Consider the following 72,089-nt stretch of genomic DNA (forward strand, 5'->3'; position numbering starts at 1 on the left):
ATCCTTCTTATTTTATTAGACATGATCATTTTAAAGAACAGTCCAATTAAATATAATTTTGATCAGACAAATGTTTTACCATATAACATTTTACCTTATTTAAGATTTGAGTAATACATTCACTTTAAATAAATTTCAACATGATGGATTTCAGTTTATTCTATTGATTTCAAATTTTATATCTCATTATAATTTGATAGAATTTTTATTGTCTATAAGTTCTCAACAAAATCAATAAGTTCTCAATAAACTCAAGGCAATTTGAACACTACATACTCTTATACTTTGTGAATCGAAAACTTCTTTCAAAACTTACAAAAAGACAATATTTGAATATATTAGCTTTCAAAACTTATAAAAAGACAGTATTTGACATAATATATATTGTGATTATTGGTTTGCCATAGTCACACCTACGTATTGCATTCTTATAGGAATACATTACTTTTACAAAATATTACATGTTAACCTAAAACTTATATTGAAATCTAATGACCCTAGGGAAAGGACAACTTAAAAAATTACATGGCACTTATTTTAGAATTTTTCATATTTCCAAGTCAAGATTAAGAATCAATAGTTTATATATATATATACTTATATAATCGTTCAATTATTTATATAGTACAAATTTTGCAGTTTCAATTATAGTGAGATAGAATCAATGGGTAAGAATTTCACAAAAGGACTTTTGCTAAGGGTGATTGTGTTAATTATTCCTATTCTTGTTGAAGCAGAGACAAATTCCCGTATCCTTAACCGTTTGCCAATTCCAGTACTTGTTCATCTCACTAAACGATAAAACCTTCCTTTTCTACTTCATGGTTGCATTGTCATCGAAAATCGTAATTGTTTTAAAAAATTAGGCGGTCGAAGTCTTTCACGGTGTATTGTGAACTCTTTTGAAAACTGCATCAACAAACCAGTGTATGTAAATGAACCAATATATCATCTTGTTAAATCATGCCTAGATTATTGCGAAAAATTAAAACGACAACCCTACCAACAATCAATTTGCGTAAGAAAACTTTACAAGCAAAGAACAGGAAAAAAAAAAAACATTTGGTAAGTGACACTCACTCTCTTTAAACATGATACGCGTGAAAAGTCTGAATGTACTATTTTACTAAATCTAAACTAATAAGTTACAAATATTGTGCCTTGTTGATAAATGAATAAAAAATAAATAAACAAAACCATTAGGCATTATAGTGGACATTGATTGCATGCACTGATACACGTAATTGCAAATCTCCTAAATAATTAGTAGAGCAGTAAAATTGCCATTATAGTGGGGCAAATTTATCCACCTTGTTGAATGCATAATATATATACACGACAGTTATATCAGTTTTAAGATACACATAATTAATCTATGATTGTGGCTTATCGATAGGCATTCATAATTTGTACTACAAACATAACAAGGGTTTCTTTTCTTTCTTTTTTTGTTAAACATTAGTTTTTCAGCTTCAAATCACCTACTTATTTTATTTGAAAAGAATCTTATTCAACATTATTCTTTATACACATAGTGACTCTTTCTGTGTGCTATATTTCAGAATCAATTGGAGGAATGTTTGCATTGGTGCAATAACAAGACTTGTTTTACATGAGACTTTTCAATGGTCTCCTTTCTGTTGTTTTGAGTTGTATGATAATATTATTCAATGATTCTACTTCCTGAATGGTTGCATGTTTATTATTTTCATTGGAACAATTTGGCCCAACAAAACTTATATCATGTTGTATACTAACCTGTAAGTTAACATGCTTCTATTTAAAATAAATATTTTCACTATTTGAAATTATGGAGTAGATACAATTACAAGAAGACATTCTTTAAATATCAACTCAAAACTAACATAACAGATACAACTGCCAAACAAAAATCAAGCCACTGTTTGCCCTCATTTTTGTACACATGATTGTCAAAACCCGAGTCACAAGAAATTGACATCGTAACACCCAGGTTAGCAAAAATTGGGTATCACGCCTCTAACTGTGTGTCTGTGTATCTATATTAAACAGAAGATCCTTATCAAACTCTGGCAACTGACTTCTCAATTAGTTAAAATTCCCCATACCTCCACTCGTGAAGAATTAAAATTTAAGTAGGCTCAGCAAAGAATTGATTATCAGCCACTTGCCGAGTCATCTTCACTGTCTTCACTGTCATCACTGCATTTAATATTCCACCAATCAGCTAATGCAAACCACAAATTTTAAAGCATATTAAAAAATAAAATAAAATAAAAAAAGAAATTGGTAAAACACAGAAAAATGGGCATAACTTTTAAGCAAGCACGTCCACTAGCACATCTATGCTTCGCTGAATCCCCTTGCAATAGACACACAATAACAGTACCATAGCACAGGTATGCATGTCGAGTGGCACATCTATGGCATATATACCATGTATGTACTTCTAGCGCTATATTGGGTACCCATGTTAAGGGCCATGACAGTGAATTTGGCACAAGTTACATAAGGCTAATACTAGGTAACCTTTGATTAATCAATCAACCTAAAGGGTTAGCATACAAGTTAAAACATGTTTGACGCAATGGTTGCAATGCCTTGGTAATCCATATGCCATTTTTCTTTGCATAACTACAGTGATCTAGCACACCTTTCCCATGTTAAACATAGCTATTTAAAGGTTGGCAGTGTTCTTTATGCACAATAGTCCTGTGCCTACAGAATACACCCCTCCACATGCTCATTAGTAATGGGAATTCCCTGTTCATAATACGTTACATACTCTCTATAAGATATCTATAAATAAATAAAAAAGCCAATCCCACATTTTTTATCCAGATATCTGGATTCAATCCTGTCTCTTTGTGATGTACTCAAAAGATTTCATTTGAAAACACTGATCCACATTTTATTCTCTCTTCAATTATAGGGTGCACGCCATACACCCATACAAGATTGAACCCATGCCCTTGTCCTCCAGGGCCTCCTCACCTTTTTCATGGGAAAGTTATGCCATTTGGTCCAAATTCTTGTTTTCTACAGAGGTTTCCAATTATTAGTCTGATGCATCTCACTATAACCAAGGTATCTGCATCAGGGTTTCCTCCAAAGGCAAGGGAGAAAATATCCATTTTCTTTTTTCTTTTTTCCCAACCACTGTCTAGCATCCAATTACAGCAAACCATTCTTCTGAGACTCCCGCAAAACTACACCTCTCAATTCAACGCCAGATTTCATTATTACACTCGTCCAGGAAACACGGACACTTCATTTGGGGTTCCATACCCATGTCATATCAGCGTTTTAACAGCTCTGTCATGTTATTATTTTTCAGAAATTGCTTATATTGCCATGTCATACCCATACCAGTGCTCATGTCCGTGCTTCCTAGCACTTTGTATCTGCTATAAACCCATTTTTCTGTTTTCATTTCACGTGACCCCTAATCTTCTTTCATTTCTATATTAAGTTATTAACTCCCATGAGAATATTATTTAAAGATTTAGCACATTTTTAAGACAATATCATTGGAAAATAATGGAAACCAGACCCCAAAAAATATTATGAAGGATACAAAAATGAGCAATAGCATTAAAGAAATATTTCAAAAACTTTTTTTGATAGGGAAAATATTCCACAAACATAGGAATTATATATTTGAGAGCAAAAACAAATTCCTAACCATTAACTATGCCCACCAGATTTGAACAAATGAATATAGATGCAATAGGTAATTGAAGCTATATACCTCAGTTCAGGATACTTTGATAGTCGTCTCGCATCCAAGCCTGTTATAAATTTCTGTGCACCTTGAACATTTTCTGTACCTGGAAACATAAACAACCAAATTGATGAATAGCACTTATTTGTTCCACCAATTAGCGTCATGGAAAGAAACTTATTAGATGATTAATAACACTATCCCTTTTGAATGATCAAAACAACAGTGAAGAACTCGCTCAATTTATTGTTGATGGGTCATCCAAGGAAAAAGTGTGCAGCAGAAATGTGAGATAAAAAGATAAAGAACAGAAGAAAATACCCTTTGTCAATTGGAAGACATGCAGAGCACATCTTTCTGCAGCAAGTCTCACTGGAGTACTTCCGTCCTTCAAACACTCAGCAAGGGAGGGGCCTATAACAGAAATATGGGCCAAAATGGTTGATGGGTTTGCCTGCAACACAATTCGCCACATATAAGTGTAAATATTCCAATGAAATCCACACGATACAGTACATAATTTCAATGCATGATTACAAAATCTTAACCACATACTTTTGCAACTGCTTTTAGAGCAGATAATGCCCTTCTTCTCACTTCACTGGAGTCATCATGCAAAGCAGATACCACGGATGAAAGAATATCCAGATGTGCAGTGCTGCTCGATGGTTCGTGTTGAATTTGATGGAGTACAAGCCTTCCTAAAGCCTTCGTTGATGTTTCACGAAGAGGGAACTGTTTGACAGAAAGTGTTAACACTAGGCAAAAGTAAAATCATTAAATGTAACAGCATAGGAATATATACCTTCTCATCTTTCAAGGTTTCCTTAAGGTCGTCTACCATAGACTGGAAGAATGGAGACATACAAATTGCAGTGGGATTGTGTCTGAGCATGGATTTGATTGTGAGTACCGAACCATGCCTTGCAGACCAACTAGGAGATGAAAGCAAACTCGACAGTTCCTGGAGCAGGTCAGTCAGCTGAGCATCTTCCATATACTGTGATATCAGTAAATAAAGGTTAAATAACAAATCAATATCAGATCACTGGAATGTTAAATGGAAATGGCCTGTATAAAGAAGCAGCAACTAGCAATCAAGTTACAGGAATAAAAAAGAACAATGCAGGCACCATATTGGCAGTAGCAGTATTGAATTACCATTAAAGATTAGTAAGGATGAAACCCAGTAAAAAAACCTAAAAATATTTAATTTCTTTCTCATTTTCAGAGAAACATTAACAAAAATTTAGACTCAACAGAATTAGTTTAAAAAATTCCTTATATTATCCAAAAATTACCTGTGATATGATGCCCAATATGCTTGCAGCAGATATTCGAACTTGGTCATCATCATTATGAATCAAATCCCTTAGGAGAACGAAGACACGGCTTCTAACAGCACTGCCCACACTCTTCCCAGCATGCTTTATGACACCTTTTAAAGCAGTTAGAATGGCCTCCCGAACACCACCTTCTGATGCCTAAAAGTCAAAAACCAGCAGCATTACATAATCCAGCTTTGAATTCAACATGCAGTGTGATTAAAAAATGACAATCCTCACCTGCAAACTGGACAGGAGGTCACCAACTAAAGGGTCAACCCTGGTACTGAGTGCACTGAGCTTTCCAAGAGCAAGGGCAGCACTTGAACGAACAGTTCTGCACTCAAATACAATCTAATAAGTAACCAAAGAATAAAGCATGTAAATTAGGTAAATAATGCACGCAAGTGATTACATTCTACTGTTATTAGGGCAAACTAAATCAAACTCAATAATCAAGGTAAATAATGTTTACTTCATGTTATATAACAACATTGTTAATACCACGTTCATAAAAAAATAAAAAATAAAAACATTGTCAATGTCACAACGGAAGCATCTATGAATATGTACAGCACCCAAAAACAGAGGATATAATACTCTTTCTTTTTGGATAAGCGGATCTAACACTCATTTGTTTTATAAGTAATAAGACAGTTTTGGAATAGAGTAGTATCTCATGTAGAATTATATTAAAAAAGAGAGGGAATCAAGAAAATCTACAACAGAAAGCATGGCACCTGTGCCTAGGATATAATAGTCATATTACAGATGGAAGAACCAAGAGTAGCGAAAATGTAAAAAAAAAAAAAAAAAAAATACTAGTTGAGTACATCCAGCGAACCTTGTACTATCCTGTAGACATTTGACAAATGTTGTTTGAAGCTGAGGAAGAAAAGGTTTCAAGGCCATCCCACCTTTTCTTATCATGATGCTTAAAGTAGACAAAATGGCACTCTTCACCTGCCAGGGGAACCGATCACCAATGATCCGGATAAGAGGCCTGTAGAAGTAAACATTCAACAGCCACAATCAGTTTCCACAAGAATAATGTCTTTAGCACAACCATGGGAAACATGTAACATATAGAACAGCTAGTGTGCACCGTTTCTTTTAAGTCAAACATAACAAGTCTTTCTATCTTTTACCTCAAAAAAAAATAAAAAAAAATAAAAAAAATAACAAGCCACACAGGGAGAAACAATGAGTATATAACATAAGCAAATTTATCCACACAGGATAAAGCTTTATACAACATAGGTATAACTGCAGTTTCCCACCAAAAATTAAAGTAATTTGCAATGTTCTCCCTAAAATTTAAAATTGAACTACCAGCCACTTAAAGTCTGATTAGTTGCAACATCCCCCACTTTAAATTTCTCCAATTCCCATCATACTTAACCTCAATATCCACACATTTATCACACGATCACGGGAAAAACACCAAAAAATATACACATGGTATGAATTGTAATCAATGAATATTAAGGTTAAACATAATAGAAAAGGAGAAACTCAATAGTGGGACATTGCAACAAGCACAATAGTTTAGTGAATTAATTGCTCAAATTTTCAGGGGACATGGCAAATGACCTCATAGCTTAAGATGAGAAACGGAGTTGATCAAACGATATAAACAAGTTTTAGGATACAATCTATATCCTCAACATTCCATGGTACATACCCCGTTATTGGGATGACAAATTCCTTCAAAGCTTGCTCACTAGTTACTTCAATCAGCTCCCCAAGACCCAATGCTGCCTGCTCTCTTAATTCAGCAGACCCGCTTATTAGACCCTGAAGGTGCAGTACAATATTAGTGGCTGAACATACTAGTAAAAATGTATAAATAATAATAAAAATAATAAATATTATTATAATATTGAAGGGAGATACTATTTCACCACTCAAGTTACATTATAAATATCCACACAAAAAAGATAGGAATATTGCAAATAGAGCCATTGTGATGGGTATCAAAGGATTAATTCCCCAACCTGGAGTGCAACTTTACCATATTCAATTCAATGGTTCCAATAAACAAGAAGTTAGATTAAAGGCTACAATAAAGCATTTACTCCCTCTTTAGCAATGCGGGACAGTGCCCATAGGACCAGAAGGTTTCTTCTTCTTTTTTTCTTTTTTTCTGCCACGTTCGAAGAAGAGGATTCGCTGAAGCCCATTAAACAAAATCCCAAGTCCACTTCAAGCTCCCAAGGTTACTTAGTTATTTAATAAAGCATCATCCTTACTCTGATTAAAAAACTTTAGCTTTTTTTAAATAAATAAAAAATCTAAAAGGTGCATGTCTTGTCTATCTAAACTATAAAAAATAAAAATAAAAAGAATAATAAAAATAAATAGAAACAAAATCTCAGTCATTTTTAAATTAAAAGGAAACTAAAGGTTCAGGAAATGCCGAAAACTTTAAGACTTAATGACAACGAAAACAGTGGTTATAAACCACCAGGGGCTGACCCATGTTGAGCCTAGGGGGACCATATGAAACCTCCCTACCCCAAAAAGGTCAAATCATAAAAACTGTCCTGCGGGTCCCCCAAGATTATTTGTACATTAAATGTGGCCCCAATTCCATATTTTATATTCATCCAAGCCCCTAACCCCCTTCCCTTCCAACAAAACCACCCACCTTCAGGATTGGAAATCTGAAAAGAACCCAGATAGGTTTTAACTGTCTCACTTTCACTACAAAAACTAGATAAGGGGACAGCTAAGGAAAATTTTTCGGGAGCCACAGAATAAGAGGAATTAGAATCGTAAGCATGGCAAGGAGCGCTAAAGAAATGATTGCCATTTAGCCAGATTTGAATACGTTGAGTTGTAGATATAACTTTTTTGTCAAAGAATAATCCATGCAGGTCCTGTTTAATTTGCTTTATATACAGACGGAAAAGGAAATGGCTAGAAACAAACAAGGTTGAGAGCTCCTGTGACTTTTGAAAGTGACACATAATGCCAGGTGCAACATACTTAATTAAACAATTCATATGATTTAGATGTAATGGGTCAATAAAGCATGAAGCAACAGATCCCATTGACTTAGATATCAGAGTTCAAGAAAATTTAGAAATGAAAATCCTTCATACGTTAACAGGAATAAACAGTAAGTTTATCTTTCAGGTATGTGGCAATGATAAACTCAGGGCTACTGTTCTCATCTCTTTTTGTTCCATCATTGAGCCAGAATGACAGTATGCTAGGTGCAACTACCAGAAGTTTGTTTACAGACACCAGAGAAAAACAATATAGTTCCCAGGGGAGGAACCTGCATGACAGTATGCTAGATACAACCACCAGAAGTTTGTAAAAAGGCACAAGACAAAAGCATATGACAGTATAGTCATAGGTCCCAGTCGAGGAAGCTGACAAAGATGATTTACTTTTCAGTAAGCTTTATATTCTCACAACAACAAAAAAGGGATAAACAATATTAAAAATTGAAGAGACACAAATTGCAACTAAATATGCAGAGATTCCAAAAGAGAATAGCAACAATACTTGGAGGAAGATTGGAAGTAATGGCTGAAGTGCTTTCGGGAGGCAGAATCCAGGTATTAAAATTGGCCCTCCCTGCATCAAATAAAACATTATATAAAACAATTAGATTAATTGACCTTCCATGGAACAACATCTAAACATACACAAAATTGAAATTTATCGAACCAAAGAATCAACTGTAAGTAATCATCTAAACTACTTCTCACCTTCTTTTTCCTACGCTCTCTGTCTCTTGATGTAGATACAGCATCACGTACTAATTTTACATATGAAGGAAGTACCTCCTTTGGAACTGAACTGATAACCCTTGACAAAGCTTCCCAAGCAACCTGTTGAAAAGAATATAAGATACAATCCAAAATATGTAGATCAACAGCACAACATTAATTACTAGTAACAAGTACCACAACAGTAGATGGATCCGAATCACTAAGCAAGATAATCAGGGTTGATATAATGTTTGGAGCTTCATCAACCAAATATAGCTTGCTGTTCTTGAAGAAATACCCTATCAGATAAGAAGAACTTCTTCTAATTGAAGCCTGAAACCATAAGAGACCAGAGAAACAAAGTGAGAGACTGTGAGAGAGAGAAAGCAGGTCACAAAAGGAGAGCCTTAACAATAGCTACCTGACTATCACCAACACCTTTAAGAAGCTCCGATATTAGAGACTCAACACCTTCCTCATCAATTACTAAGGTCACTGTTTCTGCAGCCTCCTTTGCCAAATTTTGAACATCCTACAATTTAAAGATGTTCCATGATTAAACAGATAAACTGCCAGACAAATGAAACTAAAGAGGGAAAGAGAGTGTGTGTGTGTTTTTGAATTCATCTCTCATCAAAGGTTAAAAGGAATAGCTGCCATAGAAATATGAATGCTCATCCAAACAGCATACCTTTTCCTCACTGCCCATTGCAGATAGTAAAGCTGGGAGAATAGTGCCAAGGTGAAAGTTGAGACCAGATCCAGCAACTTCGGCTAAAGCTCCAAGAGCATGTGCATTAAAGGCACTGAATACATACAAAGAAGGTTCAGTGATAGAAGTGACTAAAAAGATCATATAGAAACACATTTTCTAAATTTGAGGAGGAGACACATACGAAAGAGGAAGATGGACCAGCTTGGGCAAAATATGAGGCAAAACAGCAGTAGTCCTGACACTAATAGACAAAGGCAGTAATTTAGCACAGCTGTTATAAAATCTAGATCTTGAGATTAAATCAGCAAGTAATCACATGTAAGTTGCACAGATCATATCACACCTTAAGATTTGCTTGAGCCCATCAAGGGCAGTATCAGAAGTTTGATCATCCTCCAGAGCGTGCAGAAGAGTTGGAACAATTTCATCGATTGCTTGCAATCCAGCACTCTATATCATGACAATTTATTATTCTCTAATTTGCAAAAATATAGTTTTGAAAATATAATTTGAAATGAGAACAGAAAATAGATCAATCACCTTGTAGAGAGTACTAAATGCTAAGCCTGCAGACTCACGAACCTCAGGCATGCTGTTCAAAGGTACAAATAATTACAAAGTTCATATACAACTATATATTCAACTTTATCATTAAGAAGATCACAAAGAGGTGAAACATACTTATCACAAAGGGCAGTCCGAATAGTAGGGATCAGCTCATCCATGAAACTCAATAACTGACTCTTACCAGCACTGCCCATCACTTCACTTAGGCCAATGCATACACCCTGCCAGTCATGTAAATATTAGAAATGAATAAGACACTTTAACCAAAAAAATGCATGGCCCATGTACACTGTAAACTCTCCAGTTTTTTCTTCACAAAGTCACATAACATCTAGTTTATAAAAAAATCACATAACTTCTAATCCTTTACATCTCACCAAGTTTTTTCATTTTATTAAAAGGAAGAATATGGTCACAGTAACCTGGCTAAAGAATTAGTCCAGTTAAATAAAGACATGAATGACAGAAATTTAATCACAATGGGAGAAAGTCCAACTTCAAAAGTCCAACAATTATACCATTCCAAATTTTCCACATAAGGCACAATGTAATAGCCCTCAAAATTTTACTACTCTCAGACCAACCGAACTTTTCTTGCCAGCATCCAACCAATTTGCCAATTGTCCTAGGCATCACCCTTTTAACTACAAGGAGTGAAAATAAAAAAGACCACAATTCTCCTGCCAGCAAACAGAGGAGTAAAAGGATGTCCATAAAAAATTTCCCCACACAACTGTCCAAACAAATATGACACCATCAAAAGTTTCCCCCCCGCAACTGTCCAAACAGAAATGAAGAAGTTTTCACCCAAATCAACACTTCCAAAGAAAATTTCTACTCTGTTTAAAAATTATTGGTAACTATGCACACACTCGGTAAGTCTTGAGCTCATTGGAACTTCAACTGTGTCCTTTCTTTTCTTTTTTTCTGATAGATACAACAAGATTTAAAATGACAGCATCTACTCCATAATGATTACTCTTAACCACAAGGCCAAGACACCTATAGGTTTCTTTTGGTGTAGGCAGGATTCAAGGTGGGTCCTTATTCCATGACAAGAGACTTAACCAATTGAGCTAATTAGAACCTACTCTACCATCTCCTTTCAAAGCAACACAAGAATAGAAAACAATATATTTATCTAAATGCAATAATCACCAATAAATTTTGCCATCCTCTACTCCCAAGGAAAAATTGGGGTGCAAAACATAAAGAAAAGCTTCAATAGATACGAACTTGCATTCCTAAAAGGCTCGTGCAAATGCACAATTCCACCATGTGACCAGAAAAAAGATTAGGGTAAGAGTTAACTCTCGCCTTTCAACAAAAATAACCTTTCCCAACTTGCCAGACACCTTCCATTTCTTTGTAATGATGTTCCAGATTTCTCAAGCCCTAAAGTTTAACCCACTGGGAAACCCACAAAAGTCATAGGTAACAAACCTACTTTACAACACAATATTGTAGCCAAGTCATTTACCCCTCCCACTCCAGCAATTGGTACTAAATTACTCTTTGCCAAATTTGACCCCTGGACCAGTCATAGCCACACAGAAAACACACCTGATGGCTATAAGTTGGAAATGATACATCTCTCAGTCTGAAAGACTTCCCTGATCATCCAAATTTAATAAGCTGAAAATAATACCACTCTCAGCATCCCAAAGACTTCCCTGATCATTCAAATTCAATTTGGAATATATTTCCAGTTTGCCTTTTACTTTCTCATTCTACTTTATATAGAATGTAAAATTTAAAACTACTTGCAGCATTTAAAAGTACTTACAGCATTTTTCTAATGACCTCTGAGCATATTATAAATGCGGTCAAACATAGTATAAATTCTAAAATGAGTTTACCAGCTGAGAGATTTCACGATTATAAGGAATTTCTAACTAAAAAAGTACAGTTGCAATTCCGAAAAGGCTAATGAGATAGAAAACAGAATAACAATAGGATAACATTCTACCTGTCTTCTGCCAGTATTAGGATCATTCAGCCCTTTGGATAAAATTGGAATGATCAAAGGAAGTACTCTTTCACCAAGCTTCCTAACAAGCTCACCCAGTGATCGTCCAGCAACCTGAAACAGAGCAATAGTATTTTATGAATTTTGTAGGTTGTTGCTCAACAAAAATGGATCACCAATATATAAGTGCAGACCTGCCGCCTTTCAGATGATGATGATGCAAGAGAAGTAATTAGAGTATTCATTAGAACTGGCATAATTTCCTTGAGAGTCTTTGGAGTATTTGCCACTATGGTTTTCCACACATGTAAAGCAGCCTGGAAAATGGGGAAATACAGTTAACATAGAACATATGTAGCCAAAAATGAAATAATGTATCCAAGTCAGGAAAAACAAATAATAAGTACTTTGCCTTCCTACCTGACGCACAGATATGCTGACATCTGTTCGAACCATATATAATGCAGCAAGAACTTCATTACGCTTATCCCTTCCCAAAACCTCAATAATAGCACGCCCTTGAGCTTCAGTACTAGCACCTTCATCGTCACTGCCACCCTCAAGCAAAGCTTTTCCAGAAGTTCCAGCAACCTGGAAGAAATACAGATCATCTAAAATAGCAATTTGTAGGAATTCCTAAAAGGAAATACTGGAAGTAGGTGAGGAGTAAATACTTTAAACAAGAGATCACCCAACAGCTCCACAGAGCTCTGTCGAATACGCCAATTATCATTGAAAATACCATCTTCAACAGCTGGCAGGAGCAGAGGTAAAGACCTGGGATGAAAATAACAAACATGAGAATAGAAAGAACTTGTCAAATGAAAATAGAACCATCAATCAATATAATATTCACAGATATTCGGTTGATGTCCCAAGTTATGGCAGACTTTTAAAAGAATTTGAGTAACTGTGACCGAACAATTTATGAAAGGTTTTAATATTAAGGAATTGCAAAAGATTCCAAAATCTTAAAAAATTGCATAAATTTTACAAAAAAGACTTCAAAATGCTATTATCCTTCAAAGCTTAGTCACCAACCAGCTTATTCAAGGTATTTTTCAGATTAAATGCAAAATTTGAGAAACACCTAGAATATTTTCTTAAATCTTAATCGTGACTTCATGGCTACATTTTAGTGAGCATGGAAAGAGAGAAGGAATAGAGAAACATATACTTCTTTTGACATGTAAGTTACGCGCACACCCTGTGGATCTCAAACCCACAACCTTACCCTCCACCTAGCACTTACAAGGGGAGGAGATACCAGTTGAGCTAGAGCTCACTGGCATCGAGAAACCTATAATGAGCAGCACAAGAAATCTAAAGAGTGCATACGTTGTTGCGTAATGCTCAACCAGGACATGTCCAGCACCTAGTGCTGCATCACGTACTGACTCGTTCTCATCAGCAAGACCTGTAAGAGTATAAGCCGATATTATATTAGAAAAATGGCGCCAAAAAACCTCTAAAGAAACAGTGCCAACTTAGTATACAAAGCATAAGAAAAATTCCCAAATGATAGCACATGTACCATCTAATATAGCAGGAAGAGCCTGTTGCAAATAGTTCTGAAATTGGATGCCCAGTGACCTTGGCAAATACTGCAATAAATTCCCATAAGAAGGTAACAATTACAGAGAGCCTATAAGCAAACACCTCTGATATCAGCAAAGAGCCATACAAAGATGTGTTTACCTTGAAAAGTGTCAAATATCCATCACGTACAGATGCTCTTTGATGAGAACAATTTCGAATAATATCAGGAAGTACATGCTCAAAGTACACAGTTCCAAGTGCAGCTAAAACCTGTAACATACAAATATAGATCTCTTATTAATATGACAGGAGAAATGGATCAACTGTGTACCACTTCCAGATGGGAGCTGCATCTGAATTGGATACACATGCTGATACTAATACTTCTACAAAGATACTTCTCAGTTCTCACCACTCAGATACCTTCTGACACATAACAATTACACCTTGAACAAAAAGATGCATCATTTCTAACATGAAATAGAGCATAATCACATAAAATATGTGGCAAAAGGACTTCTGTTAAAAATGTCATTTTTTAGATGTATTGCTTTTTCTATTGTTTATAAGTAATTTTACTTCATTAGATAGAGAAACAATCAAGTCAACAGGTAAGTGCCTAAAGAATTAAAATTTGAAGTTTAAATAATCTAAAAAACTCAGAAAATAGGCAGATGAGTATACTGCCTAAAGCTAACATCCAGGTGAACAATAATTTCAAAAAATAGAAGAATTAAGGGATATGAGAAAATGTTGAATGCCTATTCTCTCCAAATTAACCACATGAGACAATGTGCAATGGCATTGCAAATTTCACCACTCCTAGGGCAACCAATCTATCCTTTCCAAGAAGCAAGCAATTCAACAAGACAACAACCCTCACTTGCATCACCCACCAGTGCCCCTTTCTTTTCGTTCAATTACAGCTTCCACATCTCTTTCCTCATTAAATCTCATATAAGTAGTATTTACCAAGACTCTTTTAACTTTAGCAATATCACTTTTAGACTTTCCACTTACCACCCCTAAATCAAATAATGTCTTCTCTTCTTTGTTTTTTTTTTTTTTTTTTAAAAAAAAAGATACACATAAAAGCTCAATTTGCAAAGGCATCTATACAAAATTTACGTACTTCATGATCCAGAGTTGATATTATGTTATTTTTCACCACAAAGTGTATGACTTCAATGATAATATTGTTATGACACAAAGGTTTATAAGGTGAGTTTTAACGGTGAAGAAAACGGTATATCCACACACAAAGACCCAGAGACAGAATGTTCCAAGTTGTAAACCGAATTCAAACTACCATGCATTTTACAATCTATAGGCTAGTTGTAAATGGAAATATCTGACATGTATATTGACTACCATATAAATTCAGAATCCCTGTGATGCTAGAAGCAAAAAGAAATTTTAATTTGGTTTTTTTTAGAAGTCAATTGAATTTTTTACTATTAGTTTGTTGGATTTAATTTTAGGACTTATTAGTTAATTAGGTTATTAGTGTTTTATTAAATTTCCAAGGGTCATGGGTATTTTTGTAATTCAATAATTGGCTTCCCAAGTCAATTAGAATTAGGATTTAGTCCTAGTAGTCTATATAAGCACACTATTGTTTTCATATGGAGAAGTTTAAAATTTAGAATTTTCTTAATTAATAACATTTCCGTTTAAATTTTCTAAGTGGCCTGGATCTGATCTCATTCAACCCTAGACATTGATTCCAAGGTTTGTTTTATCTGGCTTAGTGCCGATTCCTGGGTTAATTTACTGTCTATTTTTTAAGTTCTTCAATTTTTGTTCCATCATTTTTGGTTGTCTTGCATCAGTTTGGCTGATGTATAACTAGAATATTTTAACATAACAAAAAATTGACATGTAAAAAAGTAACTATATCTGTTTCTCAGTGACTCCCTGGTCCCGCCATATAAACATATCTGTGCTGTACCATGAACTTCTAATCTGTATTTCCATAATGTCGACATTGAATAAAAAACAATGAAGAACAAAGGACATTATTTACCCAATGCAGTTTCTAGCATACCATTGAGAATTCAAAAAACAATCTCCCACTATGCCTAATCTCTAATCAAAGGTAATAAAAAAGTACATGGAAAACCCCAGAAAGAAAACAGGATAATACCAAACATATCAAATTTAAAAAGCTCAAACTGAGAAGTAAATTTGGACTGACCTCACTCAACCCTTGAGCAGCTCCAGAGCGCTCAACATTACTATTATCAGATTTAAGCGTATCAAATAACCATGGAACAAGATCTGTGAAGTTTTCTTCACCCATCCCTCTTATAAGGGATCCCAGGGCCCTAGCTGCAACTGATCTGACTTCTGGAATAGGATCCACAAGAACCTGTTTCATTAAACACAAAAAATGAGGAGAGGCATACAAGAAATGTCAAAATGTACAATTCTCGCGAAGAAAATACCTTTTTCACTTCAGGAAGGAGCAATCCTATGTATGGAATCATATCCTTTGGTTCTGTAACTAATGAACACATATTTCCAACAATTTGCGCAGCCTTCTTTTTAGTCTCAGCACTTCTCTCCCTTAGCCCTCTATGTACTATTGGTACCAAAAGGGCAAGTGAAGGAGCATCAATTGAATTAATAAAAGTTGTCTGCAAAGAATCAATGAGAATTTAGAGTACCGTACAACAAACCAAGGCAACTGACAGTACAGATTTAAGTCTATAGAGCATACTTGGAGAAGAATATCTAGGGAATATTTCGTATAGTCATTGGGATCCGTTAGACCCATTAGAAGAGTAGGGACAAGTGAAGCTATTTCTGGATTCTTTATAACACTCCCAACCTAAGAAGCACAAGAAAATATTATGCAAAAATATATATAAATAAACAGAGTTAAATTCAGAAATTACACCCAAAAAAAAAACTAACAGCACTGATAATTCATAACACCAATCATAACCTGTTGAAGGGCCATTTGCCCTGCCGACTGGACTTTGGGATGGGTATCAGTCAAAACCTGAAATTAGAAGCAAGAATGAAGGTTAATTAATGCTCTGTTTGTTTTGGCGATAATGTTTTCTAGAAAATGAGTCATTTTTCCAAAAGTATTTTCTATAAAACTATCTCATTTTCCTATGTTTGGTAGCAACTTTAAATGAAAAACAATCTTTTAACTTCCCTTATTTAGCTTGCTATGAGATAGAGTTGTTTTCCAAAAAATTTAGAGGAAAACAATCTTTAAAAATAAACCATACTCTTTTCATTGACCAAAGATAGATTTCCATTGACTAATTTTTACTAATACCACCAAACACTGAAAAACATGAAAAATTATTTTTACACAAGGTTTTCTATCGAAACAAATGGAGCGTAAGACTACTTGTTTTCTTCAAAGAAGAGAAAAAATAACAGTTTAAATTATAGATAACAAACTCAAGTTGAGATTTAGACAGACCTCTGTAAGTTTGGGCACAATCTTGGGGAGGCACTGAGATAGCTGCTGAGGAGCACAGTAAGCCATAGCACCAAGTAGTTGTACACTACTTTGCTTTGTTCTCCATGCTTTATCTTCAAGACCCTGAGAAAACAAAAATATATATGATAAAAATATCATTAAGAGCAAAGAAAAGACAAAACCAATGCAACAAATCTTGGTTCCAAGAGGTACAAAGCAAATATACACATTCTCAGGGCACAGTACAGGGGCCACAACTAAAGATAGCTATATACCAACAATGTGGCAAAAGTGCCTCCGAATTTACGAAGATGTTGCTCACTGTAATTTTATTTAGATTATTTTATTTTAGTCAAACTGCTAAGGTGAGGCACCTTTAATGAGGCAAACACCTCAAACAAAGTTAAAAGCGCTTCAGGTGACAGCTTCAACGAAATTCAGAATGAGGGGAAAAACAAAAGGCAGTCATGTAATTTGGCCATAAAAGGGTAGCTCTTTACTTTAATTCAAGTTAGTGGGTACCTCTCTCTCTCAAACACACATGAATCTAGAAATAGATTTGACATTTTTTGTTCATATAGAATTAGGTTAATTGGTCAGGCAAGTTGCTTTGGAGTATGGTCCCTCACTGTCTTATGTGTGTCACATCGAGGGAAAGGAATACACATACTTTTTAAGGGGATGAAAGGTTGATTCATGAGTTGGAGCTCTTCTTCTTTCAAACTTAGTTTGAAAAGGCGAATGCTTCGGGTGTTGTTACTTTCATTTCTCTTCCTGATATGTTTGATTTTTTTTTTTTTTTTTGATAGGTAATAATGCTTTTATTGAAAAAAACTGAATATCATATTCACGATGGTGAACACTCTGAACAAGGAACAAATACAACCAAATCAAGAACTAAAAGGAAGAGAGTAAGAATTCAGAAATTGAAATACAATTCATACAGCCCCAAATACGAGCCCACAGAAACAAAGTACCGAGGAGGAGATTTTAAGAGGTCTAGGGGTCTCTCATTGTCTTCAAAAATGCGAGTATTATGTTACTGCCAAACTATACACATTAAACATGGCAGGACCATATTCCATATGGTTGATAGGTGCTTTCCAATCCAATTTCTCCAAGCAAAGAGAAGAGAGCTTCACACCATAAGGCATGAGAAAACTTACAGTGAAATGGTAGATGATCCACAAATTCCACAATATATGCTTGATTTTTGTACTTTCATTGTTGTTCAGTTTCTTTTTCTTTGTTGCCTCTTAGGACAATGCAAGTGTGCATTGTTTATTAATTTTCAAAGAAGTTTATTACTTAAAAAATAAATAAATAAATAAAACCACCCCAAACTTTCGAGATACTTGCCCTTAGCACCCTAAATTATGAAAACTTGAAATAACCACCCCAATTATAACAAAGCTAGCAAATAACACCCAGACGTATGACAAATTAGAGAATTTGTCAACGTGTGGTTGTGGTGGATTAAGGTTTAGGAGGATTTGTGATTTTCTTTTTTTATTTAGAGTTGTTGAAGAAAGGATCATGGGGTTGTGTTATGAATTTAAAGGTGGTTTGATGAGTTATGTGATAGTTACTTGGTAGAAGTATGTGAGGATTTAGGGTTTTGAAAGGTAAAAGAAAGGGCTTGATTTAGGGTTGTAAAGATGAAGAATTAGATAATTTTATTGATATAGAAGAAAGACTTTGAGCATACGAGGTGTGAACACAACACCCTCCTAAAAAATGAGTAACGGCTCTGGCTTAAAGCCTGGTAGAACTACAATTGAAAAGAAAGTGAAGCTTTTCAAAGTCTACAATTGACTATGCATCATAAGATCCAACAATTATAAAACCACTCAAAACATTGATCCCAAAATCACTGACTTTTGCTCAACAACTGAAACCTCCACCCAAATGAAGGTGCAGCTATTTCTCCAAAGTGTCCACATCAAACATAAAGTAGGATTAGGAGACCAATATCTCCCCTTCACTGTCATCTCCTTGTTTTGCTTTTTTGTTTTTTTCTTTTGTTTTTTTTGGATAAGTAACGAAAAGATATATTTTTTGGTAAGTATAAGTAACGAAAACATATAATAAAAATGAGAAGAGTGTCAACTATGTATACAAGAAGTATACATCAGGAACAAAGTACAATCAAGTGCAAAAATTACAATAGTCCATTAAAACATGAACTGAAGAAAAAAAAAAGATTGGATCCCTAAAACCGCAACCCATTCCAAGAGAGTCTTAAAGAAGAGTATAAGATCTGGAAAGGCACCATAGAAAACAATGTGGGACAGCCATCCAAATAGCACCATTCCGACGCCACCCAAACTTTCCTTGCCAACAAGCCAAAAGCTCAACCACCATCAAGTCCTCTTACCATAAGCTTTTAAAATCTTCACGCAACCATCCCACCACCATTTGCCAAATCAAAATCACAAATACTGAAATCATAGTTTTCAAGTCATGGTCCGCAGACCAACTAACAGCAACCAAATTTTAACTTTCTTTGCTTTATCCCAACCCCAAACCTCAATCAGTTCTTTACACCTTTTCAAAAATATGAAGCCTTGTATTTCATAGCCTTTTTCCATCAATCCAACCCTTTCAAACTCACATTTAAAACCATCAATTAGCCAATGCCAAAAAAATTTAGTAACACTTGCCTTCAAAAATCAAACCTTGATAATTGTAAAACAATCCACAAACTCACACACTTAAAGCTATTTGTTTACATCCAAAATGCACTTGCGAGGAACTTTAGCTTTTCAAATTTAAAAAAGGAAATCCTAACGTAAACAGATAACTTTTCACATAAAGGTGACATTCAAATTATGGATGATTATTTGCTAGCCAGTCCTAGGTCAAACAAACAGGACCCTAACGGAAACTATTTGACTGATCCAAACTGAACTCAAGATAGCGTAAACCCTATACTATATGGTATGTCCTTGTATCTAACAGACTACTATTCCAAACTTCTAGCCACAATAAACTGGTTCAGGAAGCACAAGAAAGATAAGCACTACTAGAGTGTTCACTTGCATACTTATTTATATTAAAATCATAGCAAATGGAGAGATGCATTTTCAATTTGATTACAAAGAAAAACAGTATAAGTACAAAAGAAGCATGAAGAAATTGAAATCCCTCTCCCCCCCCCCCAACCAATGGTTTGTCTCTATCACAATTTAGTCCACAAACTTCCAATTATTATATTTAAGCCCCTAAGGTTTAAACTAAAAGGAAATCTCTGTGGTTCCGTCAAAAGACTCATTTTAATTGAAATCTTAAAGGGTTAAAATGTAGCAATTGAAAAGTTTTAAGGGACTAAATTGTGAGGGGTAAATTGTAATTCAAAGTTTGTCCACAAAATGCAAAATCTATAAATTTGGACGGAACCCTAACTATTTTCTTTAATCCAAACTTTAGGGGATCAGATGTAACAATGGGAAATTTGTGTACTAATTTTTTTTTTTTTTTTTGATAAATAATGAATTTTATTAAGATCAAAAGAGTCACCCAAGTATACCAACAATCAAGCACAAAAAAACACAAATATCTATCAAATTGCTGACCATAGATAGAGAAAAACAATGAACCAACTGACATCCAATCTAACAAATTTTTTTAAAAAAAATAATTTGGGATAGGAGTAAATAGTTAATAAGACAAAACCACCAGTTAAATAGTAAATATCCCTAAAACAACTACAGATAATAAATAAATTGTGAAATAAACACCTTTAGAAGAGATGGAAGTACAAGCTTCACCCCCTGAGCACTAAGTTGAGACATCATTGCACGAGCAGCACATTCAGCAGCATCTCGAACAGCAACAACTTGATCGGAGAAAGAAACCAAAAGTAATGGCAACATTTGAATCACATAGCTGGACCAACATGGGGAAACAAGAAAACAGTTAGACAAACCGATTACAGAACAAGTCAGTTTTTTGGCCATAAAAATGTGCATGCTTACGGTTCAAACAATCTTCCAAGTGTTTCACAAAGGCATTCAAATCCTAGTAAAGCTCCTTCACGACATTTTGCAGAATTCCTGTACTTAACATAATCAGTAAGCAGTAACTTGTTACATTCAAATACTATAGATTTAAATTTTTTTAATGCACTACAACTTCATTCTCCCATTATATGGGAAAAAAAAAAACTCAGTAGAAATAAAAAGGGCCAAAGTCAAAAATTACAAAAGCATACCAACTTTCACAATTGCATAGTAATAAAAAGTTAATCCACCATACTACACACAAATCTACTGATTTAGAAATTTTTTTTTTTTTAAAACTACACATAAATTCCCCTAGGATAGCCCAGCTGGGTTGAGTCAGACTTATTCATAACAATCTGACCTGAGCTGCACCTAAAGACATAGCATAGGCCGAGTTGGATTGGGTTTGAGGTCAACCCATCACTCGACCTGACAAGAGGCAGCAACACAGAAACTAAAATGTCTTGCCAGATTGAGTCAACAGAGCGATGAGAGGCAGCCATTATGGGGTAGTCGGCGGCAATGGTGACAGTTGGGCATTCAATATATATCTACATCTACATATATAGCAACGTTTTGGTCAGATCAGATTGCTCATGTAGAGGTTTGAGAAACCACTATCTGACAGACGACTGGCTATTTTTCCTTCCAAGCTCCAAACGCCACTTGACTTCCCACCTGTTTGAAACTGCCTGAGACCCATTAGATCATACTGGCCTATCCACAACCTGACCCCCTCACTTCCCTTGTTCTCATTTTAATAGGCTATAAATGAACAAAAGTAGAGTTTTCTTTGAATATGTTATTGACAAATAAACCTAAGGAGCCACTTTCCCCCACTTTTTCTCTGATTGTCCAAGCAAAGCTAAGTTTGGCAACTCTTTTTTTTTTTTAATGATGCAGAACCTCACCAAGGTTGGACCCCTTGGACCCACTACTAGTGAGTAAACCATAGATACAGGACCCCATCCACCAGAACCATGTCTCAGATAATCCAGGGGACCCTGGGTCTACAGCTCATCCCAAGCCTCCAACCACTAGGCTGTGCAGCCAGCAACATACACTTCCCACTACATCTTTCTGTTATCTTCTTCAACTTATAATCTCCCTTGCTTCCTCCATCCACATCCACAGAATCCAGTCAGCTTGGATTTTTTTATTCCATCAAACTCACTCCCGCCCTCCTATTTCACTTTCTTTTCTATTAATCATCACATCAAGTTAATCTTAATCCCTCAAATCTGAATCCTAAACTAACAGACCTTTTATCATCCATCTATTGAATTGTTTTTCTATCATGGCCTCTTTCTCCTTAACATAGGTTGGCTCTATTGAGAATATAGCCCCAAATTCAAACATTCTAAAAGTTTCCCCATTAGGTAGGACAAAGATTATAGTAAAACTAATGCTATCAGAAATATGATAACTTGATTCAACACCACAAATGCAACCATCAGAGAGGGAAAAGATTTTACTTTGAGCAATTGATAACAAGATTTAGAAAGATCTTCACATAAAAATTCATTATTGCAAAAAGCATACATGGTCCTTCCTTAAAGATAAATAAAACAACTTAATTGCACTCAGGATGCCAAAATTACATCCCAGATGGGAATTAAATTTTGATTGACACAAGCAATAAACCTTCTATGATTTTATCAATTATTATCCCAGCCACCTTCCCACATGATAGTTCGTAAAGAAAAACACATTGTTCATTATATTGCAAGCCCTTGGCAAGGCCAGCTCCCCAAGACTGCAAACATGCCTCCGCATGAGTAATTGAGATATGAGAATCTGTTATATCAAAAACATGTCCAAGAACTTGTAAAACAAGAACATTAATACATACATACTTACATACATACATGCATATATATATATATATATATATATATCCTGGATAAACCACAGTACCTGACAAGGCTTTAAACTTTGCAAGAAGTTCTAATCCCCCAGGAAGTTCACTAACAATTACATTGATTAAATTTCTTACTTTGCAGAGCAAGTAATCCTAGAGACAATGATAACATATATTTTGACAGATAGCAAATATATATATATATATATATATATATATGTAGGTATCTATGTGTGTGTGTGTGTGTGTTCAGGGAGGAAGTCACTGCTCCAGAGACAATGACCATAACATTCAACGACATAAATATAACAAAATCTAGCTTTGTGTATTATATGAAAAATTCAAGACACTAACTTCCTGGTTTTTAATTTTTATTTTAAATGCATACATGCACACAAGAATTTTAACAAGAAACCACGTTAGTGACAAAATTACATGGCCTTTGCTCATCATAATGTTTCTCTCCCAAAATATATAACTTATGCAAATTACTAAAGATAGACTAACTTATAAAAGCCTATCTCCATTGATTTAATTACGCACAAATATTACCTCCTTTTAATCAAGTATTCGCATGCAAAAAACAGCACAATCTCATTTTTATAAAATATGTAGTATTAGCCACTTAGAAGAAACAATTGCCAATAACCTGTCCACAAGACCTTCCCGTAATACAGCCACAATACCATACTTCTTCAAGCAAGAAATTCCAAATCCCTTAACCACTCCAGCAAGTCCAAAAGCCGCTCCACGCCGTTCCCCATACTTGTCACTCTTCATCAATTGATCCAACAGCCTAGTAACTAAAGCAGGTGCATCATCCTAAAGCACCAAAAAAAAATGTAAAGCAAACCAAAAAAAAAAAAAAAAACTCCAGTCCAATACAAAGGTTCAAATCATTATAATAGACAAGTTTATGCTTCAGAGTAAGCATCTTAAACACGATAATTGAAGCCAGCATGACTGAACAGAATTTGAAGAAAAAAAGAATCATGGACAGAAATGTAACAGTATCACCCTTTGCGGAATGTATTGCCTTGTTCAAACACCAAGAACTATTATTTTAAGTGACTGATTTGGAAGTAAATGTTGTGCTACAGTGTTTTTTTTTTTTTTTCCAGACTTCTCTTTGGACATAAATAACCATGTCACAGGTTATTGCATAGCCTACAGACCAGGAAAGCCTAACACTTAAGCACAGACAGTAATAGCTAGCAATGTATTTTTTTTGTTATTCTAATCATGCCATTTATTGAAACCTACCTGTAACACTGGAACCTTTTCCTCCATTACTAAGAAACAAATGTTCGGGGGTATACCATCATTTTTAAGAACATCTAAAATATTTTGTTTGATGGTTAATAAAAAAATTATATAGAAATAAAAAAAGTGCACTAGTACATGAGAAGTATACACACAAAAGAAATTTAAGAACATCAAATTTATCGAGCTTAACTGCATAAGTGTCTACAAAGAAAGCTAAAAAGTCAAATAATATATACAATCACCCTTTCACATACTTGCTTTGATTGCATTAGTGGAGATAGGCACATTGAGACAGCCCGTTGAACAGCTTCCGATGGCGTGTTTAACACATCCAACAATTTCTCAACAACAGCATGAACTTTAGGATCATCCTGTTCCAAAATGCCATTTTTTTTTTTTTTTTGGGTTTTGGGTAAGAGTTTCAACAAGCAATTTAATAAAATCAAACTGGAAAAGTAAAGCAGCACAGTTAATTCCCCAAAATAGTAAAACTCACACCTTTGCCAAATGTTTGGCCAGAGCTCCTGTGAAGATAACTACACCCTCACGGACCAAATCATACTTTTCTTCATCCGATGCCTAAGAGAAGAGATAGAAATATATTAGTGATATTCCTACAAATTAACACACAATCAGTAGTTCAGTATTTAAGACATGGGAACAAAACAAGAGACCCCCAATTGCTTATAGGGCAAAGTGGTTCTAATTACACCACACTGCAAAAATGAATTTAAAAATTAATAAGAATTATATTTTTTTTTTTTTAAAAAAAAAAATCAATCACAACAAAAGCTAACCGTTTTGTTTAAGTAGTTCTCAAAAATTGGAAATAACAATGACACGTTCTCTCTCCCGTGCTTGTCAATAATCAGGATACCGGCATTGATCATTCTTCCTCGAACATCTGCATTAGGATCAGCCTGCAGAATCAAAAAAGTCCTTATGATATACATTTGGCTCAGCTTTAAAGATTATCCAAAACCAAAAAAAAAATGAAATAAATGGACTATAAACAGCTCAACAAGACTGTTACACCAAAAAGTAAAAACATCTCTTTTTTTTTAACAAATAATAAAAACAAATTAACAAAAAATACGCACATCAAGAATAAAAACAAGTTTCATCCTTTGAGATGAATAACACAGATCTTACCAGTGCCCGTGATATGAGAAATGTCATAACAACAGGAAGGTCTTTGGTTCTCAGAACATCAGCTGCAGAATGTAATGCCAATGCTATTCCTTGTCTGCCCAGCCAATCAGAATCAACACTTTCGTCTCCAAAACCAGCATCACGGATATACAAAGAAAACAAAGTGGAAAGAGATTCCTGAAAATAACATAAAAATATAAGAAAACTACATCGATAAATTATGGTGGACATTTGAAACAAAACTAACCTGTATAGAATCCGGGTTTTCATCCAATGCAGTAGCTAATGCCTCTGCAGCAGCCAAGCGGACATTATAATTTGAATGTGAAAGCGCTTTGAAAAGTCCTGAGTAGTCAGTCCCAAAGTCATGCCCATAGCGATCCCATATGTCCTCTGCCGCTTCTGCAATTGACTGAAACATAATGAACATCAGGATAACAAAGTGCAATGAGGTCGGTTAGAGAAGAAAATAAATTAAATAAACAGAAAAACATAATTTCTAAAACCAGAAGAAAAATATTTTGATGCACAAATTCAACAAAGATGCATCAACTAAAATACAAAATATAAATAGATCGGCATCAGAACTTCTCATAGAGCACATATATAATGAAATCAGAATTCAAAAGCTCATACGACTGTTGGAAGAAAGATGTATCGTGAAAAAAATCAGCGCTTATTTACATCTATTCTGGAGGGCGCATCAAGTAAACAAAGAAGTATGCCAATACAAAGTCTTAATTGTGTGGTTGCAGACAAGCACCTTATATTTTAAAATGGGAGCAGAAAAAGAGAAGTATAAGAATTTCCTAGTCATCATAAGACTGCTATACGACCAGCTATGCTCTATGGTACTAAATGTTGGGGCTTTAAAAAAGAAACATATTCATAAAATGAGTGTAGCTTAAATGAGAATGTTAATATGGATGAGAGAAAATACACAAAAACATAAGATTTGAAATGAGAACATTCGCATAAAGCTAGGGGTAACCCCTGTTAATGAAAAGATGAAGGAGGGTCACTCAAGATGGTTTGGCCATGTTCAACTAATGCACTAGTAAGAAAGAGTGAGTTGGTCCAAGTTGAGTGAACGCAAAAGGGTAGAAGAAGACCAAAAATAATATCAGTAGAAGTAATATTTCTTAAAACCCTAATAAGACTTGTACTTGGACTCCTTAGGCTTTTACTACTAAGCCCAACTAAATAACCAAACTTAAATATAACCCAAAGGAAGATCTAATGGACTGTTAGCATAGCCCATTCCAGAATATTATGAAATTATAAAATTGACCTTGATACTTAAAATCAAATAAAATATAATAAGTCTGTCTTCTCATTGCTTCCTACATCACCCATAGAAACAATGGAACTACAAAGTAGCAGAGCATCTCAGCAGAAGAGCAATATGATGATAACCATGTTAAACAACATAACTGAGGAAATGATAGAGATATACATAAAATATGATCGAGGAGCCATGGAAAGAAAATGATTATAGAAAGCAATAATCAATTAATCTAATGATATCTCTGCCCAACTGTTGGAAGAACATAAACAGAAATATGTGAATTGTACTAAAATTAAGTGATTGCTAATTTTCTGGTTAGAATCTAAATAAACCTCACAGAGAGGGTTAATTTTAAATTTAATTTATGATTATAGGTAAAACAATTAGCAACGCTAACCTTTTCCGGATCGTGTAAAGCAATCCAAATACTTGTTGCGACCTCAACATTCTCAGGAAGAGAACGACTAGAAATAGCAGGAATGCATTTAACAGCATTTAAGCAGGCCATTCTAACATGAACATCTTTTGCATATACCCCATATAGAGCCTGTAAACCCACATTTCAATAGATAGCATAAGCAATGTACCAAAACACATTATATGAACAATTTGAAAGGGTTTTTAAAGCACGTACAGGTGCCACTTCATTGGGTTGCAGACCAAGACTCAACTCATTTAATGCAGGAGCAATGGATGCTTGATAGGCTGGTACAACACCCAGAACATGATAGAGAACCTGCAAAACAGCAAGTTAACACTACAGTGAGCAATAAGAAACAACAGAACCAAACATATTGAAGAAAACAAATTTGCTATATTATATGTATCAGTTATGCATGTTTTTGGGCATGTTCAAAAATGAATATAGATAAGTAACTGATAACATCCGAAGCCTTGGAAGGGGTAATAGAGGATCCATGTGCAAATAAACAATCCGCAGCACGTCATCATGGAGTCTCGTCTTCTTGGAGGATAACAGAATTCGCTCAATTATCTGTGAGAAATTTAAGAATTAGTAAAAGAAGCAACACTGAACCGATTCAACCATACAGGACAAGTAGGAAAACTTACCGGGAAGACATAAGTAAAGGAATCTACAGGAAGAGGTCCAGATTTACAAGATACAGACAAGCCATTTATTATTCGCTCAAAAAGCCCCAAGGATGGTCTTTCATTGGCTTCTTCATCACCACCTGATGGAATCAGATCGAACACAAGACGATCTTCCTCAGTCACAATTAAGCGTAAAGCAGTAGCAATGTCGAGGGCCCAATTACAGAGAGGTGGTGCGGTACATCTAGCCAGCTTCACCATAGTTTCAAATGCCACTTCACATACTATTGGTGATCGTAGTAAAGGATCAACAAACCGGACCTGATATAACACAAAAAAGTGAGAGCTTATATAAGCTAAAATGGAGAACAATTTATATAGACATACATACATACTACATTACTTAGCAAATTTTCAGGGTTCATGGACTATCCAGAGAGACATAGAATCATCAGAACAATCATATACCCTTGCAAGCCTTGGAACGTTAGTAAGCCAATTAGAATATTTAAGTTAAATTCACCATAAGAATCCACTGGCTGTTGAGAATTTAGCAGAAACTATCAAACAGCCAATGGAGACAAATTATGATCTAAATGGTATGGGTTTTTATTTTTTATTTTTATAATTTAATTTTACAACTAGTGGGAAAGAGAGATTTGAATCATAATTCTCCTCACAAAAGAGACCAATCAATACCACTGAGTTATAAAGCTCCAGGCACTACGGGCTTCTAGTTGCTTGTTGATTTTGCATAAAGATGTTATGCAATGTTTGCAAACTACACAGACTTCCAATGCTACTAAGTGGAACAATTTGCAAACAAAACCCCTGAGGTTGTTCCATACAGAATTTCTCAAGGAGATCACCATGAAGAAAGCCATTTTTTACAACAATTGATACAAAGTCTAGTCGAGGTGGTCAAAACCGATATCAAAACTCAAATAGAAGAGATCAAGACCACATGAGAGTGTCTCATCCTAATCAATACCATAGGTCTGCGTACAGCCCTTGACAGCAAAACAAGCTTTAGGGCAGTCAACAGATCCATCAAGGTGAAACTTAACCGTCTATAACCATTTACAACCAACGGTACATTTGCCAATTGGAAGAGGAACAGATCCCATGTCCAATTTTAATGTAAAGCAGCAATTTCCAATTCCATGGCTTGTCACCAACCTGAATCAGATAATGCAACCCGATGAATTGTCAAAACATAAACACCTGAAAGCTAAGAAGCAAGACTATGCCTAAAATCTCAGTGTTCCATGTCAAACACATGTCACACACAAACATATCTGGGACACAGTTGCCTGTGTATCTACAGGGCGTAGGCAAAAAAAAAAAAAAATTTATTCCTGAAACAGCAGTGAGAAGTTCTGGACGTGGTCACGACATGACAACGTCAAAAATAAGAAGAAAAATATTAAAGAAAATAGAGGACTTCTATCAACTGGATTTACACTCACACTCATCTCTTCATCTTACTATTGGGCAAACAGTTTTTGCTGCTAAATTTTTTTTTTTTCCTGCCTCAGGAGACTATAGATCCCAAATTTCCCGCACTGTCTCTCATCTATTGCTTGTTCTCTTCTTAATTCATTTCTTTGCTTCTTTTTTCTGCCTCGGATTTTCACTCTTGTTGCCAATCTCGTTTGCTGCTTCTCACCGCTCTCAACTTCTCATCCATTTACAAAGGATGTATACAATAGGAAAACCAAAATTAAACATTAAAAGTATATCGATCAATCAAGTCATGAAAAGAAGCAAAACAGAACAAGCCCAAAGAATTTATCCACAAAAAATAAAGTCTTGAGGAATAAGGCTTCAGGTCATGAACTGATCTTTCATAATCCTTAAACATCAGGACATTCCTCTCCTGACAAATACCCCACATGATACAATAAGGGATCATGCATCAAATCGCAGCATTACTACACCTGCTTAACTTGCCGCCTTACCAATTGGCTAAAAGCTCCACAGGACCTTTTGGCATAACCCAAAATACCCCAAACAAAGAGCGTAACATGGTCCAAACCTCTCTAGCAATCATGCAATAGAGGTAGATGATCAATAGTTCCTTTCCTGACACATGGAAACCAGTTACACCACTCTATCATAACTAATATACACTTTCAAAAGTGATCATTAGTTAGGATTTTACCCAATAATTGACAATTGAAAGCTGATGACGGTTGGATTAGGTGGTTGTGACGGTTAAAGCAACTTGCAACTTATGGGCAACCAATTGAGCATTCACGTCTCTGGATATAGAGATTAATCTAGTGACCGGGACATCAGTGGATGGTCCAGATGCCGGAGTGGGCTCATGCTATGTGAAAGTTGGATTGGCAGACCAAGAGGGTTTGCTATGGAGGTCTCAACAGTAATCAACAGTGTGGTTTTAGTGCCCACAATATGTGCACTTGTTCAGTTCCCAGTGTGGTTGTAGTACCCACAATGCGTGCACTTGTTCAGTTCCCGAATGCTACAGTGTCCAACACCCCTTGAGCATACTGCGACCACCCAAACTACTATGGCCTCCCTTGTGAACCACCATAAGTTTCACGAAAGGTGACAAGTGCATAAAGGTCACCAAAAAAAGTCTTAGAATCAGAGAGAAAGGAGCACTAAAGTAGGAATAACACTCATTTAAAGAGGGGAGGTCAAAGATACATAAAATCTAGAAAACACAAATACTTCATTCGGGTGCCATACCCATGTAGTGCACTTGACATGCATGTCCTAGTCAAGTCCTTTTTAAAAAAAAATTATATAAAAAAAAAAAAAAAAATGCCCAACACGGCCTGGACGTGAGAATAAGAGGAATCAAGTACCCTTTCACAAAACAAAGAGAGCATTCATGCTCTGAATAATAATAGTGCATTTGGAAATTAATAAATACTTTTATTCTTGGTTTGTATTCTAATTTCTAAACATCCTTTAATAGTCATGGATTTGTTTTATTATCCATTATTACACGCATCCTATTTTTTCAAAAATTGCAATGTCTTCATGTCACACTCATACCTGTGTCTGTGCTTCTTAGCATAAAATCAATGAGCAAAGTGGCCAATAAAATTTCAAACCACTAGTAAATCAAACATCCATATCCTAATAGTGTTTCTCTATACAGAGTAGATCAATTGTGACCATAACTATCACGAGAGACAACAAATGCAAAACAGTCACCAAAAAAGTGTCAAAATCAGAGAGTGGAGTGCTGAAGTCAGGAATGAATCTCAAAATCAGGGGTGATATCTCACTTTTTATAGTCAAATTATTTATGACCTGATGGAGCCCACACACTGTCCTCGTCAGAACAGTATTCTCTCTCCTTATTTCCTTTCATTTTTCTCTCTTGCTTCTTCACTTTCCTCTAAAACTCTCTCTTTCTCTTCATAATTTTCTGCCTCTCTCCAACCACCAACCCTCTCTCTCCAATCAACCCAGCCAGCAGGCCTCCTACCACCACCATTCAACCCAGCTGCTACACAAACTCACCACAGTTAAATGCAGAGACCAACAACTACCACCACAAAAACCCAACAACCACCAAGGAGTACACCACCAAAAACAACCCACAACCACACCGATCTCAACCCACAAACCCAATGCCACCATAAACAACACATAAACCCACCGAGAAACAGATCTATTTTTCTTTTTTTTGAGAATTCAAGAAACAGATCTTTAATTTGGGATGACAAAGGAAAAGAAGAAAGAAGAAAAAAAATTCTGGGATGAGAAAGGCAAAGAGGTAAGAAAAAAAAAAAAAAAAAAAAAAGAAGAAGAAAGAAATTAGAACAAGGAAGAAAGAAAAAATTCTGGGATGAGAAGGCTTGTGAGTGTTAAAGAAGAAGAAAGAAAAAGTGGAGAAGAAAGAGACCAGCATTTTCTGGTTTGTGTGAGAGACCGGAGCAAGAGAGAGATATAATAAAGTGAAGCCTGACTTGATAAAGATCAGTCATAAATGTGGGTCCCAACACCTTTATTTTTTTACAAGTTTGCCATTGAACTCAGTTTTTATCACTTGAAAACATCTAAAATGTGTTTTCAGTTTTCATCACTATAACTCATTTTTTTGAGTAATCAGAAATGAGAACTAAGAATAAAAACTAAAGTGAAAATGGCTAAACCAAATGCCCCCTAATCATCTTGCTCAAGATTAAAGTGGTTCTTACAGACATCATACAACTGAGTGGCATTCTAAGACCAAGAAATGACGTGTTGAAAACACTCCCAAATGTCCTTTGCAGATCATCAGAGTGACCTTGATATTGGGCTCGATATTAGGGAGCATGAAAGCCATGATCAGATGGTCCTCTTGGTCCTAAAGGCTTGGTGAGGCAATGGTGGTAATGATAGTCGATTCATCGGAGCTAATCGCATCACTCATAAAAGCAGAAGATGATGGCTTGTCAGATAAGAGATGGTCAAATAAGGCTTTTCCTTGTTTTTTATGCAAAATATATAATTCTTGCCAATGAAATTAAGAGTTGTCATGGGAGCCCTCAAAGTGGTCAAGGAATACATAATCTCAGGTCTGTTAGTCATTGTAAAAGTAAACAAGCAGCAAATGCAGATATGCAACAAGAAAATAGAAGCAAAAAAAAAGTATCTAGCCAAGCTAAATAAGGGCGAAAATGAATGAACCAGCCTAAAGAAGAACAGTATCTGCCGAAAATGCCAGAGGTGTATCAGTCGGCAAACACTAGATGCGGATAAAGGCAAAAAGGAAAAGAAAGTAGTAGGGGAAAGAAGAAAACGAAGGAAGGAAAGAACGCTGAGGGCAAGGACTTTTAATGCTTTGATACCATGAAGAAGAAGAAGAAGAAGAATGAAAGATGATGTTGCACTGAAAATATGGGACCCATTTTTTATTTCAGCCCTCTTACCATTCATTCCTTATCTAGAAAGGGTAATTTTTTTTTTTTTTTGATAAATATATATAGAAAGGGTAATTACAATAGGAAAACAAATATTCTTGAATGGGACAGCAGGTAGGGACAACTCACCTCATAGAAACTTCCTGACCCTTTCTGGAAGAGGTACTACCCATACAAAACATGGGTACAACACATAGTATTATCCTCCTATTTCTCTAACACAACTAAAGTGGTAATGTGGAGGAGATGGGATTAATGAATCTTTGGCTTTAGACCTTACCAATCAAGAAGAATTAGCAAACCAAACAAATCTTTAATCAAGAAGAATTAGCAAACCGAACAAATCTTTCATTAAGACGCAAAAATGAAGTAATTATAAATGAGACTGATAAATTAGAAATCAGAAAAATAATTTATCAATAAAAGAAAAGATCAAGAAAGGCAGGCTGTGGGGACACAAACCAGGGAACGTAATTGACTGTGTGCAAATACAGGATTAGCTACAGCCATCTCCCCAAGAGCTCTCAGCATCAAAGACAAATTCTTCTGTATTTCTTGAACCTTCTCACGTATGGATGCCTCCTCTCTAAGAAGCAATTCACGTGCCTCTTCTTTTGCTGTCTTTCCCTTATCTAGATGGATCAAAATAATAAATAAATAAAATGTTAGAAATGACTAATAACAACGAAAGCAAATTAGAGCATTAACAGAACACAGGATCAATAGTAACATGCCAGCTTTCTTAGTTGACTTCCCAGTATCCTTTTTCCCCACACCAGCAACTTCTCTACTAGCTGGTTCTCTCTTTACAGAATGATTAGAACCGATAAGATCCTGGAACAAATACATACACATCATATATAACTACTATTGAAAAAAGGGTAGAAAAAGAACCTACAAAGAAGAAACATGTAGAAGTACCATGTCATTTTGGTCTTCATACATCCGAAAACGACCCTTTGCTTGTTTTGTGTTCTTGGCAGTAATGGACTCTGCAACATAAACACCTTGCTCATTGGAAAGCATTCCTTCAGGTGTATGAAAAACCTGAACAAAAAGAGAAAAACAGAAGCACATGTAACAAAAATCTCAAACCATTTGCATAAAAATGGGGAAGATAAAATATTTAGTGAGAAAAGAAAAAAAGAAGAAGAGAGAAGTGCAAACTAAGAATAATTTTATACAAGAGCATCTTAGTGTTATGGGATGTTATCTTTTAAAATTAAAAGTTAATTTTATAGAAAAGTATAGAATAAGCTCATACAAAAAACCCAAAGAGAAATTTAGAGAAAATAGCAAGAGGTACTGCAGAATTCATAGACTGGGAAACTGAAGCCTTCCAGAGGATGAGATCCAAAATGATATAACTCATCAACCAAATCTTTTGTACCATGAATTGAATAAACAGTTCCATGAAGCTACCAGATCAAAACTTTCAGATGAATAAATATCAATTTTTACTCAATATTATATGAACTGAAGACACAATTTAGCCAGGAATTGAATAAACAGCTCCAAGAAGCTACCAGATCAAAACTTCTGATAAAAAAAATATCATTTTTTACTCTATATTATATGAACTGAAGACATAAAATTTAGCCAGGAATTGAATAAACAGCTCCAAGAAGCTACCAGATCAAAACTTTCTGATAAATAAATATCATTTTTTTTCAGCTGAAGAACAAATTGTATTTCTTTATCTGAATTCTTAGTCTCTATTTCCTTTAGTTCTTGATTAGATTGTATATGTTTCTTGTTCAGAGTGTTCACAATCGTGAACATGATGTTCTTTTTCAATAAGAGTCGTATTACGTATCAAAAAAATACTATATGAGGCCAAACTATTATGCAGGCACATCTTCACTTACAGAAAATAGGGAAAGAACATTCTGTCGACAATTTTTACACAAAATCTACATTGAACTTCATCAACTGTCTTTGTTGACCTTACAAATTGCTATCAAGAAGAATCCCCCAATCTCATCAATACAATAACCATGGAGAAGGTAAAAGCAACTGTGTTTCCAATATTTGATGCACCAGGTATAACTGACCCACCCGACTGACCCAACAATCATCAGTTTTAGAATTTTTGGGTGGCCAAGCCGCCAAGAGGGTTGCAGGTTTGATCAAATTTCCCCCAACCTGCCCAAAAACCTTTAATATATATATATACACACACTCGCTTTGCACATGACAAGATTTCTTTTTTTTCTTTTTTTTTTGTATAAGATGACAAGATTTCATTTGTTGCATGTGCCTATCTCATGCATGGCTGATTACTATTGGTTGCCATGGGATAAGGTTATCTCTCTCTCTCTCTCTCTCCCTCTCTCTCTCTCAACTTTTTATTAGATTCGTCCGACACTGGGCCACCTCAAGCAAGAAGCAAGTTGGTGATATTTGAACAGAAGCCACTTATAATGTCAACGAGATCTCATTCCTTGATCTCTCAAACACGAGCCTTTAATCTCGGCCATTACTTTTTGTCTCTCCTTCACCTGCATAGATCTTGACATTCCTCACTAACACAAATCTCAGCTTCTAGAGATGAGATTATTGCTTAATTTTGTGTTGGGTTTCTTGGCTATTTCTATGAGTAATTTCTTTGATTTATATGTCTCTTTCATGATTTAGTAATATATACTTCTTACAATTTTCTATATGATTTCACCAAAAATATTCCTCAACCCAATTACAGTGCAAATTTATTCTTACCACATTTTTAATGACTTCTCAAACTTATTCACTTGCATAAACACCCCTCATCTAAACTCAAATAAAGATCTTCTCTAAAAATTTCAAACACAATAGTTAACCTTGAATAGAATTATGACATTGACAAGAAGTTGACCAAGATGTTGGCAATTAAGATGAATATTCCCCATATCAGGCTATATTGCAAACTATACCCCTAAATTTTGGGGGTGCTTGGATTTTACACCCTGAAATTTTAGAAAATAGATTTTACCCTTAAAATTTGGAGGTGTTTGAATTTTACACCCTAAAGTTTCAAATTTTGGATTTTACACCCTAAAGTTTGGGGATATTTGGCATTCCAAATACCAAATCCAATGTAGAAAGCCCCCATTCCAAATAAATTAAACCAAATCACCATCTTAGATATCAAAAGAGATCCTTTATTTAATGGTATGTTGCACACGCACCCAATGGTTCTTGAACCCATGACATCACCCTCCATTTAGCACTTAGCCAACAAAAGATATTTTATCAATTAATGGTAAAGAAGAGATTCTAGCATATAAATGCACAATACAAAAGAAAAATTTGTTTACTAGACTTTTAAAAGCAAAACCTATATCAAGCCCTAGATATCCCTTCCTCAAGTGAAAGAATAAGTAACTTGATTGCACTCAGTTAAAGAAATGAGGAAGCTTGCCAAAGAAAACAATCATGATAACAAATTATATACTCCACATATCTATTCTTTCCTGAGTACAATACTGCAAAATACCCAACAAAGAACAATCATTTCCAAATTAAGGGTGTATAATTCCACATCTTAATTTAATGATCAACCTAACATATCAAATCCAGTATGTTCAGAGAACCAGTATTGTAACATAAAAATATAGTATTACCCTTTTACACTGATTTTGTTTTTATTTATCACGAAACCAATTCGATTCAAGTAGAAAAGCAGAAGAATTTACCAGAACATCATTCTCTGAAAGCATGTCGTGTGAATAACGGTCTGGAAGATTTTGCAAATGCTGGCATGAAGAACAAGTTTCAGTCAGCAGTCAGCAGTCAGGAGAGAACCTCCACTATATAACATCATTGGCCCCACTTAAACAAAAAAAAAAAATTAAAATATAATTGATGTAAGAAGCAAACCTTTTCAAACTCTATATAGGTATCTCTGGGTGTTATAGACATCAAAGTGGATAATGATGATATTGCTGCTTGTTGTTCAAGTGGATTAGCACTCATCAACCCCATTGGTCCAAGTAGGCCCTGCAAAACTCAACCAGCAAGAGGTCACCAGTTAGCCTTTAACAACATCGTAAACACAACCACATAATGGAAGATGCAGTTCATAGAAGAAATTATGATGCTCATACTAATTAAAATTTGTAAGAAATTTTCAAGGAAGAAGCAGACAAAAAGCATACTCAAACAAATATAAGAGAAACACATTGAATCTTGCCCTAACAAGGGAAAAAGGTCCCATTCATTATTAAGCCAGAGCCCATTGGTCGCACATAAGTGTGTAGACACTTCAACGAGGTCTGATATAAATACTCAGGAATGAATAATCAATGCATATATATGGAAAAAAAAAATCTAGTTGCAAAGAATAAACTGACAAAGAAAATGAAATGCATAATAGTTCTCATTCAAGTAAAGACGTAATGATAAGTTTGAGTTGGTTGAGAATATCTAGATTATAATATTGAACATTCAAAATGTATAACCTTTATCAATAACAAGTTTATACTTCACTCACAAATTATGCATTAGTAGCAAAAATCTTTATAAAAAATAAAAAATAAAAAATAAAAAAAACACTCCAAGTATATAGCATGTAAACATACGAAGCCGCAGAATAACTCAAAACCGTTAAAAAAAGAGCATCTAAGAAATCCAACAGAGACAGAGAAACGTCAAAAAAGAATGAAAGGCCAAGCAAACAATAAACAATGAAACACATTAAGACACCCCACTTTTCCTTTCAAATACATCACATCAAAACCTACCAGTTCTTTCCCAATAAATTGATATCAACTATTCATGGATATCCAGAGATTACCAAAAATCTTCTTGACATTTTCTATATCAATATTTTTTTTGTTTGTCCACATTTTCCACAATGTCTATTTCTCTGTTTCTTTTTTCTTTTTCTTTTTTTTGCAGTTGTCAACCAAAACCATTTAAGATAATTTCAGCCAAGGACAAGATATTCCCAAGAAAAGTGGCAACAATCACACATTAGCTATTCTAGGCTCCAATTATCATAGCTGCATTTTTTTAAACAATCATAATATGCCAACATATGTTCTATTCTTCACTCATTCACAGATGCATAATAATGCTTATCCTAGAAAACCAATCAATCAGAAAATGCCCAAGCAGAATAATGTAATTAGGCTATATTTTTTTTTTTTTTTTTGGCAGAAAGTAATGAATAAAAACATGTATAGCTGGAAGGTTTATTATGGAGTTCAATAAAAAACCTCCAAAAATAAATTAAGAATCTAAAACTTACCTTGCTCAAATTCCCCACATCAGCAGAAAAAATGCCAATTACATCAAAACCAAGTGTTTGCAAACATTTGTAAAGTCTCTGAAACAGAATTAAAATCGTTAATAAACTTTTAGCAGTGTATCATAATGTTTGAAATTTAGCATGAATCTACCATCAAAGCAGCCTTGAAGGCTTGAACATGGATGTAAAGCCTTTAAGAACAAAGAAAGAGTATAAGGATACACCTTAACAAAACCTATTATATAGAAACCCCACCCCCAAACCCCAAAATTTGCAAGGTGATTATGTCATGTTTGCTATTTGATAGCGTCTAATAGTATTGAACATTGTTTCTTGAACTCATTATTTCAATAATTATTTTTTTATATAAAAAAATCAACAGAGCAGGAAAAGAAAATATTGATCATGCCTAATCCCTCATTTTCATAAAAACAGCAATCTTGGGCTTCACTGGTTTCAAGTAAAAAAATATGCCAAAGAACAAAACCAAACAGAAAGTACAAGGCATTTCATACAGCAACAACAACAAACAAAGCCCTAACCCTACATTTCGGGGTCAGCTATTTTAAATGATGAACAAAAAAAATTGATGAATAAAACATTTACCCTCCAAACTGCATCTCGTTTTGCTGTTCCAACTACACATGGATGATGTGAGCAGAATATAACTCGCACGGAAGAACTTGGATCAGCAGCTAGAGCTGCTGAAGATATCAGAACTAAAGCCTTCACCAAAACCTCGACAGATGGAAGGAAAGGAACTTGAGGGTCCACTGAAATCTCTGTATCACTACAGGCATAAAAGGTCAGATGCCTGATAATCATAGGAAGGGGACAAATGGAAAATTTATGACCGGGAAAAACTGTATCTAAAATCACTCCTGTTTTTTTGCAAGTTCATGAACCAACTACCTCTCCCTCCACCCCATTCTTTATGGAGTGAAAAATGCCATTTGAGCAAGAGTTTTTTGGCCTGAAAACATGCCTTAATAAAACTACAAATTCAAATTAAGTCAATAAATGGCCTAACAGATTAAGAATTTATCAAGCTAGTACTAAACAACAGATCAAATACATACACAAAATAGTATTATTTAAAGCCAACACAGAAACTTATCATAATTTTCAGTCATCCAATTGAGAATTATGGGTTTGCACACGGTTTTTCCTAAACTAGATACATAAATATGAATGTATGTGAGCAGAGCTAGACAACTAGCTGCCTTTATGGGCTGCAGATTGGGTCATCTTCCCATGACATATTTTAGGCTTGCCTTCGGGATTGTATTATAAGGCTCAAGCAGTCAGGAATATGAATTTTATAACATTAAAAAAAATGGAGAGAAGGCTTGCAGGATGGAATAGACTTTAACCTTCAACAGGGGGAGGATCACTCTTATCAAGAATACTTTATCTTCTCTTCCTACATACTTTATGTAACTCTTTAACATGCCCATTCACATTGCCAATAGGTTAGAGAATTACAAGAGATTTTATGTGAGATGAAATGTGGGATGCAAAAATATTTCATTCAGTAGACTGGAGGGTAGTTTGCCATCAAAGGGGATTCAAAAGCTGGGTAGTTATAACCAAGCTTAGCTAGGAAAGTTGTAGATTTGCAACTTAAAGGGAGCATTTATAGACACGTGTTATTTGTATTAAGTATGGATAACCATACTTCATACAAATCTATGGAGATAATGAGCAATCTTTAGATCTTTTAAAACATCTTCTTTTTGGTACTTTATTTCAGTGGGCTCGTAATTGGGGTCTTACACAATGTATTTCAATTCCTGCTTTCTATAATTTGTTAGCTTCTTGCTTTAGCTCTTGAGCTTTATGTATTTTCTCCATGTCCAAAGTGTTCATCATCATGAACACAATGTTTATTTTTTCAATAAAAGTTCTATTACCTATCAAAAAAAAAAAGTATGAAGTATGGAGAACCAAGGGCACAACAGCAAAGGTGCCTGGGAATGGGGTAAGGTTATGGAAGTGCATCAAAGGAGGAAAGGGTGTTTTTCGCATATTCCTCTAATTTAACAATACCATTAGGGATGGCACTAGGGTCAGCCAACCAGGTTTTAGCATGACCTTTGTTGCAGTAATTCTTAAGATTGAGAGTTGGAGCTGGAGCAAGAGAATTAGCCAACCAGGTTTTGACATGACCTTTGTTTTTGTCAATCTTTTCAAGATCGGGAGTCAGAAGCTGGGGATAGTTTCTGTGATTTGTTGTGCTCCCATTTTCCTGAAGGCCAGGTTAAAGACCAGATATCATGGGGATTGACTAAGAGTGAAAATTTTAAGGTCCGCTCTTTCTATGAGTCCTAGATCTAGAAGGGCTCACTTCCCTTAGAGGAAAATTTGGAGCATAAAGATACCTTGCAAGAGAGCTTTTTTGCTTGGATAATTTTCACAATGTATAATATTCGGAAATGATCGCTTATGAGTATTGATTGGTGTTGCAGGTGTAAGAGCAACGGCCTTCTTCTGCATTTCTCAATGGTGAGTGACTTGCGGTTGTTAGTGTTTACTCTAGGTTATATAAAAGACAGTGATTGAGATGTTAAATTGTTGGCAAGGAAAATTTAATCGAAGAAACTTGAAGATTTAAAAGGCTACTTCCTTGTGTGAGTTGTGGACCATTTGGCAAGAGAAGCAAAGTGGAACTTGTGATGGCCTATTCAAGTAATTAAGCAAGTGATGTTGCAAGCCCTACATGAGTTCATGACTATTTCAGGCAGCACCCCTTAATCCTTTTGTCTTTTTAGGTTTTTTAGATCTTCTGAACTTGAGATTGTAATTCTTTCAACTTGTGTATTGATTGATCTCTTTTTTTTAGAATAAAATCATTTTACTAATATAAAAATAAATATGTTGTGTGTGAACATGCAAGCACATGTATATGTGATCATTTTGTTTTTTATTACTAAAACATTTATTAATAAGAGTAGGAAAACATCCCTGTGTATAATGATCATAATAATTAATAGCGCATGTGTATTATGACCATAATTATAATTAATAATAGGAGACAAAAGATTCATCAAATATAAATTATACCTTGTCTTCAAAAAAAAATATGCAGTTCACCCTTTTTCAGTAACTATATGCATACACATGCACTTGTGCATTTCACTTTTTTTGTTAACTACATGCATACATTATAATTCAATGAAGAGAGTGTGAGGGGAGGAGCGGAGAAAAGGTTTTAAACTACCAGCAACAAAAAAATTTCAGCAAGTCATTGTATACCAATTGTACCTTGTCTTGGAAAGGTAAATTTTTTCTCCAACTACAGAAAGAAAATTAGTAAATTCGAGTAAAAGATCTTCAGATAACTGTGGTGCTGCAGTAATTATCTTTCTGGTAGCATTATAAGCTATTCTCCTTATATCCCAACTTGGATGACATATCAAAAATATCATTAACTGCACCATATCAACAAACTATAAGTGATAAAATTCCTAGCTAAGAAATACATCCATGTAGTACTAGACACTGGTTTACCTGTAATAGTAATCTGACTGAAAATGTCTCCAATACTCTGCAGAATGAACAAGAAATAGGCCACTATGAATTTCTTAAGAAAGACTACAAGGACTAGAATAATGTTAATAGTTTGCGACATTCATAAAGCAAACCTGCGCAAATGTTCCACCAACAGCACTTCCAGAAGATCAACACATGCCATGCAATCCTCAGTCGATAACTTTGAGGCCTGTGTGACAAATTTCAGTGTTAAATACCCACAAAAATACTTAGATTGGATATCTCTAACATCAAAGAGTATGAATAGCTACCAATGAGATTGGTACAAGGGAGGGTTCGTTTTGGGATATCAAAGACCAGATCTTTTCCTTTGCAACGGTCTCCTCTGAAGAAAGTAAAGAAGAATAAATAAATCAATTTGAAGTTCTACACATGAAAAACCAATAACATAAATGCAGGATCATTCCAAGTATAAGTCTATAGTTCAAAAGCAACAAGGATAATAGTAGTAAACACTAAACACCTGCTTTGATATCAAGAGCCGCAATCTTCCCAACTAATAGCAAAGCATATATACCATCCAAACGCTGCACTGCCTTGGTAAAACCAGTTTTTACAAGTTGGACAAGAGGACCCAACAAAGATGATACCTGAGGTGTTTTAACATAGAAGCATCAAAGCAACGGCCTCAACAAGAACCAAACAACAAAAGCAGATATACTTTAATCAGACAGCTTACCTGTAAAACAGCATCAGCATTTTCGCATATGCCTCGTAGACAACGAAGATGACCCCTCCTTAAGGCTTCCTTTTCCTTGAGTCCAGAAGCAATAAAGGAAACTAAATCTGGTTGAATGGCATCAGCAGATCGTGCCGCCCAAGAAGCTATGGCTGACAAAATTGCAAGCTTTACCTCTTCATTCCCTAGAAATTAGAACATTGGACATCTAATCAGAAGTGTGCATGAAAAATAAAACTTGAAAGCATTAAAAGATGAGAAGAAAGTGAAGATTCAAATCAAGAAAAATTTTCTGAGAAGTTTATAATTCCCACCAGTTAATAAAAATGAAAACATAAACTAAATTAAATTTATGAATTAAAAAAAAAATGATGAGAACAAATAGATTACCATCATCCTTGTAATAAGACAAAAGGAAGACACATATGGCATGTGATAGGCCATTGACATATTTTCCCTCAGGAGCATTAGACAATTCCTGGAGCGCATTGACCATACCAATTCTCTGGTATGGAAACGCAAGTCTTCCTTCTGAGCCTGATCAAATCAACAACATGAATGTTTGCCCCAAAAAAACAAAAGGTCAACATAGATTTACAAATTCAGTTATTAAACTTCTTAAATACCAGAGATTTATAGAAAACATTACAAAGCATTTAAAACACCTAAAAGAAAACATAGGAAAGCATAAACAAAAGAATACACACAGACCTCCAATTACAGCTTTGACAGCATTGAACATCGCTTCTAAAACATCTGGATTACTAGACTTTTGGCTCAAACTTCTGACTATTGCTAATGCCCCAATCCGTCTTCCTTCATCTGCATGCCGAGCCTGTGGTAGTACTACCAAGAGTATTTCGGTGGCGTACTTACTCAAATCAAGGTTCACTGATTTCAAAAGAATTCCAACCGACTCCAACACAATCTCAGGGTTGCGTTTCAGCATTTTAACAGAAGACGGAACCACAATACTTTGAAAATCTTCATGTGACATACATGTAAAAAGTGAATAAAAAGCTTCACATAGAACCTGTGCTGGCTTTTCTCTGGCATTTAGCACTGTTTTAACATACATATCAAGATATGTAGGCTGTACAAACAAGAAATAAAATCAGAATTCAGGGAGAAAGAGCACTTAAGCATCTCCATAAAATAAGAAAATACACAAGGTAAAAAATAAATTCTTCACCTTGCATTGTTCAAACAAAGACGGTGATGTACTTGAGAACTCTAGTAACAACCGTATTAACTCAGGACAATCTTTGTACGGAATACGCCCATCCTTTAATTCTTCAATGTATATTTTATAAATGTTTGGAGACTGAAAAAAAAAATTTATAAAATGGTATTAAATTTTGAAGGTACCAGCAGGGAAATCTTCTCTACAATCAGTGAAGGTTACACGAGCAAAACCTGAGAAAACAAATTAAAAAAAGTTTGCTTGCAAGCCCTTCGCTCACGGAAAGATCTTTGTACAACAATATTAAGTAAAGATGCTTGCGCTGCAGCTACTCTACACAATGCATTCTTTGAAACTGTGGCAAACTGACTCCTGCTTAAGAGAAGGCATGACCATCTGAGAAGTCCGTAGCAACCTACATGGGATTGGACCTTCAATTGCCTCTCCATTACTTGGACAAGTGCTGCCGCAAAATTCTTCATGAACAATACGTCACCCAAAGCTTTTGCAATCAGATCATCAACAGCCTTCCTTGATCCACGATCATCATAAATTGACAAGGTTCTAAATATTATATCTACCAAAAGTGATGCAAGCTCTGTACACATTGCTGCAAATTCAGAATTACAACAGTTTAGGACAAGAATATGTACAAAGGACTTCGTACCTATCAAAAGGGAAAAAAATGAATGACTTCATTCATAGCAAAAATAGAACACACAACTGACACAAGAATATGTATGAATGATTTAAGTAGCAGCAAAGCACCTATCAAAAGGAAAATTAAATGACTTTGTTCATAGCAAAACAGACACCAAAAGGAAAAAAAAATGAATGACTTCATTCATAAAAACTAAACACACACACAGAGAGAAAAATATGTATGAATGATTTTATTTTTTGCACCTATCATAAACAAATAAACAAAAAAAAAAAAAAAAAAGGAATGACTTCTTACATAGCAAAAACGAAACACACACACACCCAAAGAAAAGCTCAACATATTCACACCATTGCTTTCACTTGTAAGTCCTCATGGTGTTTACAGGAAAAAATATTCTTATAAAATAGTAACAGAGAACTGAATTTTCCTCTTTCTTGCTGGGATAAAATCACAATTAGGAATCATCCTGAGAATGCTAAAGAAGGAAATGCAAATCATTCACACTCCCTCCTTGTCAATACTTTAGAAAAACTTCAAATCAAATTCGGCCATGGACAGAACTAACGTTTTACTAACATGAATACATGGTATTTTACACAAACTCCCAAAAGTTCAGACGCTTGAAATGGACATAAACATCTGTTTTTTATGCTGTAATTTTAAACCTATACTGTTAGGCTTTACGAAGTTTGATCATCTATTTCTATGCACGAAAACCACAGATGGTAAAACATTAAGTTGCGAATGTATTCTCTCGTCGCTAATTGCTTCATACAATCCATAACGTATCATTTGACACTTAAGCCTCCAAAAAGGTAAAGGCATAACCTAATCACCGGGTTCTTCACTAATTAATAAAAACTTTTTCGGTTTAATAGCCAAGCAAATTATTCTCCTCTCTCTCTCTCTCTCTCTCTCTCTCTCTCTCTCTCTCTTTCTTGTCATAATATTATCTAATTTAAATTGAAATAACTAAGAATTTAATTCATAACACTGACCAATTCAATAAAAAACAATAAAAACAAATAATATCACACAAACAAATAATGAACATAGAAGAATCGAAGGCCTATCCAGAACACCATTTTGAGGACAAAGATGTCCATAAGGCATTAAAAAGCACGGATGGATTTACAACTTGATTTCTTCCAGTTGGGTTCGAGCGTGGTTAGAACAGAAACAATGCGTTTCTTTCTTCACTAAGTTCCATGATAAAGTTATGTTTAGAAAAAAAAAGTTCGAGTACTATCTTTCTATATCACTGATACCCATAAAAATAGTGCACTTGCAAGTGAAATATCTTAGACCCATTAGCCTTGTGAGCAATATTTGAAATGGGTATTTAGGCAAAGTTGCGTCAGATATAAAGAATTGGGAATCCATGGCTTTTGTGCAACGCGACCCAAGTCAATCGGGAATTCTCAGATGTATTACACATGGATTCCACTTTTAGCATTTCATAGAATTTGAATTCGGCAACAAGGTTTTGGAGTCAGTGACGAACCTGGATTGTCAAGAACCGGTGGGAGTTCATGGCGGAAGATCCGGACCCGGGTCTTGGTGGACTGGGTGGATACCAACCCGGCAATGGAAACGAGAGAATCCAAAGAATTCTCCGCCATTGGGATCCGAATTGAGGATCCGAGTGAGAGGGCGTGAAAGAGAGGTGGGGGTTGAGTTCAGTGGTGGTGAAGGTTGGTTTTGGTTTTTTTTGGTTAGGGTTTTAGGGAGGAGATGCTGGTGTGCTGAGACTCACTCTGACAAAGAGAAGACACATATGGAAAATGATTTATATACTGTGGATATTGATATGCAAATGCAAATGGAAGAGGAAGTGTAGTGTAGTGTAGTGGACGCCTGTACGGCTATGGCTATGGGCTCTCTCATCTCATGGTTTTGTAGATTTGCATTGCAGCCCACGTGAGTCAGGGTCCAGCCCGATTGCTCGACTTGCTTTGTAATGAGGGGGCTTTGATAACAAGGTAAAAATGATAAAAGAAATGGAAGGGACAATAGTGAGAGTGCCAAGAAAGAGAAATAACACGAAGTGTTTTGCAGTAGTGTGAGGGTTGGATCCAGTGTCAAGTTGTACTAAACCCGTTTGGGTGATACGTGTCAGGTTTCCATTTGAATGAATTTAGTGCAATTGAATACTAAACTTAATCCAAGTCTTTTGTTATAAGTAGCATATCTTTAAGAAATACTATTAAAGTATGTATAAACATACTATCCAAGTCTTTTGGGTTAAGTAACATATCTATAAGAATTATTATTAAATTATATATTTTGTTTATATATAAATATATTATCCAAGTCTTTTGTTGTAAATAGTATATGTTTTAGAAATACCATTAAATTATATATAAACATACTATGAGTCTTTAACAGTATGTTATATATATATATATATATATATATATACACCTCAAGGTGAAGAGGGTTAAGACATGACGTCACGAGCAAAAACCTATTCTAAACCTATCACCTTTCCAAAACAAGAAAAAAGCATGCGGGTAGAGTGAGAGTGAGACATGCTATTCAAGTGGAATGAGAATTTTTCTTGTAAGGACACAATTCTCTGGCGGCCCAATAAGGATGTTGGGCTCGCGCATGAAAGATCCCTCACAATATGATTTGTAGAGAGTGGGCTTGAAAAGCTAGCCGTTGGTCACGGGGCGGTGCCTGGTCCGGGTTTTAAAGGAATTCGTGTAGAAAAAGGATTTGGGCTTGAACGTTTAAGCCCTACGGCATCGCATCCTATGGGATGGACCTCCTCGGACTTGATCCGAGGACCATTAGGGTCTTACCCCGGTTACCCGACGATGGGTTTTTTCTGTAATCTCCAGTGTTGTTGAGATGTTCTCACCCAGATCGTCTCCCTTTTTTTGGAGGTGGAATGGGCCTCCCTTTAGAGTTACTTACTTTCTTCTTTTATACTCGTCTGCGTTAACTGTCCTTCGTCCACGTGTAGGGTCAATCTTTACAAGACTGATATTTGTCCCATCAGTCTAATCCCAGAATTGTTGGGGATGGTTGATAAGGCTGCAGAATACGGCTCTGTCACGTGTTGGGTCTTATCTGAAAGGGTAGTAAGGATAACTTCCCCAAGATATTTTTGATCTCCTTACAAATTCGTCCCTATACCAGTTTTACCCCTTTATTCCGGTGGGATTCAGGATCTGCCGAGGACTGAACTGTCCTCGGCTGCCTCCCAAAATTGTTTTGTGCTCTGTATTGTAGAGCTTGGGCCACAGCTCTCCTCGGCTCGGGCCTTTGGACTCTCTAAGGGCAAATGGGCCTGGTCCATGAATTATTGGGCCCCACAATAGCCCCTCAAAACCCTTCTATCCGACTTCCGGGTTGGGAAGGAGGGTTTTGGCAAACCCGGGCCCTTAATGTGGCTTATTTAGTTCAACCCCGCATTTATGTGAGCGGTTTTCCACCTGTCCAGGAAGTTAGCCGGTTTTCAAGGGATTCCGTTTAATCTGCTCGTGATCTACTCCTGCCGCTTGGCTGTCCCAGACGCGCCCTTAATGAATCCCCTTTATGAGGCTCATTTATGTCCGGCGGCTCATCTGATAAGGTGGGGAAATGGAACGGACGCCTCTTTTTTCTTCAGATTCTTTAGGAAACTAGAATGCATTTAATACCCTCCGTTTTGCCCTTCCTATAAGAAGGCAAGCAGGAGGCCATCACTTTCGTGCAGACCCCTTTCCTTCCTTCTGAGATCTGAAACTTGTAGCCTCCTTTAGCGTCTGCTTAGCCCGTTTGTTATACACCATATCAGTATACGCCTACCATAACGAATGATGAAGGAACCATGCCCCTCCTCAAAACACCATGTTCTGATAAAGCTTGAAATGGCTCGATCAGGGCAAGGATGGCGCAGACTTAAGATCTGTCCCGCCTCTCTTTCAGCCAAAATCCGAAGCAGGGGCTCGTCACGTCGAATTCTCGGCGTGACTGAGTCGAGAACACCCAATATCAGCACCACCCGGCTCCTCACGAGCGTACCTAACATGGCACCAGTGTGTTAGGAGTCAGGGCTGAGGCAGGGGCGAAGTGCTTCTGCTTCTCCCTCTCTTTGCTCACTGGTGCCCTCCTCCGCCTTCCTCTTATAGTCTTCCCAGCACCGGTTCCGCCCTGGTGCTGTCCTTCTCCCTCTTTTGCTCCTCTCTTTGTCTCTTCATCTCTCCCCCTCTTCTTCTCCTCCTTCTCTTACTCATGTCCTCCATCTTCTTCATTGATTTCTTCCTTACTATTTCTTTCTTCTTCATTCTTTTTTTTTTTTGAAGCGAGTTCTTCTCTTAGTATGAGCAACAATGAGGCAGAGATTGGAGAGACTTTGAAGACAAGTTTAAAAGGCGCTTGACCGTTTGCTTATCTGTACTGTGGATGTTAGTGCTGCTTCGGCAGCCCCTCTTTTGTATAGGCTTGTTGAAGCCCCTTTTTGTACATTGTAATAATTTTTCATATTAATAAAAGTTGTTTCTATTTCATTTTGCATGTTTTGTCTCTGTTTTATAAATTTGCAAGCGCCGCTCGGCACAATAATATAGCATCTAGATCAATGTCAACTAAGACCAAAATACTTGATAATAAAAAAGATGTCGCCATAACTCTAATAAAAATGCTTGGCATAATAAGGCCGACCAGTGAAAAGTAATAATTACCCATGCTAGCCGAGGAGAGAACTGAAGGCTTGATGCCGTGTGAGAAATAACCATTTGAAGACATATCACCCACCAGATGAACAGCCCTCTTAGGCCAATGAATACTGGGGCGTTCTAGCACCTTCCTTACACCTTCGTTGGGCCTAACCCTTTAGGGTGTTTAAGCCGCGGATGAAGTGACCTGACCTTTTTATCAAGTAGCCCATCTTGCGAAATTCAAACCTTTCCTTATCCGAGTAGTTGGTTTCCCCATAGGCTTGAGTCCGAGGACCATGCAAGGCCTTGGTTCTGTCCAAAACTTTGTAATTTTTATTTTTTGTACTTGGTTTCCCCATAGGCTTGAGTCCGAGGACCATGCAAGGCCTCGGTTCTGTCCAAAACTTTGTAATTTTTATTTTTTGTACTTGGTTTCCCCATAGGCTTGAGTCCGAGGACCATGCAAGGCCTTGGTTCTGTCCCTGGGCCCCTATGCTGTACGGGCCTGGGCCGCGAATTTACTAGGCCCACAAATTAAGAGGCATTTCCGTACTCTTGGGTCACGCGGTACTTTTTGGTGTCCCAGTGTTCGAGGTGCGCCTTCTCGAGGATCTTCAAATCCTACGGCTGAGGATGAAGTTGGAAATTGAGCCAAGTTCGCTTCATCCGTAGCGTTCCTTGGGAACTCGCATGAATTAAATGCCACCAGTTCACTTAGGGGTACAAATAGGATAGGGGATCACTTCACTTGCACATGAACTCCCCTGTTCCCTTCAGAACCATATTTCTTCCATACCCACTATCTCTCTTTCTAGTGCCACTGTCTCAAAGCAAGATGTTAGAGGCATGGATGGGGATGAAAGGTCTCCGCACGCTTCAGAGGCACCGAACCCTCAAGGTGATACGGTATGGACAAGGATGGCACAGATTCAAGCCAGTCCTCCGTCTTGACGGGAGGAAGATGGTATTCCTTCATCTTTTAGTCAAAATCCGAAGCAGGTTCTGGTCATGCCAGATTTTTGGTATGTCAGAAGAAGGAATTTCCGCCATCAGCGCCGTCTGCCTTGTAGCAGGCAAATTTTTGCGGGGGCTCCCCAACTTCCGGCTCCCTGCACCTTTTCTGTAGATGGTGTTAGCCTGAGGTCAGGTTCCCTGCACCTTTTCTTCACCGGTGCAGGCCCCAAGTTGGGTTCTTTGGCTGCCTGAGTTATGGGCATGTAGAAGCGTCGAGAAATAGTTTCCTTAGACGACATCTTGGAACAGTAGCCAACCTCTCATCTGCGCCTTTTTTCTTCGGCTTTTCTTCAATCTATTGTATTTTTTCTCTTTTCACTTGCATAGTTAGTTGTAATGTAAGCTTGTTTTACCTTTTCACTGTATATTGTACTGTTCCTCTGCCTTAATAAAAGATGTGTTTACTTCTTTATACATACTTTTCTTCTCTGCAACAACTACTTTGCGCATGAATATTAAATCTAAGCTTGCCCTTAATGATATTCTGGGCAGAAAAATGCCTTAACACAGATTCCTATTGGTTTCAACTCACAAATATTATCAAGTATAACAATGGTAATTCTCAATAAATTAAACTCTTGGAACTAACCGGGATAGGCGCTGAGTGCTGCGCGATGCATGCTAGACCAATGTCCGAGAACGATCAACTCTAAATAATTCGTCCGAGAGTGTAGCCGAGTAGCGAGGGACTTTGATTGTGTTTTTGGGTAATGAATTGCATCGTATCGCGTCAACCCCTTTGGTACTGGGGATCCGAGGGTGGACCGGGGAATCCGTGCAATTAAGGGATTAACCCAACTGTTAACGAGGAGTTATCTTCGGATGGATTCTGAGGTTTATGTGCCATAGTTTTTTTTTTAGATAGTTGGTTTCCCCATGGGCTTGAGTCCGAGGACCATGCAAGGCCTTGGTTCTGTCCAAAACTTATGAGATTTCTTTTTTTGTACTTGGTTTCCCCATAGGCTTGAGTCCGAGGACCATGCAAGGCCTTGGTTCTGTCCAAAACTTATGAGATTTCTTTTTTTGTACTTGGTTTCCCCATAGGCTTGAGTCCGAGGACCATGCAAGGCCTTGGTTCTGTCCAAAACTTATGAGATTTCTTTTTTTGTACTTGGTTTCCCCATAGGCTTGAGTCCGAGGACCATGCAAGGTCTTGGTTCTGTCCAAAACTTATGAGATTTCTTTTTTGTACTTGGTTTCCCCATAGGCTTGAGTCCGAGGACCATGCAAGGCCTTGGTTCTGTCCAAAACTTATGAGATTTCTTTTTTGTACTTGGTTTCCCATAGGCTTGAGTCCGAGGACCATGCAAGGCCTTGGTTCTGTCCAAAACTTATGAGATTTCTTTTTTGTACTTGGTTTCCCCATAGGCTTGAGTCCGAGTGCAAGGCCTTGGTTCTGTCCAAAACTTATGAGATTTCTTTTTTGTACTTGGTTTCCCCATAGGCTTGAGTCCGAGGACCGTGCAAGGCTTTGGTTCTGTCCAAAACTTATGAGATTTCTTTTTTGTACTTGGTTTCCCCATAGGCTTGAGTCCGAGGACTATGCAAGGCCTTGATTCTGTCCAAAACTTATAAGGTTTCTTTTTTGTACTTGGTTTCCCCATAGGCTTGAGTCCGAGGACCATGCAAGGCCTTGGTTCTGTCCAAAACTTATGAGATTTCTTTTTCCTTTTTTTTTACCTGGTTTATTTTTTCAACCATAAGCCCCTACACCAGGGCGGGGAAAGTTGGCTCGAGGCTGGAAGCCCCTAGAGATGCCCGCGCCCTTAGTACTGCGAGGCGTAGCCCCTAGCAGAAGTTTTCGTCGGAGCGACAACTATGTGTCGCCGAAGCTGGAGGAGACCACATAAATTTCTGCTTGCCAAAGAGTTGATTCCACCGCCACCTGCGCCAACGCGCAAGCTTTCCCACAGACGGCGCCAATTGTAAGGACACAATTCTCTGGCGGCCCAATAAGGATGTTGGGCTCGCGCATGAAAGATCCCTCACAATATGATTTGTAGAGAGTGGGCTTAAAAAGCTAGCCGTTGGTCACGGGGCGGTGCCCGGTCCGGGTTTTAAAGGAATTCGTGTAGAAAAAGGATTTGGGCTTGAACGTTTAAGCCCTACGGCATCGCATCCTATGGGATGGACCTCCGAGGACTTGATCCGAGGACCATTAGGGTCTTACCCCGGTTACCCGACGATGGGTTTTTTCTGTAATCTCCGGTGTTGTTGAGATGTTCTCACCCAGATCGTCTCCCTTTTTTTGGAGGTGGAATGGGCCTCCCTTTAGAGTTACTTACTTTCTTCTTTTATACTCGTCTGCGTTAACTGTCCTTCGTCCACGTGTAGGGTCAATCTTTACAAGACTGATATTTGTCCCATCAGTCTAATCCCAGAATTGTTGGGGATGGTTGATAAGGCTGCAGAGTACGGCTCTGTCACGTGTTGGGTCTTATCTGAAAGGGTAGTAAGGATAACTTCCCCAAGATATTTTGGATCTCCTTACAAATTCGTCCCTATACCAGTTTTACCCCTTTATTCCGGTGGGATTCAGGATCTGCCGAGGACTGAACTGTCCTCGGCTGCCTCCCAAAATTGTTTTGTGCTCTGTATTGTAGAGCTTGGGCCACAGCTCTCCTCGGCTCGGGCCTTTGGACTCTCTAAGGGCAAATGGGCTTGGTTCATGAATTATTGGGCCCCACATTTCTCATCCATACCATACTAATGACAAATTATACTCTGTTATAAATGCGCTCATCAATTTGGTGGATGACCGTTTCTCAAAAAAAAAATTTTGGTGGATGACCACTTGAGTTTCCTTCTCTTAAGCTTTGTAAGACCAACTCAATCATATAGACAACTTAGACAATGGCCTAAACGCCACAAATAAAAGACAACACCTCCTGTTAAGTGTTAACTAATATAATATATTATATTTATTTGTCTTAATATTTTAATTAAGGTTGTTTCACCCCCATAAAAATTAATAAATATATAAAAATTAAGGCCTGCAAATAGCCCTTAAGGCCTTAATTTTTGCATAACTCGATCCACTACCATCCAAATAGCATTTCTTGTTACAATTTAGGCTGCAAAGGATGTCTCTTTTCTTGTACCCTTGAGTCCACAAGTACTAGCACAAAATCAAGAAATTACTCGACCTTGTACATATATAACAGTCATAATGGTACTGTTGAAACTTGCTTGAATATGAATAACCCCTTATGGTATTCTATGCACACTCTTACCTGAACCAATACCCCCATTCCTACTTGAATCAATTATGAGAAATACTATATCACTAACAACATTTTCACTAACAAATCATAAATGGCAGATTGTTATAAGTTGTTATTAGTTAAAAAAAAAAAAAAAAAGTTAAGTGATATATTCAAATTAGATACAATAATAATTTACCAACTATGATTTGTTATGAAAGTGTAAAAGTAGCACTTCTCACCAATTATCGGTGGAAGTTTTGCTCTCTATTGAACGATAGAATTAAATGTCTATTAAAAAAACCTTCATTGTATCCAAAAACATAGAAGGTGAAGAAAGAAAATTAAAATAAGACAAAACACTCCTAACAAAATTAAAATATGAATTAATTGCAAACAAATCCATAAATAAAATATAATGTTCATCTCTTGAAATCGGCCAAAAAAGAGACTATATATCTCTAATAACAAGACAAAAAAAAACAAAAACATTCTCTCTATCTCTCCATCTTTTTTTTTTTTTTTGATGGGGAAATATGAAAATTCATTCATTTGAAATTGAGTTACAACAGAGAGGACATAACAAGCACAGCAGAGGATTACAAGCCACAATCCTCTAAGATTACATGCCTCACAAAACTTGGACACCTACCCTTCCAAATCCGGGAGACACCAGAGGAGCTGGCAGCTCTTGCTAAATCATGGGCTGCTCTATTGCCACTCCTTTTCAAATGCTGAAAAGAGCACCAGGTGAAGGAGGAGGAGACATCTTTGATGTTCTGAATAATGTGCCCCTAATCACTGCTGGTATCACAGCCAGAAATACCCTGAATAACTGAGAGTGCATCGGACTCCACAAGGACATGGGAGATTCCCAAAACTGAAGCAAACAGCACCCCTTCTTGCAGCGCCAAAGCTTCAGTGGTTTCTGCAGAGAAAGGCGCTTGTAGAACTTTGCTTGACGCTGCAATGAGAGAGCCCATACAGTCGCGAATCACCACACCAATACAAGAAGGTCTATCATCATCAAAAGCAGCGCCGTCAACATTAACCTTGTAGAAACCCGGGGGAGGGGCTTGCCAAACCGATGGGGCAGGAGGCGGAGAAAAAACAGGGAGGGTGCAAGCAGCTTTGTACTCGCCCAGTGTTCTATTTGCCATCTCCCAAACCTGCTCTGGAGGAGTGCTAGAGTCATCAAAAATAGCTTGATTGCGGTTCCACCAGATGGACCAAGCCACTGCAAAGAAAAGTTCCAGGTCACTTGGGGAACCTTTATCAATAATGTCTAGAACAATGTCCACAGGATCTCTGGCTAAGTGAAGAACATCAACTGGACAATTGTGCCAATATGTCCAGGTTAGCTTAGCATGATCACAAAGGAAGAGAGCATAGGCAGTGGATTCAATAGCCATGTCGCAAAGAGGGCAGAAACTTGAACAATGAATACCCCTGTGACTTAAATTGAACATAGTGGGAAGGCCATTGACACAAAAATGCCAAGCAAAATTTTTGAGTTTTTGAGGAACTTTTTGACTCCAAATCCTTTTCCACAGCAGCGTTTTTGAATTTGATGAGGAACACTCCCCAACCTCATTTGAGTCCACAAGGGAAGAAGCAATGTGGTATGCGCTTTTGACAGTAAAGACCCCCCGCTTATTGCCAATCCAAATAAGGTTGTCCTCGAGGAGATTATAATTAAGGGGAATTTTTAAAATCTTGCTAGCATCATAGGGCAAAAACATGGACTTGACCAAATCTACTTTCCACCATTTGGTATCATTATCAATAAGGGAAGATACCATAGGATAGTCGTCAAAATCAGTTTGGGGCGTAATCATTTTGAAAGAGGAGGGCGTTGGCAGCCACTTATCCTCCCAAATGTGAATTCGACGGCCATTACCCACCCTCCATCTAGTGCCTCTCTTAATCACCTCAAGACTATTATGAATACTTCGCCAAGCGTAAGAGGGGTTGCTTCCTTTTTTGGAGTTGAGGACTTCATCATGGGGAAAATATTTGGCTTTAAATATCCGAGCCATCAAAGTGTTTGGGTTGGTGAGGATTCTCCAACCTTGCTTAGCCAACATGGCTAGGTTGAAAGCTTGGATGTTTCTAAAACCCATACCGCCATGGAACTTTGATTTACACATCTTCTTCCAACTAACCCATGATATTTTGTTCTCATCACCCCTTTGCCCCCACCAGAAATTCCTCATCAAATTTTCAAGGTCTTTGCAAAGTGTCTTAGGGAGTTGGAAGCAACTCATTGTATACGTGGGCACTGCTTGGGCAACCGCCTTGATAAGGATCTCTCTCCCCCCAATTGAAAGGAGCTTTCCCTTCCAACCAGCCAGCTTTTTCGCCACCCTTTCCTTAACTTCCGCAAACACCAAAGCCTTAGATTTACCAATGATGGAGGGGAGCCCCAAGTATTTATAGTGCCTGGAGTCTTGCATTGGTCCAAGGATATTTAAAATGCATTCCTTCCTCTCTTGCGGGGTGTTTGGGCTGAAAAAGACAGAAGACTTGTCAGTATTGATTTTTTGCCCCGAGGCCGCTTCATAGCGGCTGAGGATGTCAACAAGATGCTGACATTCTTGGACCGATGCTTTGCAAAAAAAGAGGCTATCGTCGGCGAAGAAGAGGTGAGTAAGGGAAGGGCAGCCCCTGCCGATAACAATTCCATTAATTTGCTTGTCCCGAGCAGCTTTGTGAAAGAGAGCGGAGAGGCCTTCAGCACAAAAAAGAAAGAGGTAGGGGGAAAGGGGATCCCCCTGCCTTATGCCTCTTGTGGGGGTAATGTTTCCACAAGCCTCACCATTGATAATAACTGAATAGGACACAGAAGAGATGCAATTCATAATCAGGTCCACCCATTTTTTAGCAAAGCCCATCTTAATCATAACCTCATAAATAAAGTTCCATTCTACTCTATCAAAAGCTTTACTCATATCTAGCTTAATAGACATGTAGCTTTCCTTCCCCTCATTCTTGTGGTTTAAATAATGCATAAATTCAAAGGCTATTAAGATATTATCCGAAATAAGACGACCCGGAATGAAAGCACTTTGATATTCAGTGATGATACTTGGGAGGATTAGTTTGAGTCTATTAGCAAGAACTTTTGATATGAGCTTGTATGTAGTGTTGCATAGGCTAATTGGGCGGAAGTCTGCCATTTTTTAGGGCTGGTTGGATTTTGGGATAAGGGCAATATTAGTCTTATTAATTTCAGATATAGGCATATTTAAGTTCAAGACATTTAAAACCATGTTTGTGATATTTAACCCTACAATGTCCCAATATTTATGGAAAAAAATTGCAGACATACCATCCGGTCCAGGAGCTTTGGTTGGGTGGAGCTGCTTGAGTGCAATGGTGACTTCATCTCTTGTAAAGGCCTTGGTGAGCTCAGCATTCATATCCTCCGTAACACACCTAGATAATGCATGGGTGACTTCATTAATTCCACTTGGAGAGGAGGTGGAATAAATCTTCTCAAAATAAGATATTGCAGCAGCAGTGATGCTGTCCTTATTCTCACACCAAACACCGTCATCATTCCAAAGCCCCAAAATGGTGTTTTTTTTCCTTCTTTCCGAGGCGTGGGCGTGAAAAAACTTTGTGTTTCGGTCCCCTTCCTTGTACCAATGAGTCTTGCTGCGCTGTCTCCAAATGATCTCTTCACTATCCAACAGATCATTAATTTCCCTTCTAAGCTGGTTGACTTCAGCCCCCTTATTGCCTCTGTCATCAATGGAAAGAGACAAGAGGGCTCTTTTCTTTTCTTGGATTTTCTTTGTAATATTTCCCACTACATTCTGGTTCCAAGTTGAAAGAGCAGCAGCACATCTTTGGAGGTTGGAAGCAATCCCATCCGGCGTGATGGCAAGGGTGCCGGAGTTCCAGGCAGCATCAATGACTTCTCTGCAATCATCTCTTTTGGTCCACATCGCCTCAAAATGGAACCTACGATTGCGCTTATTAACCGGGCGAGTGGGGTCTGTGGTGATAAGAATACAATGGTCTGATGTTGATTCAACCAGATGATGCACAATTGGATCCTTGAAATGATTAAGCCACTCAGAGTTAGAAAAGGCTCTGTCCAAACGGAGCAAAATTCTGCTGCTCCCCTCCTTCATATTGCACCAGGTAAAATCAGGGCCACAAAACCCTAAATCCTTAAATCCACATAAATTCACAACTTGCCGGAATTTGTCCATTTGGCATTGAGAACGAAGAGCACCACCTGCTTTTTCAGTCATTGAAAGAATTTCATTAAAGTCACCACAGCAAAACCAGGGAAAATTAAACTGACTATTAAGAAAAGAAAGGAGTTTCTAGGAATCTTCCCTAAGATGAGTCTCAGGATGCCCGTAAAACCCAGTGAACCTCCACAAAAAACCATTGCTAGATTCTGTAATAACCGCATCAATGTGGTAGTCTGAATAGCTCTTAATTTCCAGAACAGTGTCACTGGACCAGAGCAGAGCAAGGCCACCCCTACGTCCCCTACTAGGAACAATAAGTCCATTTGAAAAACCCAGCTTGTACTTAACTTTCTCCATATGCCTGCTAATCAATTTTTTCTCCGAGAGGAAGACGAGTTTGGGATTCCAGCGCCGCAAATAATCACGGAGCGCAAAAACTGTCCGGGGGTTCCCAATTCCCCGGCAGTTCCAGCATAGGGAATTCATTGCTCCCGGCGGTGCTGCTCAGCAGTCACCGTCGATCTCTCAATGTTATTTTGTGCTTCAGTTTGACATGACTCACGTTGTTTCTTCTGGGGCTTGTTTATGTTCTCTGCTAGAAACTCACACGTTGCTGCTCTTTTGGAACCTGAGAGCCTAATTGGACTTTGTTCATTAAGATTAGTGTTTTGAGTTCCCCTTCCTTGGGCTCTAGCAATCCTTTTAATGTTTCTTCTTTTCGGGCTTAAAGAAATGTTGCTGGACTCACTAATAGGTGTGGGACTGTTAATGGGCTTCTTTGAATTTGAAGTGGTGTGGTGGGCTCACTTGCATAGGAGGAATTGTTAATGGATTTCTTTGGGCTGGTTGGTTTATGGGCTTCTAATGCATGCTTATAACAGCCCACGGCAGAAGGCATGGCTTCTGTTTCCTTTCCTGCCTCTACCGGCATTTGGGAGTCACGTGAAAGCTTTTCTAGAGAGGGTGCAGGGCTCAAGGAACGTACCGTGTTGTCGCTTCCCTGTTTTTCCGCTAACAGTGTGTCTAACGTGTAGCCTTGGTCCTGGTTCATGTTATTGGAGCTCGTGTGATTTGACTGGGCTGATGAGAGCCCCATCTTCTCCGATCCCATGCTCGCCGGACTGGTGTTCATCGAAAAAAACCGATTACTAAGGTCCTCATCCATTCGTTCTTCATGCCCACTATTGCTCGCAGCTTTTTGTTTTTCCAAACCTCCCCTGGCTCCATTGTTTGCACAAAGCCAATCTCCATATTGTCTGCTGCATTCAGACCTGTCTTGAGAACTAGAGCAGTGCTTTTCATCATGACCCAATATTCCACAAAGAAAGCAAAAGTTTGGGAGCCTTTCATATTTGAAAGTGACCCAATGTTTGTCTCCTTCCATGTTTACAATGTTTCCACCCCTTCGAAGAGGCTTGTCAATGGGGATGTCCACTCGTATTCGCAAAAATTTTGCTTGTTCCGACAACCAAGAACGTCTATCTTATTCAATATATTTGCCCAACTTGCTGCCAAGATCCTTTCCAACTTCCTCTGTCATACTTTCAAATGGAAGACCCCAAACTTGGATCCAGAGAGGAGAGTGAGTGAAAGAGATGTTTGTTACTGATAAACCTTTCCTCCATCTGCAAAGGAGCAGGAGGTTATTGTCGAAATTCCAGGGACCATTTCTCTCAACCCATTCTAGTTGATAACTTAAGCTAAATTTGAACTGAAAAATATTTTTTCCTACATCAACGATCCGTAAATCCGAACCCATCTTCCAAACTGATCTAAGAGTTGATTTAAAAGCTCTCATGTTTTGGTTTCTGTCAGCTAGAAGCCGGCCAAACAGACTTAGCTTGAACTCTTCTAAGAGGTTTGAGCTGCTAGCGGTTGATATGGAGATTTCTTCTTCTTCCTCTTTAGTAAGTTGGAGATGCTGCAATCCATCAATAACAACTTGTTCCATCTCAATGGCTGTGAAATATCAAGCCCCAAGGGCTACTAGAGACCTAGGCTGGACCCGTATCAGATGAGGGAGTGAGAGACTCGTGCTAGAGCGAGAGAGAGGAGCTCCTACTGAGGGAGAGCTTGAAATAAGCTCTATCTCTCCATCTTAATTCCTGAAAGATAATTTATTAAATTACTTTTGACTTTTTCCATTTGTACCGGTCCTTTTTTTTAATAATAAGATAGAATTGGTCCTTTTTTTTCTAAGTAAGCTATTTAATTTTTTTTTTTTTTTTTGGCTATGTTCTCGTAAGTTTTTTGTTTACGCTCTGTTTGTTTCGCTGGAAAACCTTTTGTAAAGATAGTTTTCCACATTTTCCAGTGTTTGGTAGCACAAAAAAAACCTGGTCAATGGAAAACTATCTTTGGTCAACGGAAAACTCTAATAAAAATAAGGCTTATTTTCTATAAGCTGTTTTCCAAAATATTTTTTTGGAAAACAATCTTTCTTTCATGCATTGCATCTCCTATAAATATTATCTTCGTCTATAGCCATGGGAAACATAATTTTTTGGCGTCTTCTCTCTCTCATGGTAAGTTTTCTCACTTTTTCTCTCTTCTCTTTGCTTTTTCTCTCCTCACACCCTCACCGTCACTAACTCTAGTCTCTCCTCTTTCCATAGATCTCTCTCTTTAACTGTCTCTCTTATCTCTTTTTTCCATGTTTCTCTTCCCCTCTATAACACAATTCTCTTATTAGATTTTTTTTTACTTCACTGATTGATCAATAGCTCCGACTTGCAAAGGAGAACAAATTTTCAGCAGTAATTATTTCATTCCTCTCTACCAAAATCCCAATTTTTTGCTTTGAATTTCAAGCTCGATTTTCTTTTTTCTCTAAGAAATTTTCGATTTGATAGATTCCAGGCAGAAGTTACTTCTTTTTCGTACATAAAGTGCAAAAATAAATAAATAAATAATAATAATAATAGAAGAAGAAGAAGAAAGAATGAAACAAGTAAAATATGAAAATTTTAAACATAGTACCTATATTGCTCTAAATTGCTTTTACTTGGGACAATCTTTACCGTTGATTAATAATATTGTTATATAATGAATGATAATTGTTTAGGAGAATTGCATTTGTTGACAAATACATTTTTTGTTGGTAGATACTATATAGTGATGATATATTATGCAGTACATTATGTAAATACATAATTTTGAGTAATATTGAAGACTTGTGGTTGACCATAGTAGACAAATGGTTGATATGTGTGTGTGTGTGTACGTACGTTACTGTCTATATATATGAGCAAGATGAGTGGTAGAGATCATGAAATTTGACAACTAATTAATTTTGATTGTATCTATTGTCAAAATTTTAGATTAATTAGTATGAAAACCAAATTCATTCTTGGTTTTTTATTTATAATGATTACATTAGTTAGTTTACATAATATAAATGTTTTAAATTATACAAGAAATATTAAAAAAAAAATTGCATACCAAACACCAGAAAACATTCTCAAGCGCATTTTCAAGGTCGTTACCAAACACTGGAAAATAAGACAGTTTTCTAGAAAATGCTTTTTGGAAAATGAACAATTTTCCAGAAAACGTTAATGCTGAAACAAACAGAGTGTTAATGATAGATATCATAATCAAATCTAAATATCTGAAATCCAACGTTCAGGTTCTACAGAGAAAGAGTCAAAGACTTCACGGCTTATAATAGATCTCACATCCATCTGAGCCTGTAGCTCTTAAATATTGTTTGTTTTATTAATTCTAGAGGCTGCATAATTTCGAAAGTTGCTGATGTTTCTGAAATCTCTACAATGATTATATAAGGGTTCACGACACAAAGGTATTGCAAATGAATGACGGCAAACTGGTCCAACAGTGGTAGAGATTGGAATTGCAATGTTATTTAATTGTAGCCCCATCATATATAAATCTGATTGCATAATCTAAAATTAATACATGAAAAGAAGATCTAAAAGTTAAGTTTTGTAAAAATTAAAACCTAGCTTATCTTCTTTTCCCTTGATTTTTTAGTTTTTTATGTTTTGAGATGAGAGAGACATAAAAGGGTAATAAAAATACAAATTTACTCCTGTTTTTAACAGAGGTGGGTAACGGAATGAAACTAACCTCAAGTGTGTAAAGTACCAACTTTTAAACCACAAGTAAGTAAAGTGTTTTTCGGACAAACTACATGTGAGTAAAGTATAATTTTCTCAAAGATTAATTAGTAATTTTGTACTAATTCAGTAAGTAAAAATGTATTTTAAATAAAAATAAAAAATTAAGTAAAGATAATTTAATTAATATTTAAATATTAAAAAAAGCTTTCGTTTTTTTTCCGTAGGCCCCGCAATTTTTTGAGCTAGCCCTAAAGCTTTGTGTTGATTTATATTAAATTATTAATGATTGTTAGAATTCCTTATATTAAATCATTCTCCTTTTCTTTTTTGCTGTCCAAAGTTATCTATATGACAAGCTTGCCTCACTGCAAGTCTCTCTTTAAGGGTCTGTTTGGTCGCAAGTGAAAAATAAGAAGATAAAAAAAAAATTAAAAAAAAAGAATATAAAAAATTTTAGTTTTCCTTCATAATGTTTGGTTGGAGGTGAAAAAGTAGAGCGATAAAAGGAATTTATTTAGTTAAGAAGAAAAATGAAATGATAAAAAATGTAATTTATATATAAATTTAATCTCATGCCCTTATTAGATTAAAAAAAAAAAAAACTATCACGTTATATTTTTATTAAAAATTGTGTATGGATAGAAACTTCATTGAAAAATGTACGATAGCCCAAAATATATAAGGAAATGCTTGACAAAAAAATTGATGAGGAAAAAAAAGAACAACTAAACAAAACAGATAACAAAAAATACAAGGATTTGAAGAACATAAGAAATAAGAAGAGGTAGGAGAAAAGACAAAATGAAAGATGGCAAAAGCAAAAAGAAAGAAAAGAGCGTTGTAAGGGGGTACTTTTATCCAAAATACACTAAAGTATTGTTCCTGGTTTTCTCTATGATTTGGAGGAGGCAGTATCTCATGTGCCCTATGGGTCCTGCTTGTCAATGAGATAGATGTCTAATGTGTCGGGTGCAAAAAAGATTTTTCTAGTTGGAGAGGTTGCATTTTAGTGAGCTCATGGAGAAAATACCTAAACGCCACCAAAATCTCTCCAATTTTCCACCTCAATCAAGCTCTTTTCTCTCCTCTATTTCTATCCTCCATGTTTCCACCCCAACCAAACACATTGCCATCTAATTTTAGGTTATCATGCTGATGCATGTCTATAAATTTTAGTGTTATATAATGTATTGAGAATCCTATTTTGATACCAAGAGACATATAACTCACTGACATAGCAACTCTTATCTATTAGGGAAACTAGAGTTCACATCTCTTATACCTTATTGTTGTAATTATCAATTATCAAACAGAAATCCTATTTTGACATAATTTTGATGTCATACTTTTTTTCAATAGTGTTAGATTAAATGAATAAATTCATAATCTCTTAATAATTTAAATTTTTGAAAGAATCGATAATTTTACATGGGATTCTGAACAAAATGTCATGGGTTCAATCATTTGTCACTACCTCCACTCAATGGCAGCTTAGGTGACCCACACATGAAGAACAAATAAAAATTCACAATCTTCTAATAGCTTAAATTTTTTTGGAGAATTGATAATTTGACAAGTTAAGTGGTATATATATTATAGACGAAAATACATTTTTGGTCCCTACATTTTGACCCTATTCCCATTTTAATCCCAAGTCCTTAAAATAAAAAAGCAAACTTGTTTTGGTCCCTACCATCATCTCATTAATGGAAGTAGTCTATGTGGCAAACGAAGTACACTATTAGTACACTAAATATTGACATGACTATTATAATACTAATAACTTTTTTTTATTTATCATTTTAAAGATACCAAGTCATCTTTTAAATATAAAAAAATAATTTATCAATTTTAACCAAATTAAAAAAAAAGGAAAAAACTAAAATAAAAACCAAAAATCATATAAATTGAGATATAGCTTTATGTTGAAGAAGAACAAACAAAAACACAAACCTAGAAAATTTAAAAATCAAAAACATCTGGTCAGTTATCTTTAAAAAAAAATTAACGTCAAGATAAAATTGATAAAGCTAGATGATGTGCATTGATAATAGCTTAATTTTGCATATCTATGTCATTGTTAGAAAGTATTATCATACTTATTTTGATTTAATTCATGCATTTTATATTTAGTTTTTGAATAATGTTGAATAATTAATTTTGTACTTAATTAAATTTTATTGCGTGAATTTGTATTTTGTAGGAGAATGGAATTAAATAAGTGATGAAGCTAATGAAATTTACTTTTACAAGGGCCATAATGAAGCTAAAGAAGACCAACCCAATTAAATTTAAGTCCAATTGGAGTAAGGAATCAAAGGCAATTTGCACCAAATCCAAGTCCAGTTCAGATTATGATTCCAACTTGTGCATCAATTAGTATTTTTAGCATAAATTTCTGCTCAGATGTCCAATCGAGATGATTCAAGTTGAGTTTGAAAGTTAACTTAGAGGGCTACAACTTTGTTTTTTACCAAAAGTCCGAATTCTGAAGTTAAATGGGTCAAAATCATCAGTTAAATGAAACCTAAAAATCTGAGATTTTCTCCAAACAAGAATTCAACTTGTAATAGGATTCCTTGACCTATTTAAACGCTCTTTAGGGCAAAATTCAAAGGTGGCTGAAGCTAGTGCTAGGGTTGAGATGCAAAATAGAAAATTGGAGCAAGAGGCAGTGCTGCATGTGGCTTCTCTGTAGCTTTTCTCTATGATAGTATTGTGACTATTTATTTCTCTATTTTATTTGTCTAGTTTAATGTTTAGTATTTTATTCTTGTGTTTTATTTCAATTACCATGAGTAGCTAAATTTATAATTAGGGTTGAGGATGAAACCTTGTTAAGGATTATCAGTAATATTTATGTGATTTGATTTTTTTCCCACAATAGTTGTTCTTTAATAATTTAAATTGTTCTTGCTTCATATTAATTGACTAAGATGAGATTCTAGATATGAGTTCAATCATGTTTTCCTCATGATTTAGGGTTTATCTTAATTAATTAAATCCTTGGTTTATTATTTCTTGATTATAAAACTGGATATCTCTTGTGATTTGTTTGTCAACGGATACAATTGATGATTTAATTTTATATTTAAGAAGTGAAGAAGAACATGGCTTTGATTTTTAAAATAAGGATTTTAATGAGAATATTATTCATGATAGCAAGATTGATTTCTAGATTATCATGCAGTAGTAGAAAAATTAATGATCATAAATATATGCTAATATGACTTACAAGGCGAATTCTAAAACCTTAATTCCTTTTTTTGGATTGTTTACATCTCTTTACTACTTTATATTATATCTTTGCTTGGTTTAATTATTTGCTTAGTATATTTAATTTCAAAACAACAAATTTTTATTATACTAGATTAGGATTAATTTGGTTAAGATTTGATTAATTTTCCTACATTCATACAAGTCCTTGTGAGTTCGACCTCGTTCTCGTCAAATTATATTTTGGTACAGTTCGTACACTTGCGAGTACTTTAAAATTTCACAACACTAGATGTTTTTGGGTTTTGAATTTTCTTGGTTTGTGTTCTTATCTGTTCTTCTTCAAGATAAAGCTAGATCTCAATTTATATGATTTAATTGATTTTTGGTTTTTAGTTCTGTTTTTTCCTTTATTTTTTATTTAGTTAAATTTGATAAATTAGTTTTTATATTTAAAAGATGATGTAGCATTTTTAAAATTCTAAATAAAAAATTTTACTATTATTTTAATGGTCACGTCAGCATTTAGTGTGCCAACAGTGCACTCCGTTTGTTATGTAGACTGTATTCATTAGTGAGATGAAGGTAGGGACCAAAACGAGATCTTTTTTTTTTTTTTTTTAATTTAGGATCTAAATGCGATAAAATTAAAAGGTATGGACCAAAATGGGAATATGATTAAAATGTAGGGACCAAAAAGGTATTTCCACCTATATAATAACAAGTCATATTATTAAATTTATACAAATCTTGAAACGATACACATCTTGAAATAATAAGGTCAACTTTCCAACAAAATATTATACTTGCCTTATAGTAAATTTTCATTCAAGGATGAGGGGAAAATATGGTGCATACATAATTATTAGCAGCATGACAATTGGAAACTAGCCATTTGGTTGGGTAATTTTATGGGGATAGAAAAGGATGAGGGGAAAATAAGAGAGCGAAAAAAAAAAATTGTTGTTTGGATGGAGGAGAAAATATAGGAGATTTTGTTGGGCTTGGGTGAGTCATTCAAAATCCTAACTCTCCAATTAGAGAGACTATAGGAGAGAAAATGGAGGAAGAAAAGAGTAGATGTAAAATACCAAAACTACCCTCACTCCCTCTACTTAAATGTTGTTGTTTTCTCATTTTCTATTTTAATCAAGTGAGGATTTTTTTTTTTGAGGACAAAAAATCAATTATGCCTTTTTAAAAACAAAATCAAATGGTGGATTGTTATATTAAAAATAATATTGTAAGGACACAATTCTTTGACGGCCCAATAAGGATGTTGGGCTCGCGCATGAAAGATCCCTCACAATATGATTTGTAGAGAGTGGGCTTGAAAAGCTTAGCCGTTGGTCACGGGGCAATGCCCGATCATGGTTTTAGAGGAATTCATGTAGAAAAAGGATTTGGGCCTGAACATTTGAGCCCTACGGCGTCGGATCCTATGGGATGGGCCTCCTCGGACTTGATCCGAGGGCCGTTGGGGTCTTACCCCAGTTACCCGACGATGGGTTTTTTCTGTAATCTCAGGTGTTGTTGAGATCTTCTCACCCAGATCGTCTCCCCCTTTTTGGAGGTGGGATCTGGAGTCCTCTTCTAGGTCCACTTACTTTTTCTTTTATACTAGCTTATGTCCGTTGTCCTTCGTCCACGTGTAGGGCCGATCTTTATTAGACTGACATTTGTCCCATCAGTCTAGTCCCAGAATTGTGGGGGATGGCTGATAAAGCTGAAGAATACGGCTCTGTTAGGGGCAGAGCCTTATCTGGGAAGGGTAGTGTAGGGATAATTCCCCCCAGATATTTTAGATCTCCTTCCATACTTATTCTTTTATTATTATTATTATTATTTTATTTTTTATTTTTTTTTACCCCTACCCTCAATGGGGCTTTGGGTCTGCCGAGGACGAAACCGTGCTCGGCTGCATCTCCGGGCCATTACCTTTTTCGGCTTGGGCCTTTAGACTCCCCATGGGCAAGTGGGCCTGGCCCATAAATTATTGGGCCCCACAAATATAATATAATATAATAACAGAGAAAAATAATATAATATAGGTGGTAATTAATTAATTTTTATAAAATGTTATTCTATTAATTAAATTGATAATAAGTAATAGTTTTTTTTAATGGTTAAAAATAAATTATTTTTTACATTATGTAATATGGATTGAAGAAAATTTTTATCAATTACATTTTTTTATCATTTTGTTTTTCTTTTAAACAAAACAAAAGAGTCTTTCAACCCTCCATTTTTTCATCCTCCACATTTTTCCACCTCCAACCAAACATACTAAAGGTCTGTTTGGAACCTGCTTATTTTGTTAAAACTGAAATTTTTTTGCTGAAAGTATTATAAATAAAAGTAAAAGTTAGCTGAAATAGTACAGTGGGACCCATGAATAGTACTAAAAAGTGCAATAGGACCCATGAATAGTATAAAAAATAAGTTGAATAATAAAATAAGTTGGCAAAATTAATTTTTGCCAAACACACTCTAAGGGTCTATTTGGAATCCGCTTATTTTGTTGAAACTGAAAATTTTTTATTGAAAGTACTGTAGATAAAGGTAAAAGTTAGCTAAAATAGTACAGTGGGACTCATAAATAGTATCAAAAAGTGCAGTGAGGCCCATGAATAGTAACAAAAATAAGTTGAATAGTAAAATAAGCTGACTTTTTAATTTGGAACCAAATGTACACTAAGTGCATCCGCACCAGTGGGTGCAAAATACACAATGTGCAAAAATTTGCACAATATAGCATAAAATAACCTGGATCAGTGCTTGTAAAACTTTGCATAACTTTGTATGTATGCAAAATTGATACAATAACCATGCATATATGCACGGTTACTGTAGCTTTGTATATGATTTTTTTTTCTCTCTCCTCTCCCTTGCCTTGTCAAACTCTCTCTCACCCTCTCTTCAATATCAAGAAGAAGAAGAAGACAACCACAACATCTGCCTAACATCACAACCAACCACTATCAACCACCACCAACATCCACCCACCATCACAATTAACCAACCACAACCACCACCACAGCCAACCCATTACAACATCAATTTAATCCAAACACAATCAACCCAAAAGTAATGAAAAATCATCACAAACCCAACTTAAAATCAACTCAAAATAAAACACCAAAAAACCCATTTGGCAAAATACAAATCAACTCAAAACCCAGCTACCACTACCATGGAATGCTTGCCGTTGCCATGAGAGAGAAAGTGTGAGTGTATTGAGCCATGGAGGCTTGGTAGAGAGAATTTTCTTTTTCAAGATTTGAAGAGAGCACCGGTTTGATAGAAAGAAATGAGGAGAGAAAGAGAAAAAAAAAATTTAAAATGAAAAAGAATAAGAAGAAAGAAAGAATAGTAAAATAAAAAGAAGAAGAAGAAAGAAAGAAAGAAGAAGATGCCAAAGAAGAAAAAATGCAAAGGAAGAAAGAAGGAGAAAAAGAAAAAGACAAAGAAAGAGTGTTCAGGTGGAGTGTGTGTGGGGTAAAGTGGTGGAGCTATGGGTAAGTGAAATAATAAAAAAAGGGTGAGAAAGTATTATTTAAATGAAAAAGGGTGTATTATAAATAATCTGATGTGGATCTTTTTGCAAATCAGTTGTGTAAAATAAAAAAAGTAGGTTTGTATTGTAAAATAGAAAGAAAATTTTGCACCCACTGGTGTGGGTGCTCTAAGGTTATGTTTGGTTGAAGTGAAAATAGGGAGGATGAAAAATAAATGAGAGAAGTTATGAGTGATTTTGGATGGGAGGGATGTTTAGTTGTAGAGAAAATGGTAGGACTCGATTGTTTTCTCCTCAGACCCACCACTTTTCAAGCCGCCCCCCCACCCCCACTTCCCCCCACAAAAAAAATAAATAAATAAAAAATAGAGAGAAAATGAGGGAGGAAAGGCAGTTGGATTGAAGTTACCCATCTACCCCTTCCCCCACCCCTAAATAAAACTAATGTGATTTTTTTTTTCAGCCTTTTTTTTCTCTTTCATTTTGAACATTTGAGTTACTTTCTTTATTTATTCTAACAATACTTTATTTCTTTAATAAAACATTTATAATAAAAAAATTTATGTAATTAGGGTATGTGAGTAAATTTATACCGCCTCGATTTTCTATCCCTTTACTTTTTTCACTCTCCAACCCATAGTTGTCAAATCGTGAATTATTTTTTTCATTTTTATGTATCATGTATCGTATCGTATCGTATCGTAAGATACACAAACACAATATAAAATATACATATACATATATTTATTATAAAATTAAAACATATGCAAATAATGACTACTTTAATTATCACTTATATTATAACATTTGACTAAGCTAACCAAATAAACCAAATGGAAATATATTTTTAACACCCATATCCAAAAGATAAAATCATCCATATCCAAATTCATTAGAGTTCAAAGTCACTACCTATTATATTAGTCAAAATACTTTTTTTTTCCTAATCATATTCATCACTATCTAATCAAAATCATCAAAATCATCTCCATAGTCCAAGTCAATGAAGTTATTGTCTTCATCATCTTGCAAAATCATTTCATCATTGACATCTTTTTCATCATCTCCAACATCCATTATCTCTTCTAGTTCTTCAACTTCAATAGCTTTTTCTTTACTTTTCTTTTTGACATTTCAAATTTCTTGGACCTATAAAAATAATAACAAAATATATATATATATATATATATATATATATATTGCCAAAATTAACATTGTATTCATAATATAGAAAAGAGAATTTCAATTTAATATAAATCTATACCTCTCTTTCTTTTTCTACTACATCCTTCCTCATTAACTTCAAAACATTCATGAATGTCCATCCATGAAGTATCTTCTGGCAAGTAAGGTTCTTCCTTTTTGGTAATCCATTCATCATCAAATTCCATATCTGATAGACAAATTGGATCGTATGAGTCACCATTCTCTTCTCTCTTTATTTGTCTCAACTCCGAATTAATATTGTAGTTTACAAACACCAAAACATTCACTCTTTGTTGCTCAAGACGATTTCTTTTTTTGGTGTGTACATGATCAAAAGTACTCAAATTTCTTTTACATCCCGTTGCACTACAATTTAGGCTTAAGACACGTATTGCTAAGTTTTGAAGCTCTTTGCAATGTACTCCATAACTTTCCCACCACAATATTGTAAATTTGTAATTTACAACTACGTGTTTTATTGGCTTTAATTCCGTGCCAAATTTGATTGTAATTTTATTCAATTGTTTGTACCCTGTATTTATTGTGGGATTTGATTGTAAGGGTTGTGTGATAGAGAGAGAGTGTGTGAAAATTCAAGCAATTAAAGACTGAAGAGTTTTCGCGGGTATCTCGCGACTAAGCATCCCGCGAAGTAACCCATGTGACTTGCACATGCTGGAATGCGAAGAGTCAGGACAGGATGGAGACAGCTATGTCTCACGAGTATCTTGCGGGTAAGGCCTTCCCGCGAGACACCCTCGAAACATTCTGTTTTGCCAGACTGTTAATTCTGATACACACTTTCTGTGCCTACACTATTTATACCCACATTACCCACAAATGTTAAGGAGTTCTTTTGAGAGAAAACTCTAGCCAAACACCTTGAGAGTTAGAGATTGTTATACCCACAATCCTCTACATAATTGCTTGTGGATTTTCCTCAACTCCTACCTCTCCATTTCCATACCATTGAGAGGTTAATAGCCCAAACACTTACCACACCCTTTCAAAGTGTCAAGTGAGGTTTTGGTACTGCTAGGAAGTATTAGAAGAAGCCAAGGATGGCAGATGCAACATGGAGCTTGTTGCGGGATCCGGAGAGCTAGACAAGACACGGTTCCGAGAAGCCTTGTTGGAGTAGGAGCTTGAAGTGCTTAGGTACATTGGGTAGATTAGGCTTGGAGGGTCTCTTGCTAACCCATGTATCCCAACTGATTGTCTAGTGGATCGATTACCACTTGGAGGGTGGCGGAGAGGTTTTTCGTCGAGTTCTTCAGTTTCCTCTTCGATAACACATCAGAATGTTATCTTGTGTTTGTATCTCTCTTCCCTACTCTTTTACATTCTTTTTTACTGTTGTGTTGTCTTGTTTATGAATTAGAGTAGCTTGTTTGTTTATTCGCTCGCATTTACACTATTCCGTACTTAGAATTAAGTTAGTGTAAAATCTATCGAGCCGTAACTTTAATTTGGGGGTCTAAACAGCTCTTGTGTTTTTAACACATTTTCGAGCTTTCAAATACTATATTGCCAACAAGAGAAATTGTAAAGGGCTACAATATAATTACGATAACAAAAAATAAAAAGCTACATTAAGAAGATGATGATAATCAATAATAATAATTATTATAATAGCACTTACCTGGCTACTTCTTTGTTCTTGTAAGTATAGCCATTTCTTTTCCAAACAAATCCTCAACTTTATCAAATTTCTTCAATTGTAAATCAATCCTACACCTTTCCAAAGTTGTAGGACGCATCCTTTCAATCACTTCATATAGTCCAAGTCTCACTTCTTCACTTGCAACAAAGTTGGGATCATAATGAAACCTATCACAATTTTATATCTTCTAAATAAATATGCATACAAAATATAAAGATTAAGATTAAAATATATAACAATTCAAATAAAAAACTAACTTAGAATTGAGAAAATAAGCTACTACATGTAAAAGTCTATGAAGTTGAAGCTCCTATCTAGTTTCAATAATTCTCAATATAGGTCTATATCTCCTTTACACATCATTAAAATTTTTCCGGATTTGTTCTTTTGCTCAATCCATAGGTTCATATATATAGTACATTACTGGTTTTGCACCACCATATACAAGCCTTAAAACTTTTAGTAAAGGGATCACACATTTCAAGCAAAATTTAATAGTAGGCCAAAACTTTGGATCACTCAAGATAATTAATTGGACATTAATGTCATCACTTTTCTTTGCATAGGAACTCTTAGCCCATTCTTCATATGCAAACATAGACCTTAGTCTAATTTTTTGTTGACATATACTCTTCAAAGTTAAGTAGGTAGTGGCAAATCTTGTGACACCTTGTCTTACCAATTCCCTCCATTTTTTATATTTTCTCATCAAATCAAGCACCTGAATATGACGGTAAATAAAAAAAGTGATCTTCTTTGTTTTTTTTTTTTTTAAGTATTTGCATGCACAGGCAAATCACCAATGTCATGAAGTATCAAATCAATACAATGGGCAGCACAAGGATTCCAAAAGATCTTACGTCTTTTTTCCATTAATTTTTCACCAGCTAAAACATAAGCAGAAGCACTATTTGTCACTACTTGTACCACATTCTTCTCTCCAATTTCTTGCACCAAAGAATCAAGCAATTGAAATAGATTTTTAGCATTCTTGGAAATATTGGAGGTGTCAATAGATTTAAGAAAAACCGTTCCCTTTGAACTATTGACAAGGAAGTTTGTGATAGACCTTTCTCTTATTATTCGTCCATCTATCTGACATCAAAGTGCAACCTGTTTTTTTTCCACTCATTTTTACACTTATCCAATGTGAAGTGCATATTTTTCTACCTCTTTTTTCAAGAAAGTCACCCTTGTTTCATTATAAGTAGGGAGTTTCAATCCCTTACCATAATTAGCAACTAAATCTATTATTTTTTTAAACAAAGGGATCTTAACTAAATAAAAAGGTATAGCATAAGCATAAAAAAAAAAATACAAATAGCCAAACAAGTCGCAGTACGATCTTTCACCAAGGAAGGTAAAGTCACTTGTTTAGGATTTGATTTTCCTTTTAAATACTCATCCATGGTTCCCTTTTTTGTATTATCATCACCAATCTTTTGTAATTCATCTTCTTGAAGACATTCAACGTCAAACTCATCATCAAATTGCTCATTTTTTTTTTTTTTTTTTT

The 72,089-nt window shown here is 35.9% G+C and overlaps 2 protein-coding genes across 2 annotated transcripts; both read right to left on the minus strand.

The window, feature by feature from the left end:
- Positions 1 to 1,761: 1,761 nt before the first annotated feature.
- Positions 1,762 to 45,608, minus strand: LOC115981509 (protein ILITYHIA). Its single transcript, XM_031103701.1, has 60 exons — positions 45,317 to 45,608; positions 43,382 to 43,758; positions 43,158 to 43,289; positions 42,677 to 43,058; positions 42,356 to 42,502; positions 41,966 to 42,150; positions 41,750 to 41,876; positions 41,538 to 41,611; positions 41,379 to 41,455; positions 41,245 to 41,281; positions 40,999 to 41,165; positions 38,341 to 38,524; positions 37,735 to 37,812; positions 36,363 to 36,482; positions 36,179 to 36,238; positions 33,426 to 33,551; positions 33,239 to 33,338; positions 32,967 to 33,136; positions 27,634 to 27,936; positions 27,440 to 27,556; positions 27,197 to 27,298; positions 26,960 to 27,109; positions 25,522 to 25,686; positions 25,275 to 25,451; positions 24,920 to 25,042; positions 24,621 to 24,701; positions 24,377 to 24,493; positions 23,506 to 23,678; positions 20,969 to 21,046; positions 20,732 to 20,879; positions 16,992 to 17,114; positions 16,497 to 16,553; positions 16,269 to 16,379; positions 15,994 to 16,185; positions 15,744 to 15,917; positions 13,706 to 13,816; positions 13,542 to 13,611; positions 13,346 to 13,424; positions 12,682 to 12,784; positions 12,428 to 12,598; positions 12,202 to 12,324; positions 12,008 to 12,121; positions 10,153 to 10,259; positions 10,012 to 10,063; positions 9,815 to 9,921; positions 9,653 to 9,712; positions 9,448 to 9,562; positions 9,178 to 9,288; positions 8,952 to 9,089; positions 8,754 to 8,876; positions 8,548 to 8,619; positions 6,713 to 6,825; positions 5,873 to 6,031; positions 5,269 to 5,365; positions 5,005 to 5,187; positions 4,509 to 4,703; positions 4,259 to 4,438; positions 4,025 to 4,157; positions 3,731 to 3,809; positions 1,762 to 2,181 (listed from the first exon to the last, which is right to left on the minus strand). Exons 1-60 carry the CDS (start codon positions 45,432 to 45,434, stop codon positions 2,139 to 2,141), a joined length of 7,890 nt encoding a protein of 2,629 aa, XP_030959561.1. The 5' UTR covers positions 45,435 to 45,608; the 3' UTR covers positions 1,762 to 2,138.
- A 12,764-nt stretch (positions 45,609 to 58,372) lies between these two features.
- LOC115980765 lies at positions 58,373 to 58,840 on the minus strand. Its single transcript, XM_031102985.1, has one exon. The coding sequence runs from the start codon at positions 58,838 to 58,840 to the stop codon at positions 58,373 to 58,375; it is 468 nt and encodes a 155-aa protein (XP_030958845.1).
- Positions 58,841 to 72,089: the final 13,249 nt, after the last annotated feature.

This window comes from Quercus lobata, chromosome 3, assembly GCF_001633185.2.
Source record: "Quercus lobata isolate SW786 chromosome 3, ValleyOak3.0 Primary Assembly, whole genome shotgun sequence".
Taxonomy (NCBI): Eukaryota; Viridiplantae; Streptophyta; class Magnoliopsida; order Fagales; family Fagaceae; genus Quercus; species Quercus lobata.

What these genes read in the sequence shown, in the direction of transcription:
- LOC115981509 (XM_031103701.1), bottom strand. Translation starts at nt 45,434, where the DNA reads ATGGCGGAGAATTCTTTGGATTCTCTCGTTTCCATTGCCGGGTTGGTA. An exon ending in TTTCAGAGAATGATGTTCTG is followed by an intron (nt 33,552 to 36,178) that starts GTAAATTCTTCT and finishes CTTTTTGTTCAG; the next exon opens with GTTTTTCATACACCTGAAGG. An exon ending in TGGCCAAACATTTGGCAAAG is followed by an intron (nt 24,494 to 24,620) that starts GTGTGAGTTTTA and finishes ATTTTGGAACAG; the next exon opens with GATGATCCTAAAGTTCATGC.
- LOC115980765 (XM_031102985.1), bottom strand. Translation starts at nt 58,840, where the DNA reads ATGGAACAAGTTGTTATTGATGGATTGCAGCATCTCCAACTTACTAAA.